Source organism: Nicotiana tomentosiformis, chromosome 6, assembly GCF_000390325.3.
Source record: "Nicotiana tomentosiformis chromosome 6, ASM39032v3, whole genome shotgun sequence".
Lineage (NCBI taxonomy): Eukaryota > Viridiplantae > Streptophyta > Magnoliopsida > Solanales > Solanaceae > Nicotiana > Nicotiana tomentosiformis.
The window spans coordinates 147,018,246-147,090,334 of record NC_090817.1 but is presented as its reverse complement, the minus strand read 5'-3'; the positions used below and the strand labels follow the sequence as shown (position 1 = coordinate 147,090,334).

Below are 72,089 nucleotides of genomic sequence, written 5' to 3'. Positions count from 1 at the left end.
TGACACAAAGGTCGTCCCATGGAATTACAAACAGGTGATAGTGACATATAAAGGGAAAGAAGTAGAGGAAGAATTCAATGAAACTGGAGGGCTGACTCGTTCTGGGAGATGTTTTACCCCAGAGGAAATGAGGAAAGCCAAGCCATTCAAGGATGGCCACATCCCAGTAAAGAAGTCGGTCACCGAAGAAGAGGCTGAAGAGTTCCTGAAAAAGATGAAAATGCAAGACAATTCCATTGTAGAGCAGTTAAGGAAAACACCAGCTCAGATCTCTCTTTTGTCTTTGCTGATATATTCATATGAACACCGCAAAGCCCTGATGAAGATTTTGAATGCAGCCCATGTTCCTGATAAGATCACGGTGAACCACTTAGAAAAGATTGCTAACAAGATTTTAGAAGCAAATAGGATCACTTTCTCAGATGATGAACTTCCTATGGAGGCCAAATGTGAAGCTTAGCAATTGGAAAGCTACTCCTCTCCCCTTCCGGAAGGAGTTTTGGTAGTTTTCTTTGTTTTCCTTTCTGTCATCTGGGTTATTCCAAGGTTGTAATCCAGATTTTTATTTTTGCTTGTTTTGATGTACAAACCCTTCTATCCTTTTATTTTTCAATGAAATACAATTTTCCGTTTTTCATTATTCCTAATAGCGTTTCATTTTTTTTTTGTTTCTTTTTTCTGTACGGTTCTTTTTATGTTGGTTTCAATGACATGATATGCATGAGGAATTTTCAGCAAAATCTTAAAAGCCAATTTAATTCTAAAATAACAATCCAAGAAGTAGAGTATGATGATGAAACAGAATATGATGGAGAAGCAGCATTTCAGAAAATCAGTAGAGAACTAAATCACTTTGAAGAAAAATCCAAGCCTAATCTGAATGAAACTGAAGCAATCAATTTAGGAGATCAAGATAATATCAGGGAAACCAAGATAAGTGTGCATCTGGAACCGCAAATCAAGGAAGAAATAATAAAAGCACTGTTTGAATATAAAGATGTTTTTGCATGGTCGTATGAAGACATGCCGGGTTTGAGCACTGATCTGGTAGTTCATAAATTGCCAACTGATCCGGCATTCCCTCCGGTCAAGCAAAAGTTAAGGAAGTTCAAGACTGATATGAGTGTGAAGATCAAAGAAGAAATCACAAAGCAGCTTGACGCAAAGGTCATTCGGGTCACTCGATATCCCACTTGGTTAGCTAATGTTGTGCCAGTACCAAAGAAGGATGGTAAGACCAGGATATGTGTTGATTATCGTGATCTCAACAAAGCAAGTCCAAAGGATAGTCATTACCGAACATCCACATTCTGATTGACAATTGTGCCAAGCACGAGATCGGGTCTTTTGTGGATTGCTATGCGGGATATCACCAGATCCTGATGGATGAAGAAGAAGCAGAAAAGACAGCATTCATCACACCATGGGGGACATATTGCTACCGGGTAATGCCATTCGGTTTGAAGAATGCTGGGGCAACTTACATGAGGGCAATGACTACCATATTTCATGACATGATACACAAGGAAATTGAGGTTTATGTAGATGATGTGATCATAAAGTCAAAGAAGCAGTCCGACCATGTTGGGGATTTGAGAAAGTTTTTCCAAAGGCTCCGCAAGTACAACCTCAAGCTCAATCCGGCAAAATATGCATTTGGTGTCCCATCCGGGAAACTGTTGGGATTCATAGTCAGTCGACGCGGTATTGAGTTGGACCAGTCAAAGATCAAGGCCATCCAAGAATTACCACCGCCAAAGAATAAAACTGAGGTGATAAGCCTGCTCGGGAGGTTAAACTACATCAACAGGTTTATTGCTCAACTCACAGCAACTTGTGAGCTTATTTTTAGGTTGTTGAAGAAGAATGCTGCGGTTAAGTGGACTGATGAGTGTCAGGAAGAATTTGATAAGATCAAGAGGTACCTGTCAAACCCACATGTGCTGGTCCCGCCAGAGCCTGGGAGACCTTTGATTCTCTATATGACAGTCCTGGATAATTCTTTTGGTTGTGTATTGGGTCAACACGACATCACAGGAAAGAAAGAGCAAGCCATTTATTATCTCAGCAAAAAGTTCACTCCTTATGACGTTAAGTATACCCTTCTTGAAAGGACGTGTTGCGCCCTGACTTGGGTAGCACAGAAGTTGAAGCATTATCTATCGTCCTACACTACTTACCTCATTTCTCGCATGGATCCTCTAAAGTATATCTTTCAGAAGCCTATGCCCACAGGAAGACTTGCAAAGTGGCAGATTTTACTAACAGAATTTGACATCATCTATGTGACCCGGACCGCGATGAAAGCCCAAGCCTTGGCCGACCACTTGGCCGAGAATCCGGTGGATGAAGAGTATGAATCATTGAAGACTTATTTCCTGATGAAGAGGTAATATATGTTGACGAGTTTCACCATGAGGAAAAGCCCGGTTGGAAACTTTTCTTTGATGGAGCTGCTAACATGAAAGGTGTCGGAATAGGGGCTGTACTCATTTCTGAAACAAGGCATCACTACCCCGTAACAGCTCAGCTTCTATTTTATTGCACCAATAACATGGCTAAATACGAGGCATGCATTCTGGGTTTGAGGCTAGCTATAGACATGGGAGTTCAAGAAATATTAGTTTTGGCAAATTCAAATTTGTTGGTTCACCAGATTCAGGGAGAATGGGAGACTCGGGATTTGAAGCTCATACCGTATCGACAATGTATGCATGATCTTTGTCAACGATTCAGGTCAGTAGAATTCAGGCATATTCCCAGGATTCATAATGAGATCGCCGACGCCTTGGCTACTCTGGCGTCAATGTTACACCATCCGGATAAGACTTACGTCGACCCACTGCATATCCAAGTCCGTGATCAGCATGCTTATTGTAATGTGGTTGAAGAGAAAATTGATGGTGAACCTTGGTTCCACGATGTCAAGGAATACATAAAGTTAGGGGTATATCTGGTACATGCCACAGGTGATCAAAAGAGAACTATTCGACATCTGGCTAGTGGATTTTTCTTAAGTGGGGGAATCTTGTACAAGAAGACTCCAGATCTAGGATTAATAAGGTGCATAGATGCTAAACAAGCTTCGACTATCATGGCCGAAGTGCATTACGGAGTTTGCGGGCCGCATATGAGTAGGTATGTCTTGGCAAAGAAGATCCTTCGAGCAGTTTATTATTGGCTCACCATGGAACGAGATTGCATCAGCTTTATTTGCAAATGTCATCAATGCCAGGTGCACGGTGATTTGATTCATTCCCCACCATCTGAAATTGCACACAATGTCTGCACCTTGGCCCTTCGTTGCTTGGGGCATGGATGTCATTGGACCAATTTAGCCGGCAGCGTCAAACGGGCATAGGTTTATTCTGGTGGCCATTGATTACTTTACCAAGTGGGTGGAAGCTGTAACTTTCAAGTCCGTGACCAAGAAGGCGGTGGTAGATTTTGTTCATGCAAATATCATTTTTCGGTTCGGAGTTCCCAAGGTAATCATCACAGACAATGTTGTTAACCTCAATAGTCATTTGATGAAAGAGGTATGCCAACAGTTCAAGATTATACATCGAAACTCCACTCCGTATTGTCCTAAGGCAAACGGAGTTGTTAAGGCTGCTAACAAGAACGTAAAGAAGATACTTCGTAAGATGGTGCAAGGTTCCAGGCAATGGTATAAAAAGTTACCTTTTGCTTTACTGGGTTATCGCACTACTGTTCGCACTTCAGTAGGCGCGACTCCCTATTTGCTGGTTCATGGAACTGAGGCAGTTATACCTGCGAAAGTTGAGATTCCATCCCTGTGGATCGTTGTTGAAGCTGAAATTAATGATGATGAGTGGGTCAAAACCCGACTAGAGCAATTGAGTTTGATTAATGAAAAAATATTGGAAGCAGTATGCCATGGTCAATTGTATCAGAAAAGAATGGCAAGATCATACAACAAGAAGGTGCGTCCCCAAAAATTTGAAGTGGGTCAGCTAGTATTGAAACGCATCCTTCCACATCAGGCTGAAGCTAAAGGCAAGTTCGCCCTAAACTGGAAGGTGCCGCTCATTGTGACAAAAGTGTTGCCCAATGGTGCTTTGTATTTAACAGATATAAAAGGCAAATGTGTAGATATGGCTATCAATTCTGATGCAGTCAAGAGATATTATGTATAATTTCTTTGCTTCTCTTCAATAGCATTTTGTACTTGGCATGTTTAAAATTGGAATGACGAAGGCATTTTATTCTATTACCCCAAACACTTTTATCCTTTGTTACCCCTTCTTTAGCCTTATTTATTTTCTTTCATACCCCTCTTTTGGAATCAGATGTAGAGTTAGAAATAGAAAAAAAAGGAAAAAAAAGAAAAAAAGAAGAATAAAAAGAAGAAAAGAGAAAAGCAAAAGAAAGAAAAGAGAAAAGAAAGGAGAAAAAGAAAAGAAAAGCAAAGTAACAAAAAACAAAACGACTTTTACTAGTTTGGACTACGTTCGACCTGATTCCTTTTAAGGATACGTAGGCAGCCTTACACTGTTCGGTCCCATCAAAATAAAAATTCAAAATCCCCCAGATTCTAAGAAACTGGGGCAGAAGTTTTAGTTTTATAAAAAGATCTGATTCCAAAAGTTATAATTTTGAACACATTCATCTTAAATTATTTTGAGCCTGCATGCCACCCTTTCTTTCTAACCCTGTCCAAAACCTACACTAGAGTCCAAAGAAAAACCTTCTGATCAACTTTGAGGATGCCAAGTCAAGTGAGATAGAGGTATGATTTACATCATGGGTAGCACCTTTGTTCATGGGCACAAGGAAAAGTGAATAAATGAGAGATTCTTATTGGTGAAAACCCTCACGGGCACCATAGGGTGATGGTGAGTTGAGAGAAAATTCAAATGAGAGAGTCTTATTGGTGAAAACCCTTATGGGCACTGTAAGGCAACAGTAAGTTGAGAGAGGGGCAAATGAGAGAGGCTTGCTAGTGAAAACCCCTTGGGGCATTACAAGCCGAATGAGGTTCATGACTTTACAGAGAAATTGAATTATGGAAACCCCGGTTTTGAAGTATGAAGACATGGCATGAACTGAAATGTGATTAGTTGGATGGATTAGGCTGATCAATCCGAAATGCATGTCATGATCATTGGAGCCAGTTGTTTCATTCAGATAAGTCTCTTTTCCATTTTTCTTCAAATAGTCATCTCTGTTTTTTCCTTTTTATTCCTAATTCTCGAAGTCACTTCGCTTCGTTTCTTTTGGGTCTATTTTTCTAAGTCTCTGTCAAATTAGTCTTTGTTAAGCAAGAAAGAAAGGACTTCAAAGCTCATTACCAGCTTTTTATTTGCACCAAGCCAAATTCGGCCAGGCACATCACAAGTGGCATGATTTAGACTGAGCAATGCGGTGGTAACGGAAGTTCAGGTGGTCAAGTGATTCGTGAATTTCAAGGAAATGCAGAGGTTCAATAATTATCTTAATAAAGAGGCCATATAACAAGTTGAGTGTAAGGGATTCAGATTCAGAGGTTTTCTGTGGTCGAGGTTGGATCAAAACGTCAAACAATTCTTTGTTAGCCGAAGCATCTAATCAGAATGAAGCGTGGTAGCGGCAGAAGAGAAACCTTCAGCAAGGATGCCACAAACTAACCACCACATTTTTAAACTGACGAAATTTTCTTTGAGTAAAACAGGGGTAAGAAATTTTGTTTGCTGTGTAGGGATACTCCATGAGGAAAGCATGTTCCAGATAAGTTCAGTTTTAGATTTTCAGGACCCTCCTGGATAATGGGATTTAATTTCAAGTTTTTAGGACCCTCCTAGATAATGGGATTTAATTTCAAGTTTCAGGACCCTCCTGGATAATGGGATCTAGTTTTAAATTTTCAGGACCCTCCTGGATAATGGAATTCAACTAACACTCAAGAATGTTCCTGCATAAACTAGGGCAGAAAATTTTCTATGTTTATCTGTGTTGTCGTGATTGCAGGCGCCCACTGGAAAAACTTATTTCAAGTTTTAAGTCAACAGGTGCCCACCTGAAGAATGAGAGAATTTATTTCAAGTTTTAAATCAGCAGGCGCCCACCTGGAGAATGAGGTAATTTATTTCAAATTTTAAGTCAGAAGCAGGCACCCACCTAGAGAATGAGGGAATTTATTTCAAGTTTTAAGTCAGCAGGTGCTCACCTGGAGAATGAGGGAATTTATTTCAAGTTTTAAGTCAGAAGCAGGCGCCCACCTAGAGAATGAGGGAATTCATTTCAAGTTTTAAGTCAGCAGGCACCCACTCTCCAGGGAATTCATTTCAAGTTTTAAGTCAGCAGGCGCCCACCTAGAGAATGAGGGAATTTATTTCAAGTTTTGAGTCAGAAGTAGGCACCCACCTGGAGAATGAGGGAATTCATTTCAAGTTTTAAGTCAGCAGGTACCCACCTGGAGAATGAGGGAATTCATTTTAAGTTTTAAGTCAGCACGCGCCCACCTGGAGAATGAGGAAATTCATTTCAAGTTTTAAGTCAGCAGCCGCCCACCTGGAGAATGAGGGAATTTATTTCAAGTTTTAAGTCATCATCAGGTGCCCACCTGAAGAACGAGGGAATTCATTTTAAGTGTTAAGTCAACATCAGGCACCCACCTGGAAAACGAAGGAATTCATTTCAAGTTTTAAGTCATCAGGCGCCCACCTGGAGAACGAGGAAAATTATTTCAAGTTTTAAGTCAGCATCCACCTGAAGAATGAAGGAATTCATTTCAAGTGTTAAGTCAACATCAGGCACCCACCTGGAAAACGAGGGAATTCATTTCAAGTTTTAGGTCAGCAGGCGCCCACCTGGAGAATGAGGAAATTTATTTAAAGTTTTAAGTCAGCATCAGGCGTCCACCTGGAGAACGAGGGAATCCTTTTTAAGTTGACATCAGGCACCCACCTGGATAATAAGGGAATTCATTGCAAGTTTTAAGTCATCAGGCGCCCGCCTGAAAAATGAGAGAATTTATTTTAAGTTTTAAGTCAGCATCAGGCGCCCACCTGGAGAACGAGGGAATTCATTTCAAGTTTTAAGTCAGAGGCAGGCACCCACCTGGAGAATGAGGGAATTTATTTCAAGTTTTAGGTCAGCATCAAGCACCCACCTGGAGAATGAGGGAATTCATTGTAAGTTTTAAGTCCTCAGACGCCCACCTGAAGAACGAGGGAGTTTATTTCAAAGTTTAAATTATTGACAGGCGCCCACCTGGAGAAAAAGAAAAACAAAATTATGAATTAAAGGCTATTTCCTTCGCCTAGTAGAAATTCTACTCTTTCTCGGCTGGAGGTTGCTTGCTGAGTTTCATATTTGGTCTCTCCTTGCTGTTTTTTTTTGCGCCCACCTGGAGAACGAGGGAATTCTATTTCAAGTTAAGTCAGCATCAGGCACCCACCTGTAGAACAGGGTCAATTCAAGTTAGAGATAGCAGAAGCTCGCCTCAAGAATGCGAGTCGACAGTTCGAGATACACAGCAGAACTGTTAGAAGATTCAAGATCAAGTTCCTGAAGACCTATAGATAGGAATCATGTAACTCATAGCTGATAGATTTGCTTAGTTTTTTTTCATTTTGATTTTAGTGTAATAAGGTGTTCAGCAAGCACTAACAACAGTAACAGCAGTGAAATCATAGCTTCTCGGTAGTCCCAACTACCAAAAATTTCTAAAACTATACTGACCTGATTCCTTTATAGCCAAGGATATGTAGGCAACCTCGGAAGCAAGGTTCGGTCAAAAAATTTCAAAACGCTTCCCATGGAGTATCCAAACTGGCAAAATTTGCTCGTAATTGCTCACTTTATCTTTGCCCGAAAACTCTTCGTGTTTCCGAGCAAAGAGGGGCAGTTGTGAGCACGTAATTTTTGCCCGACTGAAAATACTCCTATAAAATTCACAAAAATAGATTTTTCTAATTATTTTAATTTTTATTGAATTTTTAGGATTTTCTGGTTAATTTTTGTTTGCATTTAGTTGTATTTTAATATTTAAAATTATGAAAAAATACCAAAAGTGTTTAAAGTATTCCTTGCATAGCATGGATTTAATTGCATTATTAAACGTAAATCACAAAAAAAGGGGTCATTTTTACATTTTAGCTTTTAATTGAAAATTAGTAATTTTTCTTTCATTAGTTTAAATTAATTAATTATTTAAATGGTAAAATAGATAACTAAGTTTATTTCTATAAATTAGATTGATTTAGGACTTAATTTAGGTTTTTAATTAATTTTATTAGGATTTAAAATCAAAAAAAAACTTATTTTGTCCCGAATTTGGGCCAAAACGATTTCTGGGCCCAAATTCGCCCAACCCAACACCTACACACACCTGAACCCATGACCCGCCGACCAAACCTATCAACCCGACCCATTACCCCTTTTTAATATCAACCATTCATCTTATTTAATCGGACGGCCCAGAACTCCTTACACGCCCCCTTTAAAACTGTCTTAAACACCCCCCAACCCCAAACCCTAAAACTAACCCCCCCCCCCCCCCCACTTTCACCTCTCTCACCCTCCGCCCATCACCACCGGCCGCCGCCCGCCGGAAATCGCTCCACGGCGGCGGCCCACCTCCAATCACCCCCAATTTCACACCACATAATCTCCAACACCCGCTAATCCCCATCCTACCATTATTTTCCCCAAAACCCCCCACCCACTTTTGTTAATTTCAAATCTGATATTTCAAAAAAAAAATCTAAGCCGCTCTTAATCTGATTTTTGTGTGTTCAAGGCTCGATTTGACTCGAGACTTGCGTTAAGCAATTGTTCTTGTTAAGAATAATTGATTAATGTTAGTTTTGGTTCATTCCGAGAGTCGCCGGATTCCGGCCAAGTCACCATTGACCGACCAGTTTCGTCGCTTTCATCGTGCATCGAGCCGCTTCGATTCGTCGATTCATTCCGGCCAAAATCAGTATCCTTCCTCTCTTTTCTATTGATGCTCCTTTTCTTTTTCTTATTTCTTTATTTGAATTAATTTTTAGTTTGTTTAAAGTCAGTTGAATTTAATATATTAATTGCGTAAATTCTAGGTTAATTGAACCAATTTTAACTAGTTAGTCAATGATTTTCATATCTCTTAGGTTATTGCTGTTAATCGAATTTAATTATTAGCTTATGTGTTAATTAATTTTAGCTATTTAAGATTAATTATTTTGGCTAGGTGATTTTGAGTTTAATGTTGGTTGTTTACTGATTAATCGAGAAAAATCCATCACCCCATTTCAGATTATTCTATGTTTTGCTTTTGAATTATTTGTTTCTTCTAATTGAAAACGTTTGGGCATGTTTGGGTAAGTTTTGATTTTTCTTTTTCATTTGGTTGGGCTTACTGGCTGGGAGGCCCATACCTAGTTTGGTTACTAAGTGTAAAATACAAAGTCTTGGAGGGTAGTGTAGGATAGGAGTTTGAAGGAATTTTTGGAATTGGACAGCTGTCCATTTCAGTTGCAAAAGATACCAATTCCCTGATTTTTAGGGAAAGCTGGCAGAATATTCCCACACCTCCTCTCCCTCACATATAACACATGCTCACATTCTATAAAGGGACTCCTCCTCTCATTTTACAGAAGAAATTTTTTTTGCATATTTACTCTAAAAAAAAGCATACGGGCTCAGACAAAAAAAAGAGAAAGTATCTAGAAAGTTTAGGTTTCAGGTTTGAAAATACTAGAAATCAAAATCATAGAAAGAGTTTTCAAAGTTGCTTGTGATTTCTGCTACATCTTTATACAAGTTTTGTCTTCCTCAAAGCTGATTTTGGACTGAGATTTGAAGTTATTTTTTTCTGAAGTTCTTCTGACTGCTGTAGCTTCATTCCAATTTCATAGATTTATTTTCTATTTTGTTGCTTTTGCTGTCTAGGTACACTCCTTTTGAACCTTGGGCTACAAATCGGATATAAAGATATGTGTGCTTTGAAATTAATGGAATCAGTCATTTTCAGCTGTTATTTCTTGTGTTTCGTCAAGTTGTTTAATTCTTTTTCTTGCTAACTAGTATCATATTCTATCTGTTATTAGTAGATCAAAATCTGAACTTGGTACATAAGTTTTCATGTAGTGTATAAATATGTTATGGTCTTAGTCTTTATGATGGATTCTCATCCAACGTTAAATGCTTAGTAAATCGTTGTTCTGGAATTTGATATGCTTATTTCTATGATCCAAAGATACACACATAGCGTGAATATAGGTGTATGTTAAATATACAAACTTTGTTGATTTATTCGTTTAGTCAGTGACTCTATTATGCTAAGATTTGGGAAGTAGCATAGGTAAGTAATCACTGTTTTGTTTCTTTAAGTCGGATAAAGTCCATTTTCTCTCAATTTGTTAAAAGTGGTTTATTAACATATAATGAAATCACTAACACCAAGGAAAAGTATGAGGAAGAGACTTCAGTAGTCTTTTTCCCTTATTTGTAAGGAAACGAATTGTTCGTACCTTTTATTTACAATGTAATGATACCAGTAATGGATTTGAGGGTGGATTGGAGGAATTCTTTTATTTACAATAATACGTAGGGCCTGTTTCTGGGCCCAAGTTGAAAGAATATGAAGTCCAATACTATCGTCCCTCATTTTAAATCTCCCTTTCATCATTAATTGACTACCTTCTCTTAAAATTGAGTAATCCCAAACGTATTCAACCCATAAACGAATTTAATGACTGGAACTCATCAATAGCTCGAATTCCGTTTAGCTAATTGCAGACTTTGTCCACAAATCACTCCATAATTCCGGACCTCCATGTAATCTTAAACCTTAGGAAAATATTTAAACTCATAAACATCGTAGTTTGCTTTAGGCGCGATTAATAAAATCATCATGACTATGGGTACGGTTCCCGTGGCATAGTCATGATACGTAATCCCCAATTCGAGTGTGTGTTTCACGTGACTCGACCACAACTTCAAATAATAATAAAAATAAACATGTCGTAAATTACGGGTGCGTTTCACGTGGCGCGATTCGCAACGTGTACAAAAACAAACGAGTGCGCGACATCGCGACTTGTTCAAAAATAATTCCATAAATATTAAAAGCGGTTAAAAAGTTAAAAATGCACCATAGATTTTAAACATGTATTAAATTAGATAATTAGGCCAAGTATTAATTGTTAAGCGACCGTGCTAAAATTACGGAACTCGGGAGTACCTCAAACCTTCTCACGGGTTAACAAAATTTCTTACCGGGTCTTCTGTGTTCGCGGATCATAAAATAGAGTCAATTTCCTCGATTTGGGATTTAAAATAAACCAGTGACTTGGGACACCATAAATTATTCCAAGTGACGACTCTGAATCAAATAAATAATCTCATTTCGATTAATGTCATTTTAATTGGAAAAACTCCCATATCCCCTATCCCTCAGAAAAAAGGAGGTGTGACAACCATAATATTATATCTTATTACTATATTATTAATTAGTACTAGTATATATTATCATTATTATTTTATTGAATTCTAATACTAAATATAGAATATTAAATCTTATTACTAAGCACTAACTACAACCCTTCCTATATTTGCTTATTTTTTGTTAGTCCACAACTGTTGGACTCTATGCATTAAAGCTCAACTTAAAAGATGGAAAAGCTCACATCTTTCAGCCGATGTGGGACAAGAGTATTTCCTAATTTTTGACCGAAATCGGTCGAAACCTTTGAAATATTTTAATAAAAAATTATTTTGCCATTTCAGCCGATGTGGGACAAGAAAATAGTTTCAAATTCCGACCGAAATCGATCAGAATTTTTGAAAAATTTTAATCTAAAATTATTTTCCCATGAAAAAACCCACTACTTCTCTTCCCATGGAATATTTATTTACTAATCTATCCATTTTATTATTTGTTTGTTTGTTTCTTTTTTATGAAAAAAAGAGTGCATTAAATAAGGATTCCATAAATCAATAAAAAATTATTTCAAGGGAATAAAATTATGATTATATTTTAATGTAAAAACATGCTTAGTTATTTTTTCTAAAATTTCATTTATAATCCTGAAATAACACATTAATTGTTTTATATAAAAAAATATATTAACTAACCAGAATTAAATATATCGTACATTGGTTAAGTAATTGGTTTATAAACCATATATATATATATAAGCTATATTCGATATAACATTAGCTATATTAGATATACGTATGTGTATGTATGTCACGACCCAAAATCCCACCACAGGCGTCGTGATGGCACCTAGTCTCTAAGGCTAGGTAAGCCGATTTCAGTTATATTTTTGAAGCCATTTTTATTTTAAATTAAATAAGTAATCAAAACTAACAGCGGAATAAATATAAAAAATACAACATCCCAAGACTGGTAGTACTGAGTCACGAACTCTAACTGAATACATGGAATGATCACGAGGACCGAATATGCAATACTGTTTGATTACAAATTAGCTATACAATGAAATGAAATGACCCCAAGGGACTGCGACGACCAAGCAGCTCTACCTTGAATCCTTACGAACCCGCTTTAACTCTGCTCAAGTCTGATATCTCCAATACCTGGCTCTGCACAAAAATATGCAGAAGTGTAGTATGAGTACACCATGGTCGGTACCCAGTAAGTATCAAGACTAACCTCAATGGAGTAGAGACGAGGTATAGTCAAGACACTCACTAGTCTAATAACCTGTGCAATATAATGTACAAAATAATAGAAAATAAATAACAATAAGGGCAACATAAAACAACCAGTGATGTGCACAGTAAGACAATAAAATCACCATTAATATCGCTCAACAATTGATAAATACAATTACACACAGTTAAATCAAGTTCTTCAATTAAATATCTTTCACACATAATTCTTACGAATAAAACTCTTTTTCAAATATAATTTCCTCAAATAAACATCTTTCGAATAAAATAATTCTTTCGATAAATATCTTCAAATATAATTTTCTCAAATAAATATCTTTCGAATACAATTCTTTCATATAATTCTTTTTGAATAAAAATCCTTCCAAATAAATATTTTTGAATATAATTCTTTCGATTAAAGAGTCACCATGTGACACTTTATTTAAAAATCATAAAAATACGGGTCTCAGCCCATTTTCATATTTTTACGGCATCTCGTGCTCATAATTAAATCATCATATTTTCCCGGCACCTCGTGCCCTCATTTCATATCACAACTGCACGGACAATTCACATGTCAAATATCATTATCATTTCATCACAACACCTCGTGCCCACATTTTATTTTATAATCCGCCTGGCAATAACCACAGGCTCTTAATTTCAACATAAATCAGATTGTTATTAATTTACCAACAACAAGACAAACTGCATAAGGTATAAAAATAAACACAAGAAAATCACAACATCACATGAAAATCATCAACACCACAACCCCACATCATCACATATCGTCCCTGACAATAGCCACCCTTATCGCTCCTATTGCCACCCTTATCGCTCCGCCCAGACAATATCAATAGCCATCATTATCGCTCCTATTGCCACCCTTATCACTCCTATAGTCACCCTTATCGCTCCGCCCAGACCATATTCCAACAAACACAACCACCGTGAAATGCCACCCTTATACCCACATAATATCAACGGTGAAATGCCACCCTTATATCCTCAAAATAATAATTAACACAACACAACAATTTACACAGAAAATTATCACGGCAACATAACAAAATTAATTCATATCACAATTTGTCTAATGGCCACAACCAAAATCCAAAGCTACAAACAAGTCAATTAATTTCACAACAAATAGCCAAAAGCTCCACACAATGTGTACAACACCCAAAAATAATTAATAGAGATAGAAATTACTCAACATAAAGCAAAGTCTTCATTAAATTCAAATTTTCAATAATTATATAAACATCTCTTCTTAAGCTCATTTAATTAATTATTTGCAGAGGAAAAATCTATAATGAAATTAAATTCCAATATATCAAACCAACAAATTCACGTAATTACATAAGTAATCAAGTAACAATCACATCAAATTGTCATATAATAACAGATTCAACAAACAACAAGGATTTAGGCACGACAAATAAATGATTAAATATATACCAACAATTATCCAATTTACCACACAATATGCTCAAGACTTTAACTCAATAAAATTTATACATATAAGCCGAGTATGTACTCGTCACCTCGCGTACACGGCTTTTAACATTTCACAAATGGTACATAAGACTTGATGCCTAAGGGGTAATTCCCCCACTCGAGGTTAAGCAAGACACTTACCCTTTTGAAGTTATGCCGATATTTCAAAAATCTCCTTCTTGCATGAATTGACCTCCAGACAGCTCAAATCTATCCAAATTAATTGTATAATTTCATTAAAATTGATCGAAAATAATTCCGTATAATAATGCGTCGACTTAAAAATTTATTCTAAAAAGTCAACAAAAGTCAACGCGGGGCCCGCCTCTCGGAACCCGACATAATTTTCATGAAATCCGAACACCCATTCCGATACAAGTTCAACCATACTAATTTTATCAAATTTCAATATCATTTCGTCCCTTTAATCGTGATTTTTCATTTTGAAAATTTTCTTCAAAAATCACTATTTTTCTCAACTCAAAACACAATTTAAATGATAAAAATAAAGATAGGATAATGAAAATAAATAGATTCTAGGTGGAGAACACTTACCCAATCGATTTTCTTGAAAAACCCACAAGGAATCGCTCAAAACTGAGCTCTACAAGTCAAAATGTGATAAAAATGGCCTAACCCTCGATTTGGAAAACTTATAATCTCGCCAGGTCTGAAAGAATCGAGAACGCGGAGAGAGGCTCGCGTTCGCGAAGAAGGAAAGTAAGGCTTTCCAGAAAAAATCCTTCGCGAACGCGAGGGAAGGAGTGCGAACGCGAAGCACAAGGGACGGAACCTTCGCGAACGCGAAGAAGAAGCATGAGGCTGCCATGAAGAGCTTTGCGAATGCGAGTGTCTAATCGTGAACGCGGTGGAGGAAAAGACAAACCTTCGCGAACGCGGTGGAGGAAAAGACAAACCTTCGCGAACGCGATGGGCTGAACACGAACGCGAAGAAGAAATATAAGGTGGTCAGCAGTAACACTTCGCGAACGCGAAGAAGAACACCCGAAAACAGAAACAACGGTTCAAAAATATAAGAAAATGGTCTGTAGCCCATCTGAAACACACCCGAGGCCCCTGGGACCCCGTCTAAACATACCAACAAGTTTCACAACCTAACATGGACTCGCTCAAGGTTTCAAATCACATCAAATAACGCCGAAAATACAAATCGCACCACGAATCGAACTTATGAACTTTCAAAACTTCCAACTTCTAAAACTCGTGCTGAAACCTATCAAAGCAACCCGGAATGACGTCAAATTTTGCAGGCACGTCTCAAATAACATAACGGAGCTGTTCCAACTCTCGGAATCGTATTCCGACCCCGATATCAAAAAGTCAAACCCCCGGTCAAACTTTTCAAAATTTTGAGTTTCGCCATTTCAAGCTTAATTCCACTACGAACCTCCAAATAATTTTCCGGACACGCTCCTAAGTCCAAAATTATCATACGGAGCTAACGCAACCGACAGAACTCTATTCCAGAATCGTCTTCATACAGTTCCGACTACGGTCAAAATCCTAAGACTTAAACTTCCTTTTTAGGGACCAAGTGTCCCAAATCACTTTAAATCATCCGGTAACTGAATTCAACCTCGCACGTAAGTCAATACGCGTAATACGAAGCTGCTTTAGGCCTTATGCCACCGAACGGGACTTAAATTCTTGAAACGACAAGTCGGGTATATATATATATATATCAAATAAGTATTAAATATTATTTATTTAAAAGCTATTTATATAAAGGGTGAAAAAAACTGACCGACTTCGGTTGGTAATATTATTAAATTTATATTTTAATTATTTTTAAATTATTTTTTCGACCGAAGTCGGTCAGAAATATTTAATTATAACTTATTCCGGTTGGTTAATTAAATATATATAATATTTATTATATTAAAAACGAATTTCCTTGGGCGGGAAATAATAATTTCAAAATTTCCGACCGAATTTTGTCGGAAATTTGGAAAAGGTTTAATAAAAAATTGTTTCTGTACATTATATGCAAGTATGACCATGTGTTGGTCAAATATTGACCAATTTGCGACCGAAATCGGTCGGAATTTTTATTTTTTTTGCCGTGGGACCACTATTTCCGTTGTCATAAATATTTTTGTTGACTTTTACGACCAATTTAGCAATTTTCGAGCGATTTCGGTCGGTATGCCGTGGACGAAATATGCTAGTTTTCTAGTAGTGTTTGTTACTGTGTTTTTAGCACCTTAGGACTTGGGCTAGGTTGTTTTGCAGCACAAAGGGTGAAATTCAAAAATAGCCAGATTTACAAGTGGTAATTGAAAAATAGCCATAGTTTCAAAAGTAATCGAAATTTCTTTTCATGTAAAGATAAATCTGAACGAAAACACTGTTCAAAATCCGGAAAGTATTCTAGCATAATATACTGGAGTTCGAATATTTTATATATGAACTTCCAGCATACTCCAGTATATTATGATGGAGTTCCAGTATAAATATACCGGAACTCCATCATAATATACTGGAGTTTCAGCATAATATACTGGTCCGGCATAATATGTTGGAAGTTCATACACAAGTGCTTCAATCTCCAGTATATTATGCTGGAACTTTCCGTGTGCTGGAGTTCCAGCATAATATATTGGAAGTTCATATATATGTGCACCAATCTCCAGTATATTATGTTGGAACTTTCCGTGTTGTAGCAAAATAGTAACTATTTTTCAATGACTTTATAAATACTGATTATTTTTCAATTACTAGTCCGAAAACTGGATAGCGTATTATTTTTACACATAATGGGGATATAGTAAACACTAACGTTTTAAAAAAGGAACAGTCAAATCTTATGTGACCATTTTGAGGTGGAAAAAGGCATTCCAAAATTAGCTGAGAAGGAATACGTAAAAACTAAAAATGACATTAAGCACCACGGTTACAGTTCAATTGGCACATGCTTCACATGACATTAGATAGGTTCTTGAATAGATTTTTACCTTCATATACACTATTTGAAACCTTATTACCATCTCTATTCAAATTTCAATTTAATTACATGGTCATATATAATTTATCAATTATATACAAATAAGTTTTAAATGAGTATCCCTTTATATTAGGAAGTGAATAAGGAATATAAGTTATTACCTTATCCCTTTATACTCTCCCACTCTCTCTCTCTCTCTCTCTCTCTCTGTCTCTCTCTCTGTCTCTCTACTCTCCTTCTCTATTTTTTTTTTTTTTCAATTTTACTTTCATTTGATGTTCTCTATTTTTTATGCTTTCTTGTTGTATAGAGTTTTAATAGAATTTATCAATAGATTTCAATCGTTTTAATTTAGCAATTTCCTTTCATGTTGCACAATTGGTGTTCAAATTGAAATTGTCAATCAATAAATTTTGAAGGTGTTTGACTCTCCACCATTGACAGTCATTAAAAAACTTTGAAGCTTTGAAATCGAATTTGGGTTTTCAAAAACCATTATTTGTTTGGATTGGGTATTGTTGTAAACAATTGAGAATATTGTTTGGAGTTTATATCTCAATTTGAGGGTGTTTTGGTGAAGATTAGACTTGATTTTGGCTGAATTTCAGATTGAAACTCGTCGAAGAAGAAGAAGAAGAAGAAGAACACATGACATACAATATATTTACGAAATTATAGTAAAGTTGTAGTATAATTATATGTAAATTGTATTCTGTTGTAGTTATATATTTTTTATTATTTGAATGTTGTATGAAAGTTGAAAAATAATTGTATAATGTATGAATCGTTGTATAAAATTTGTATTTAAGTTATCAATACTATCTTTTTACATAATGATATGTATCAAAATTGTATTAAGAGAGTAAGTTCTCATTGGAATTTTAGAGAGGAAAAAGCACACACCACATACAAAATATATATAAATCAGATACAAAATATACAAAAGACATATTGTATAAATTTTATATTTAAGTTGTATGATATTGTATTTGTATTTAACTAGGTAGAAATAATGTATGAAAGTTGTAGATAAGTTGTAAATAAGTTGTATAATATATAATTAGTTGTATAATATATAATTAGTTATATAAAATTTATTTTTAGTTTATATGTTATTGTGGATGTATCAAATTTGTACGAAATTTATTTTTAATTTGTATGTTGTTATATCATACAAATTGGGTTGGGTATTGGATCCAGCTTCTCAAATGCTTACTGTGAAGAAAGAACAGAAGTTGGACCCCAATAAATTGCAGCGCTTGACATAATATGTCTTCCATCTTGAGCACTAACAGTTTGTTGGTTCCGAGATTTCTAAATCTATTAGGATCAGTTTTCTTCTCTCAGTCCAATGGTTGGAGAAATTAGAAGGTGACCAAATTTATAGCATCAGATCTAAACGTGGGTTCAGTGATTTTTATGTCTCTTGAAAAGTATTACTACCATGGCATAATGGATTATCCTCAAAGGATGTAGATCGTTTATGAATTTGGTCGCCGAAGGATGTTTATTGTCAGATAAATATATTTTTAATTTAATAATTAAAAAAAAGAGGGGAGAAAAAAGGAAAATGATATAAGTGAATCCCTTAATTTAAGGCAAAAATGGTAACTGAATCCCCTAATTTAAGGCATTAATAGTATATTTTATATATATTGTAAGCAAAACTTATTTAGGGCGAGTAATATACAAAATTAGGACAATTTTAGTAAATAAGTTTCAAATATTATATAGGAAGGTAAAAATCTCTTCTTGAATTAGATACAGGCTTCCCGCTTAGATAATGAATGAATATATATGTTTTACTAGAACCGTCAATATGGGTTGGCCTAGCCAGGCGTTAATTTAATAGGGTTGGGCTAAGATTTTTGGAACCCATTTAAAAACGAGGCTTTTAAGCCGGCCCAAGTAAGCCCATGTCCCATGAGGCTTGACCGGGCTAGGCTGGCCCGTTGGCTTAATAAACGTATTTTATTAAAAACATAAAATATTAAAAAATTGATAAAACTAAAAGTATCAAGAAGAGTAGTCCAATCTCAAACTATTAATATTTTTTATGTGAATTTAAATACTTTTTGTTCTTAAAATTTTAGTTATTTCTTAATGTTTAACTAATTAACATTGTATATAATTATAAATTTAGATCAATCTATTTAGATCAAAATGAAGATGTTAAGACATTTTTGTTTCACAAGAGAATTCAAATATACTTGATGAAGATACTTTTTTGGTGATGGATATGCCATGAGCACCTTGAAAAGATTTTTGAATAATTTATTTTGAGTATTGACTTTTAATGAATGAAACATTATCCTTTTTTTTGTGTTTTTATAGTAATCTATTGGAACAACGTAAAAAATTATTAAGTTTTGCAGAAGCTTTATATCCAACAAGTATATTTTTAGCCCGTAAATGTATCTATATGTGTGTGTGCGCGTGTGCATTTTAGGTTAAAACTTAAATTTTAAAAAATATGAAAAATCATTTTTAAAAATAATAGGCCGGCCTGTGACCCACGTAGGGATGGGTTGATCATTTTAAGGCCCATCGAAATAGTGGGCTGGGCCAGCTCGTATTGACAGCTCTACGTTTTACCAGGCGCAGAAGGAAAAACAAAAATTTTACGTGCAGATGGCTAGAATTGAATAAGAATGCAGAGAATCGTAGACGCAGCACAACTTCAAATAAGTAGCAGCACAAGTTAATATCACAATAATCAAGACTGCAACAAATACAGATTCGTGTTTGCAATGAGCAAGTTTCGATTTCTCGCGCCCCGTGGCATCTGATCTTCCTAGATTTGCACTGAAAATAAATCAGACAACCATTTACAAACTAATAGAGACAGCTCCTACAATAAGAAACTATATGCTAGAAACCGAATAGATGGCATGTTCATGTAAAAGCACAGTTAATAGTGCAACTTCTGAAGTAGATGCACAGAAACTTTACAGTAAATAGTGCCATTCTTAAAGCACAACATGCGCAAAAACTTTTGCCCACCCCAGTAGTATCCAAGTGCAATAAAGTTACACTAAACTGAAATACCATAACACTTGCTAAGATTCCCAGCTCCGTGAAGGAAACCTGGCCTCGAAGCCCATGGTTATATCTTACGGTCGAAGATCTCCACAAAAGAGAATAAAAATTCCCGTAGCACATACATGGCACTTCAATGTGGCCCTATGGCTTACTTGCAGTTCCAAGTAAAAAATAAGCCACCTTGTTCTATGAGTTATCCCCCTGTAGATCAATGTGCCCTATGTTTTCAATATATCTGAAGATTTCCATGTTACGCCATTGATATGTTGTACTATTATTGTTCAAAATTTCATAAGAAACAAGAAAATGGAAGAGAGAGGTAACGAGAATGTGAATGAATATATTAGACTTGGAATCCCCAAATAAAGAAAACAAATAGGCCAGACAACCATGATATTCTGACACTTCAACTCCATGAGAACAGCAGAACAAACATTTTGTTCGTCTCTAAGTAAATATGAAGAACCAGATCAAGCTCGTACAGGTGAAAATAGTGAATGATTATTCTGAGCAATTAACAATACAGGGGACACGCCAATGATTCCAAAAATATTGTCAGGAAACAAGGAAATTTGCTTCTTCATTCATGAAATAAAATAAGGCGTAACTGATGCAATGCCAGGCATACAGACAAAGTCTAACCTCAATGTGGATAGCAGAAATGGGAAGCTCAACCAACCATTGTGCGCTTTCGGCCTCTTTGCCTCACTGAAATAGATCACAAAATCAGGAATGAAAAACAGCAAGAAACCTTCAGAAGTAGAACCGTATTATCTTTCCATTCTGGGAACAACAAGGTAATAAACAGAAAGGGGCATGGAGGAAGACTCGACAGCACCTTGGGCTAGCTTGTTAAAGGTTGATGACCACTGCTTTGAGGATTTCTTGTATCCAGCAAGTATCTGGTCCATCTGTGTGAACCATATATAAACCATAGCGTATGAATTTGATCTTCACTATAGGTTAAAGTCCTATGGCTTTGGCTATGCCACAGACTAAAAATAAATCCAGCATCTACATGCTTCTGGCAAAAAATAAGGAGATTCACTAGACGATAACCCAGTGCCCTCACCCCACTGTGGCATTCGGCCAGAACCAGGTTACTGTTTCAGAACCGCAAGAAAGATATCATTCTAGTATCCTAATTAGGAGCACTTAGTCCTTCACAAGGATTCTTTATATATCAGTAAAATGATTAATCAGGTGCCCAAGTGTATTAGAAAAAAAGCACTGAGAGTTAGAGAACTGTTTAATAATGACATCAGAAAATACTGTTTTGTGAAGAGGTGCATGTTTCATGCGATAATATGATCACATGACATGAATGATATAATGTGTAAAAGTCCCAAAAAAAGTAATTCAAAGAAGAAATTAACATCCTTTTTCCTGAAATAAGTTACCCCTCTAGACAAGACAGAGCTTACCACATTTCCACAAGAAGAGTGCATAGAGAGCAAAGCACGTTCGAGTACATATAAATCAACTGCTTTATCTTCTGGGAGCGTTGAAGTAAAGCCTAGACCAAAGTCAATCAGCACCTAAGAAAAAGCATCATTGAACAATAATCTCATTGAGGGTGACCGTAAAACTTCATCCTCCAAAATAAGCAAAGAAATTGAAGAAAAAACCATCATGAGAATTAGAGGAATATTCTAAGGGATAGAGAAAAATATCGACCAGCTGATTGGCGGCGCTCCTCATTAACATGTTTGATGTTGTTAAATCGCCATGGACTAGGCCACCGTCGTGTAGTTTTCCAATAGCATTACCAATCTGTGTTGCAATATCAGTCATTCGCTCTTCGTCTACACCAACTAATCCAAAGCCAAGGAATATATCTTTCACGGAAGGACCTTCAACATATTCAAAGGTGAGAGTATGTGTAACAGGGTCAACAGCATAAAGCACTGGAGTAGTAACACCAAGCCGTCTAGCTTTTGTCATACACCTTGCCTCCTGTGCCAGAATTTCAATTTTTTAGCAACACAGGCTTTAGGAAAGATAAAAGGAGAGAACATGTAGCATTTGCACCAACCGCATTCAGCCGTTTAAGCGTGAGCTTTGAATCCAAAGTCGGATGCCTGTATTTCTTTGAAAACCGTTCTTTGACAATACACCTCCTACCCAGAAATGTTGACTCAAATACCCTCTGATATCACCATGGAAACAATCCCAGTGTCAAAAACTACTTTCTATCAAATGAACATTGCCAGAGAGCAGATAATGATTAGTGACTTCTAAACTAACAGAACACACACACACAGAGGTCTCGGAAAGAAAATGAGAGAGAGAGAGAGAGGGGGGGAAAAATTAGAAGAAAATTTCATAGCAAAACAGTCTTGAATAATTTACTATGAACTCACAGCCTCAGCTCCTTGTTTAATTAAAACCAAGGATCCGTCACATCCGTCGGCCTTGATTTCCATCTCTATGAGATCAACTGACTTCAACCAAAAAAATAAACAAATAAACAAATAAGTAAAACGAAAAGGATAACCAAAATTTTAGCCTTATATAGAATAGTGTCTTTAGCTCTTCCACAATCCTAGTCCTACGTGAAGCTTGCATGGAAAAAGGATGCTTAACAAGAAAATATTCCGCCATTTCTGTATCTTGAAACAAAATTGGCTACAAACAACAGGATCTATCGAGACTAAAATAAGCAATGATAAACTCTGATTATGGTAAATAAACCTTCATCCAACAATCTCCACCTTCAAGAAGAGTGAGGAGAAGCATCTCTATATTTTGGCAAAGTATTTCCACTAACATGGAAATAACTAACAACTAATCAACTGGGTGTTCACATAGACTGATATTCTTTAGAAAAATGGCATTAACATTTAACAAGTAACACCAACTTCTCTCATTTCTTTTGTAGTACAAAAAGGTTTTCCTTGTTCATACCGGTAGTACTAGTACGTACTCTCGTATTTTGTTGGTATTAGGTTTTCTATGACTACCCGTCGTTTCTTTCATTTTGGTCATCTTACTATCTTGTTTTTAAGTATGCTGCTTTTCCATGACTTCTCAGTGTTGTCCCTTCTTGTTTTTCTTTTCATTAATGTGGTGCTTATACTTTCCTGAGTCGAGCATCTATAGAAACAGACTCTCTATCTCCACAAGTTAGGGGTAAGGTATGCGTAAACACTGCCCTCCCTCCCCAGACCCCACTACATATGCTTCAAAAAATGAAATAGAGACTGAGCTACAATAATGCTTGAAATAGAGGGAAACTAATTTCTCTTGAAGTATTCTTACTGTAGCTAAAAGAAAGCTTCAATTTTTATAAGTATAAAACCCAATTAGTAGCATTTCTAGGCATCATAGTAGCAGTATCTGCAGAATTTGGACTTTGGAGACATAAAAACGAAGGGGGAAAGCAAAAAATTATACTCTCACCAAAAATTACGAAAAATTAAAAGAACGTCAGTAATAGGAAAGCTTATTCGTAACTATCACACACAGAAATGACTAATGAAAACTGGATAGAAATTTGTGAGTGTTTAAAGGAATGAAAGACACCTTTTTGCAGTTGAAGATTAGCAGAGTCGCCGCCGTAAAAGATAGCTGCTGTGAGAAAATTGTTGAATATGGGATGGTGTGTTATGGAATTTTCGGGATGTATTTAGGCGACCGCATTAGTGGAATGCGATTTATAAGTCGTATTGCTGCATAGCGATTTATAAGTCGCATAATCCTATTGCGATTTGTAAATCGCATTTACTTAAAGAAGTCCCCTTCTGTTATTGCGATTATAAATGAGATGCCGCATCGATTTGTAAATTGCGATTTATGAGCGCACTTTGCACTTTATAAGTTTATAAATATTTTTAAAATGCAACTTTTGCATAGTTTTGAAGTTCTGTCTAAAATTTTGACACTGTACTGCTTCGGCCAGTTTCGAAGTGAAGAAGAACGACGACGAAGTTGCGTTTAAGGTTAAGCGAAACTAGAAATTTGGTCCATAAATATTTTATAGAGTGATAAGTTTGTCCCAGAACTTCAATTTTTGTTCCTTTGCTGCAAAGCATTCATGATGAGCTGTTTAACATAAAGGTACCAATTAATTGATAATCTTAGGAGTAGTTTGGGGATATGATTATAAGAAAACTTAGAGCCCACATAAGAAATTTTTCCTTTTTTTCCAAAAAATTTTCACTTTTTTTTAAAATCAACTATTGTTCATAAAATTTTCAATTTTCGCTCGAAAATGCATTTTGGAAATTTTCGAAAATTTGAAAAAACTCCAAAAAGCTATTTTTCAAAATTTTCATTCAAATCACTCACAAAACTTCAATAACAACCCAAAATTATATTCATGTCCAAACATAACTCTAAATTTCAAATACCATTTTCATTTGAAAAAATTTCCACCCTATTTTGGAATTTTACAATTCTTATGTCCAAACGCCCACTTAATCTCACATAAAATTTTGTATTTGTATACCGGTAAAATCGAGCTCATGGTGCATCCTAATCTCCGACGAGATAATTCAGGCTCGAGATATGGCAATAAGGTACCGAAATCGAGCCAAAGTCCCACCGGGCTAGAACCCGGGGGCATGACGCCTACCTTCGAGGATATCGAGGCCATGATCCCGGAATCGGTCCTAGCCTCGAATGACTTCGAAGAATATTGTCAGACGATCCAGCATGACCAACAGAAGGTCGAAATATCCCAATGTGGGGCTAAGGATAATAACGGCAATTTGATATTCCCGTAACATACCCTATTTTACACTTGTTCTTTGACGTATTTTTTATTCCAGGTTAAAATCGAAATGTTAAACTAAAAGTCTGCCCCTTTAAACACGGACACGGAGTCCAGCCACCATGGCGAAAACAACAATGCAGCACCCGGTAACGAGGTGCCCCCAGTCGATCTCGGCGGAGTTCCGGTGGCGGACCCCATCGACGCTAGTTCGCATGTGGCCATCGACACAAATTTGCCTACTGATCCCGAGAACAGCGTATGCAGAGAAGTTTGATCAATTGCCCCAAATACGCACAGCGATGAAAACGATGGGATCAGCCTGCGAGTGATCTTCAAAATGTTATATGCTCAACAGGCGACGATAGCTCAGTTGCAGAACCAAAGCCGAGCACCGAACAAGGTTGAGCCCGAGCCACCCCGGGAAGTCACCTGCAGAAATGAACCGATCACGGAAAGGACGAATAAAAATGAATCGGGGACTAATCCCGAGATTATAAAAATACTCGAAGAGTTGACAAAACGGATAGAATCGGGGGAGAAGAAAATTGAAGCCAATGACAAAAAGGTGAAAACCTATAACTCCAGGGTTGACCAAATCCCTGGAGCACCTCCGATATTGAAGGGCCTAGATTCCAAGAGGTTTGTTCAAAAACCTTTTCCTCCGAGCGTGGCTCCGAAGCCGATCCCGAAAAAGTTTCGCATGCCTGAAATTCCTAAGTACAACGGAACAACTAATCCGAATGAGCATGTGACTTCCTACACATGTGCCATCAAAGGAAACGACTTGGAGGATGACGAGATCGAGTATGTCCTGCTGAAAAAGTTTGGGGAAACTTTATCCAAGCTTGCAGATTCATTCGTAAAAGTGCACGCCGGGCTATCAAGTTCGAGACCATCAAGGCAGACCTTTTCAAAGTAAAGCAGAGGGATAATGATATGCTTAGGGAATTTGTGTCCCGGTTTCAAATGGAATGGATGGACTTCACCCAGGGACTCAATGTTCGAAGCTCGTTGACATCACAATAGTTGAAGCAAAATCTGGTGGAATACCCGACTGTCACTTGGGTTGACGATTCATAATCGGTATCAATCAAAAAGGGTCGAAGATGATCAACTTGGGGCCCCATCCGGGTCTGTTTATCCCGCCAGAATAGTTGACAGAGTCAGGAGAGACATTGATCGTGAACCACAGTCGAACAGGGATCGGTATCAGCCATATAATAAAGACCGAAGAGGTAGTGGATCTGGACAAACCCCCGTAAAAAATGAAAGAAGAAGTGACCGAGGTCAAAACAATCGGGGACTCATGAGCAAAAATGGTTTCGACAGGGCCATCGGGCCGAAGGAAACACCAAGATTATCAGAGTACAACATTAACGTCGACGCCGCCACCATCGTATCCGCCATCAGACGTATCAGAGACACCAAATGGCCCCGACCTTTATAGTCCGATCCAACCCAAAGGGATCCTAACATAATGTGTAAATATCATGGCAATCGCGGTCACAGGACAGAATATTGCCGACAATTGGGAGATGAAGTAGCCCGGCTATTCAATAACGGGCATCTCCGAGAGCTCCTGAGCGATCGAGCCAAGAACCACTTTAGGAAAAGAGATTATGGTAAACAGACCGAATAGGAGGAGCCTCAGCACGTCATCAACATGATCATCGGTGGGGTCAATGTTCCTAAGGGGTCGATGCTGAAGCGCACCAAAGTATCTACCATAAGGGAAAAATGAACTCGGGATTATGTGCTAGAGGGAACATTGTCATTCAATGACGAAGACGTTGAAGGGATCGTGCAAATACAACAATTTACTAAACGTATTTTTCTGAACTACGCTAGCTAGCACTCGTTTACCGCTCACTGCGATCGCACCAAGGTTTCGTTAGTCCTAATTCCACCTTTAAACCCTCTGTATTGATCCCTCATATACGTTATGAGTGATGTTATTCAATAAATACCTAAATATGTACCCTTTTTCAAAGTAATACACACTAAATAGGCATAGCCGATTGAGGGCCCTTCAATCAACCACAATAATCACGTAGTTGAACACGTAGGGAAAATTCAATGGCAAATTTATATTAAACGCAACAAAGATTCATCCTCCAAGAGGTTCCATCAAACCCTAGAATAAAGAATTTAGCTACTCATAATTGTTTTAACAATCACAACATAAAAATTCATCATCAATGATAAAAAGGGGAGAAAGAAAGATAAAAACTCGTTTCCGAATCTTTTCTCTTGCTCCTTGCCTGTTCTTGCCTTCAAAATTCTCCTAAAAACCAAGATACCCTCTTTTTGGACGAGCTGAGCTTCATATAGGTCAAGGACAGTCGCCTCTGAAATTATAATTTTAGCCCTGTAATAATTTTTCTCGGAAGGACGTGCACGGCCGCGCACCTGGGCAGGTGACCGAGCATCTGGCCGCGCACTCTGGCCAGTTTCTGCCTGACTTGCGCGGCCCAGTGCGCGGTCAGTGCGCGGCCGCGCACCTGGGCGATTTTCTGCACTCTTCTTTATTCTTCTTTTTAAATGCGCTAACCTCCTTCTATCCTCGAACAAACTCCCAATTTACTCCATAAGTCTTTACTTGGCCTTTAACGCTCCATATTATCTCAAAACACTCCTTAACCTCATTGTAGCCCGGAATTACTCTTGCAAAGCATAAAAATACTCGATCAAAGCAATTTACTATCATTTAACGCTCAAACATCAGTGAAGTCCAGCCAATTTAGAGTGCAAATAGTGGCCAAACTACATAGTTATAGCCTACTATCAATGCCCCATACTTAAATCATTGCTCGTCCCCCGAGCAAACAAACCACACTTTACATAGACACAACCTCACTAAGCGACTTTCCTAACTCATCATACCAAGAATATTTCAAATAGACCAAGCACAATAGTGTAACATCTTCACCTCAAGAATTGACTCAAAAGCATCACACATTATTCACAACTTACTCATTTACTCTAATACAGAGGTCAAGAATTACCTTTCCTTCATGAATCAAGTGCCCTCCCACAACAAAAGAGAATCGTTCCGCAATTAATAAAATTCATGAACAATTAGGAACTTCAAGATAGACAGAATTCACTCACTCTCAGAAACGACATTCATGTGCCATAAAAGATGCACCATAGGCTTGCCCGTAGTGTACTACTCTACTAATTGAGTTCATTCAGTCAAGGATTAGATAGGACTTTTAACTGGTTGTAATGTAGGCTGCGAGACGGGTAGGATACATTTAGATATAAGAGTGATTACACCTCCCTAAGTACTTTAATGCATGCACTTTAGCAGTCGGAACCCCACACTTATGTCAAACCATACTCCGCCTTCAAATCAATATACATTAACTCCCAATTATTTAAGCACAATTACATCAAGAGTCACCACTCATCAAGGAATATATATATTTTTTATTATTATTATTATTATTTTCACAGCAATACAACTATTTTGTTTTCTTTTCTTTCTTTTTCACTTCAAGTGGCTCTTACTTTTTTAAAATAATGCACCTTTCTCCTTATTTCATTAGTTCCACTCAAAATTCAAACCAACCACCCCACACTTTAACTTTTATAAAGTTCATAATAATTCAATTGCTCATGAGAGGTTAAAAGGTTCAAATAGATAGTTAATTCAAACAAAGGAGTAAGGCTTGTAATGTAGTTGCCAAAGAAATATGATTACAGGCTCAAAGGGTTTAACTACGATACATAACAATTAGGCGGGTAAAATAAACATATCTGGCTCAACAAAGAAATGCCTATATTACTTCCAAGACTGAACAAAACTACTATTTCGCTTTGCAAACACATGGGGCAAGTTCTAGACATCAAATGCAATGCACAGAATACAACAAACCTTACACACACATGGCACATGACTCACTCAAGATTGGATCATCAAAACACTCCAGTCAAAGCACTTAAGCCAAGTTAAGAACATATAATTTAAGGCATATATACAAGAGTCAACAACTGAGCCTAAGCGTCACACTACAACACTCGGTATTCTCAAGGCATAACGAAGTTGAGAGACCCTGTTTTCATTTCAGCCCATATCCCACGGGTTCCTACTTCTAAAAAAATAAAACTAACTACACCCGGTTCAAACAAAACCCTTGAAAAAGAATCGCGACCCAAAGAAAAACCAAGGGGGAATTGATACACTACCAACAAAAGAAAATCTTTTTATCTTTTTTTTTTCGGCTTTAATCCCTCAAGAAACCCGTCGAATGATATCCATCGTTGGGAAAAGTCAAAACCTTTGAAATTTTCACTCATTCTTTTTTTAAATTTAACTAACCAAAGAAACTAACACTAATCTACATTACTATATACACACAACATAAATACAAGATATCCCCCACCCTGCACTTTAAATGGAGGCATGTCCCCATGTCACACAAAGAAAAAAACATGCAAGGTAAAGGAAACGTCTTGGTCGGAGACAGTGCCGGGGTCGAGATGGCAAGCCCTGCCAAGTGCACGCAGCCATGCCATGACCCTCCTCTCAGATTTTGTATTTTGGGTAGAAAGGGCATCTACTCTAGATCCCACGTCCGTGATAGACGTACACAACCCTGCCATTTCCTACTCTAAGGCCATCATTCTCGTGTCCCATCTGACAACTGATGTTCCCTCAGCAACCTGCTCGTGCGGGGGCGAAGCAGCCACAACCTCAGCTTGCCCTTCATTACCCTCATTTAGAGCATCAGACTCATAGTTATTTGCCCTAACGGGTACAATAGGATCCTTCCCAATTATCACTTTATCAGCCCGAAACTTCTATTCTTTTTTACTTTCCCATCCAAGTTCTTATTTTTCGGTACACGTGCTGTACAGTATAATCTAGTGATTAAGGAAGGAAAAAAGAACCCATACCTTTGCATCGGACAACGAATGAACATTTCATCGTGAATAACCTTAGCCACATCAAAATCATGGCCATTGATAAAACACCAGATCAGTGCAGCCCGGGGACCATTCACCTCAGTGGTATTAGAAGAAGGCAGCAGGCGACTATTGATGACATAGAGCCAACACTTCCCTTCAAATGTAAGCGATGCTGAATGAAACTTCTGCCCCTGCGTAATCCACACTACTTCCTTATTGGGCACACATATTGTCCTAAAGAACAAATTCCACGAGGTTGGTTATCTGCTATAGGTATCATAATAGTCCTCCGCTTCAAGATTTATCCCAAACACTGGCAACCGGTAAGCCCTCATAATGGGCCTCGATGGATGCATCCATACTCTTCTGTCGTACCATGCAGACATGGTTCACATGTTCCAGGCAGTTTGCATAAAACTCCCGCACAATCATTAAATTGGCTTCATCGGGTTCTTCAAAGAATATACCTAGCCCGTGCCGAACCAATTCACGATACATATTGGGACAGTTATTTTGGAGGGACCCCATATCAATTTCCCTCTCCAGTATGGGTTTCTTGGGAGCCTTATGACCAAAACGTTCCTGGGCCGCGCTTGATACGAACTTGGTACTACCATACTGGGGCGCATTGGCCGAGGCCCGCGGCCGGGAGGAGCTTGCATTACCACTGGATAATTCACATGTGATTCTTCGTTTCTTGGATGGCTTCATACTACCTGAAACAAATACCACTATCAGCAAAAGGCACGATGTGTGAACCAAGAGTGGTTACTCAGACTTCACCAGCACACTTGGTCACAAAATTCCATTCTCGAACTCATTGTGTCATTTATACAAACACCTGATGCGCAAGTTTACCCGAACTCCCAAACACCAATTTTTATACCCCCAATTCAACCACATATATACCAAAGTCGAATAAAACCCAACATGGTGAAATTCTACTATTACCTCTACATACAAACAAGTATACTAAAAAACAAAGAAATCTACTACAATACAATACAAGAAAAAAAGGAGCTTGCATGACCACTGGATAATGCACCTGTGATTCTTCGTTTCTTGGATGGCTTCATACTACCTGAAACAAATACCACTATCAGCAAAAGGCACGATGTGTGAACCAAGAGTGGTTACTCAGACTTCACCAGCACACTTGGTCACAAAATTCCATTCTCGAACTCATTGTGTCATTTATACAAACACCTGATGCGCAAGTTTACTCGAACTCCCAAACACCAATTTTTATACCCCTAATTCAACCACATATATACCAAAGTCGAATCTAACCCAACATGGTAAAATTCTACTATTACCTCTACATACAAACAAGTATACTAAAAAATAAAGAAATCTACTACAATACAATACAAGAAAAAAAAATAGAGAAACTAAACTAAACTAAGACGGAAACAAAAACAATGGTACTTACCTGAGGGAACTTGTGAGGATTTGGGTTGGGAAGTTATGGAAGAGGAGAGATGAGAGGAAGGGGTAGGGTTTGATTTTGAAATTGGGGGAAGGGGTAAGGGTTTGTGCGTTTGTTTTCTTATGCTTAGAGAGGGGGTAGTTTAGATTAGAAGAGGAAAATGGGAGGGGGGGGCTGTTATTTTTAAAGGAGAAACAAAGAAAGAGAAAAGAAAAATAAAAATAAAAAATAACTAATTCAACTGTCACGACCCAAAATCCTAACCTGTCGTGATGACGCCTATCTTGATACTAGGCAAGCCGACAACCTCAATAAACCCCAATTTCTTTTATAAATATAATATTTAAACACAATCCACAAATCTCGCAAATAACGATACAACACATTCCCAAAACCTGGTGTCACTGAGTACATGAGCATCTATACATTACAAGGCTGGAAAACACGGTCTATAATAATTTGAGACCAAATACAATAAACAAAAAGAGAGGGAAGGAGAGATAAGGTCTGCGAAACATGGCAGCTACCTCTGAATCTCCAAAAAATCGACTGTGTGAAAGAATCAACATCCACCGTATTCGGGATCACCTGAATCTACACACGAAGTATGGGGTGTAGTATGAGTACAACCAACTCAGTAAGTAACAATAATAAATAAAGAACTGAAAGTAGTGACGAGCTTCTCAGCTAAGTCCAAATACAGTACTTTCCAATATAAAAGAGTAGGCATGCTTTCAAGTTCAACATTTAAGATTTCACTGAAAATTCATATCAAATTTGACCGAAACAGGAAATAATGTTTTTCTAAAATTTCCAAAATAGTGATATATGACAGTTGAATGCAGCAAATACTTAAATCAATGCATCATCTCAGAGTAACAGTCACTCAGTCCTCCCATTCACTCCAACCTCACGGTCACTCTTTCCTCACAGCCACTCTTTCCTCACAGTCACCCATTCTTCACAGTCACTCATCACTCGGCACTCGACACTCGCACTTGGCACTCAGTAGGTACCTGCGCTCACTGGGGGTGTGTACAGACTCCGGAGGGGCTCCTTCAGTCCAAACGCTATATCAAGCCAATCATGGCATAAATCAACAAAATATGTTGCGACGTGCAGCCCGATCCCATAAATATCTTCACAATTAGGCACTCGGCCTCACTCGGTCATCAACTTCTCCAGTCTCTCGGGCTCTTAGAAATCATGATAAGCAACCCAACAACAATGATATGATGCATCGATAAATAGCAACAGAGACTGAGATATGATATGAAATGAATGAATATGACTGAGTGTGAAATTGCAATTTGAGCATATAATTCAACCACAAAAATGACCCCAGTGGGTACCAACAATAACAACATATGCCTAAGCATGATTTTTTTTAATACGAGTCTCAGCTCAATTTTCTCTAACACGTAGAGGATGTACGGATATCAACAGATTTTTCAACTATACAGTCCCATGGAATTTGACCAAGTCACAATTCCTACAGTGCAAGCCCACACGTTTGTCACCTAGCATGTGCGTCACCTCAAAACCAATCGCACTACACATAATTCGGGGTTTCATACCCTCAGGACCAAATTTAAAATTGTTACTTACCTCAATCCGAGCAAATCTGTACTCCGCAATGCTCTTGCCCCTTTATTCGGCCTCCAAACGTCCCGAATCTAGCCACAAGCAATACAATACGATCAATATAGGCTAAATGAATCAATTCCACAAGACAAATACCAAATTATAGCCAAAATCCAAAATTGGCTCAAACCCGGCTCCCGGGCCCACGTCTCGAAATCCGACAAAAAGTCACAAAACTAGAAAGCCCATACATACAAAATTTATCAAAATCCGACATCATTTGGTCCCTCAAATCTTTAAATTAAACTTTATGAAAATTTCTACCATTTTCAACCCAATCTTTACCCATTTGAACTTAACAATCTTTCCACAACCTTATGGGTATGTATACATAATACTCTTATACCCAAGAATCAGATTATTATTCACCCATCTTTACTCCAAACCCAAGAATCATACTATTATTCCCGCATCGAACCACTTGATCACTTATTTCTTCACCACTTCTTTCATGTTGGGGTTCAACCTTCTTTGATATTCTCTGGAAGGTTTGTGCTCATCTTCCAGTAGAATCTTATGCATACAAAATGCCGGGCTGATACCCTTAATATCTGCAATGGTCCAACCAATTGCAGTCTTGCATTCCATTAACAACTGCAAAAGTTGTTCTGCCTGCACATCTAACAAACTGGATGAGATAATAATAGGTAAAGTTGAGGTAGGTCCCAAGAAGGCATACATGAGGTAAGTCGGTAACGATTTTAGCTCCAACTATGGTGGTTCTTCAATTGATGGCTTAGCTGGAGGGATTTTTCTTTATTCTAAGTGTAAAGGCTCGAATTCGAGCCTTCTTTTCCAGTACCCTTGCCCTTCAAGGGCCAAATCCTACTCTGCCAAGTCCTCACCATCCACCTCTTCTAAGTTCATGAGGTAGGCTGCTAGAGGGTATTTTGCATTCAGAGTCTCATCTTCCTCCTCCAAAATCACATCCACAACTTCTATCAGAGAGCAGTTAGCAAACTCACTAGGTCGCCGCATAGATTTCTGCACATTGAACGTTATCTCTTCATCGTTCAGTCTCATATTTAGCTCCCCAGTTTCACAATCAATTAGTGGCCAAGAATTGCCTTCCCAAAATTATGGGAATCTCCCCGTCAACCCGTCAGTCCAGAATGACAAAATCTGCCGGAAAAACGAACTTTCCAACCTGCACCAGCACATCATCAAGTATACCTGATGGCCTCTTCACTGTTCGGTCGGCTAACTGTAGTAACATGGATGTGGGTCTTGCTTTTCCAATTCCTAACCTTTTATAGATAGCCAAGGGCATCAAGTTTATGCTCGCCCCCAAATCACAAAGTGCTTTAGCAAAAGCATAGTTGCCTATTGTGCATGGGATTGTGAAATTCCTTGGGTCGGACATCTTCTCGGCTATGGGTCTCATCACGAGAGCACTACATGTTTGATTCAGTGTAACCGTGGCCAAGTCTTGAAAGTCGAACTTACGAGACATCAAGTCCTTCATTATTTTTGCATAACCAGGCATCTCCTTCAAGGCGTCAATCAATGGAATGTTCATCTAGATTTGCTTCAACATCTCCATGAATTTCTTATACTGCTCATCTTTATGATATTTGGCCAATCTCTAGGGGAATGGTGTTGGAGGCTGCTTCTTTCCTGTGATTTGAGTTTGAACTTGCTCGGGCACTGTTTCTACTGCCTTCTCTTGCACTAACTCAGTTTCCTTCCCAACCTCTTTTTCTTTGCTTGATTCAGCTGGTGCATGTTGTACCGTCGAATCATCTACCTCGATTGGTATCGACACAATAGTGTTTCAGTTGGTTGGCTTTGGCAAGCAATTTCTTGATCTAGATCAAGATCTCTACCATTTCTTAGACTCACCACCATAAGCTGCTTTGGACCCTGCTCTTTTGGATTAACATGTGTGTCTGCGGGCAACGTCCCTTGAGGATGATTATTCAGAGCCATGGATAACTACTCTAATTGTATCTCAATGCCTTTTATCGCTGCGTCATGTGCTTTGACTTTCTCTTGCATTTTTTCATTGGCCCCAATCAGTTTTTGCAACATTCCTTTAATTTCGGACAACCCGTCTTCTTGTCTCACTATCTGTTATTGTTGAGGTTGTTGATAAGCTAGCTATTGATTTTGCTGATTGTACCCCTGTTGCCTTTGGTAAGGCACAACTTGACCCTGTGGTCTCATAGCTCCAGGATTGTTGCCCTTATTATACTGTTGTTGTGCTGGTCTATATTACTGATTCTGATGCCCCCAATTCTGACCACCTTGCCTCTGTCCTCCATAGTTGGCCACATAGTTCATATTTTCCTGATAGTTCTGGTTATCACTTTCCGCACTCCATGAGCATACATACGATTGGTTAATACATAGTGTACATAAGCCCCCATTAGTCGCGTCAACTATGTTTACCTGCTTCTTTTGGCCTGATTCGTCAATCTTTTTTGTGGGGATACTCATTTGCGACATCAGAGTGGCCATATTCCTGGCTATGGAGTTGTTTGGGTCCAAAGCCACTGAGTGAACAACATGAGTGATCGTAGAGTCTCTTGTCATCCATCCTGAGTTTTGAGCCATTTTATTAAGTAAGATCTTGCATTCTCTGAATGATTTCCTCAAAAATGCTCATCATGTTGAAGCATCAACATTGGCCTTCAAGCTGTTTGCAAATCCCATGTAGAACCTTTGCTCCAACATCTGATCTGGAATGCCATGATGAGGACACTTAACCAGCATACATTTGAACCTCTCCCACGTTTCTTGTAGTGTTTCTGTTGGTCTCTGCCTGAAACTCAATATCTCATCAACTTGTTTGGCTGTCTTATTAGGTGGGTAGAACTTGTTCAAAAATTGCTTGACTAATTCCTTCCAAGTAGTGATGGAGTTTATGGGGAGTGGATTGAGCCAAGTCTGAGCCTCTCCCATCACCAAGAATGGAAACAACAACAGCCTTATTGCTTCCGGTGTCACATTTGGTTGCCTTTGCGTGACACATATCGACAGGAAATTTTTCAGATGCTACTGAGGATCTTCAATGTGAGACCCTGAGAACAGTCCCTTGTTCTGCAACAAATGTAGCATGTTGTTTGTGATTTGAAATAATTCTGCTTATATCTGAGGGACTGCAATTACAGTTGTCAGATTTTCGGCGGTGGGTTGTACCCAATCATACAAGGCTGCTTCTAGCACAAGAGGCTCCACACCCTGGTTGTTTGGGTCATTCGCATTGTTTCTGTTGTTTGGATTTTCTATTACATCTTCCATGTCTGGTTCGATTCGTTTTGTTGAGTTCTGTTGCTGTTTGTTTTTCTTGATTGCACGATTCAATGCCTTAAAAACTTTCTCAGGATCTGATAATGCTTCGAACAATTCACCAGTTCTTGAGGAGTTTCTAGGCATGTACCTATAGCACCCAAGATTACAAATATTAGAATTTCAATGTATTTAGTTAAAATGAAGAAAATTGACTACACTAAGAATTCTACCACTTCTTTTTGCTACAATTAATAACACCGTTAAAGTTTTCCGGCAACGACGCCAAAATTTGATCACGCTCAACTATGCCTTATAAAAAGGACTAAGCGGTCGTTGCAAATATAATCCGGTTTACAAGTCCGGAGTCGAATCCCACAGAGAATTAACATACTAATCACAACTTTTAGTTTAGCAAGAATCCACGTAATCAACTTCCAAAAATATTGAATAATGAATTGAGTGTTACTGACTAACTAACAACAAGGTAATTAAAAAGCTGTAAATTTTTATTTTTACTACTTACAAAGCCAATATTGTAGACAAGATTGGAAAGGTCTAGGGTTGCGATTTCTCCTCTTATCGGAACCCTCTCCGTTGCTTCTCCTATAAATTCGCCTAGATACCTCTCTACCGATCGTGAGCACTTTAGGTGTCGTAATTCTCTTCCGAGCAAATACAACAATTTACTAAACGTATTCTTCCGAACTACGCTAGCTAGCACTCATTTACCGCTCACTGCAATCGCACCAAGGTTTCATTATTCCTAATCCCACCTTTAAACCCTCTGTATTGATCCCTCATATACTTTAGGAGTGATGTTGTTCAACAACTACCTAAATATGTACCTTTTTTCCAAGTAATACACACTAAATAGGCATAGCCGATTGAGGGCTCTTCAATCAACCACAATAATCACATAGTTCAACACGTAGGAAAAATTCAATGGCAAATTTATATTAAACGCAACAAAGATTCATCCTCCAAGAGGTTCCATCAAACCCTAGAATAAAGAGTTTAGCTACTCATAATTGTTTTAACAATCACAACATAAAAATTCATCATCAATGATAAAAAAAAGGGAGAAAGAAAGATAAAAACTCGTTTCCGAATCTTCCATATTGCTCCTTGCCTGTTCTTGCCTTCAAAATTCTCCTAAAAACCAAGATACCCTCTTGTTGGGCGAGCTGAGCTTCATATAGGTCAAGGACAGTCGCCTTTGAAATTATAATTTTAGCCCTGTAATAATTTTTCTCGGAAGGACGTGCGCAGACGCGTACCTGGGCAGGTGACCGCGCAACTGGCCGCGCACTCTGGCCAGTTTCTGCCTGACTTGCGCGACCCAGTGCGCGGCCGCGCACCTGGGCGATTTTCTACACTCTTTTTTGTTCTTCTTTTTAAATGCGCTAACCTCCTTCGATCCTTAAACAAACTCTCAATTTACTCCATAAGTCTTTACTTGGCCTTCAACGCTCCATATTATCTCAAAACACTCCTTAACTTCATTGTAGCCCGGAATTACTCCTGCAAAGCATAAAAATACTCAATAAGAGCAATTTACTATCATTTATCGCTCAAACATCAGTGAAGTGCAACCAATTTAGAGTGCAAATAGTGGCCAAACTACATAGTTATAGCCTACTATTACTCGCCGTTGCTTCACATACCAAAGACAGACGAACAACTATACCTATACTTGGCAATATCAGCGGTAAGTAGAGTCCTGGTCCGAGAAGAGAAAGGTACGAAATTTCTAATTTACTATGTTAATAGGACCCTTGGCGAGGCTGAAACTAGGTACCCTCACCTAGAAAAGCTGGCGCTCGCTTTGCTAAGCGCCTCTAGGAAGCTAAAACCATACTTCCAATGTCACCCCATATGTGTCATAACTATTTATTCCTTGAGGAATATAATGCATAAACCCGAGCTCTCGGGATGGTTAGCCAAATGGGCCGTAGAGATCAGTGGGTACGACATCGAATATCGGCCTCGGACCGCCATTAAGTCTCAAAGTTTGGCAGACTTTGTGGCCGATTTCACACCGCCCCTAAACCCGAGGTCGAAAGATAGTTGTTATTGAACTATGGGACCTCTTCGGGAATCCAGACCCTCTTTACGGACGGCGCCTCAAACGCGAAGGGGTCCGAACTTGGAATTGTATTGAAACCACCCACATGTATTATAGTTAGAAAATCTATCCGGACTGTAAAATTAACTAACAATGAAGTGGGTATGAAACCATGAGGTGGACAAAAGCTTAGGGGCTGAGGTGATCGAATCTAAGTGCGACTCCCTCCTTGTGGTAAACCAAGTTAATGGGACTTTCAAGGTCAGATAGGAATGAATGCAAAGATACTTGGATAAATTGCAGGTAACATTACACCGCTTCAAAGAATGGACTCCACAACACGTGCCTTGGGAACAAAACAGGGAGGTTGATAACCTTGCTAGCTTGGGGTCGTCGATCGAGGACGACGAGTTCAGCTCGAGGGCGGTCGTACAACTTATGAGATTCGTAGTGGAAGAAGGTCACTCCGAGATAAACTCAACAAGTCTAACTTAGGACTGGAGAAACAAATATATAGAATATCTCAGGACCGGAAAATTACCTTCTGACCCTAAGGAATCGAGGACTCTGCGTACGAAGGCAGCCCGGTTCAGCCTGTCCGAAGATGGTACATTATTCCGGAGAACGTTCGATGGTCCACTCGCAATATGTCTAGGACCCGGGGACACCGAGAATGTTTTGAGGGAAATCCACGAAGGCACCTGCGAAAACCATTCGGGCGCCAAATCATTAGTTTAGAAAATAATCAGAGCCGACTATTATTGGATCGACATGGAAAAGGACGCAAATGAGTTAGTACGAAAATGCGACGAATGTCAAAGGCATGCTACGATGATTCATCATCCCGGGGAACTACTACATTCGGTCTTGTCACCCTGACCATTAATGAAATGGGGGATGGACATCGTCGGGCCCCTTCCATGGGCACCCGATAAGGCTCAATTTATATTGTTTATGACTGACTATTTTTCTAAATTACTAGAAGCCCAGGCGTTTTAAAATTTAAGGGAGAAGGAAGTCATTGATTTCATCTAGGACCACATAATATGTCGGTTCGGAATACCGGCTGAGATCGTGTGTGACAACGGGAAGCAATTCGTCGGCAGCAAAATAAGCAAGTTTCTCGAAGATCATAAAATCAAAAGAATCATATTGACGCCCTATCACCCTAGTGGGAATGGGCAAGCGGAATCCACGAACAAAACCATACTACAAAACCTCAAAAAGAGATTGACCGACGCCAAAACAAATGGAAAGAAATCTTGCCCGAAGTCCTATGGGTATACCGTACGACCTCTAAGTTCAGTACCGAGGCCACCCCATTCTCATTAGTCTACGGTGCCGAAGTCCTAATACCGGTCGAAGTCGAAGAACCAAGTTTCAGGTTCCGATATGCAACTAAAGAATCAAATAACGAGACCATGAACACGAGCCTGGAACTGTTAGATGAAAGGCGTGAAGCTGCTCTTGTCTGAATGGCCGCCCAAAAATAAGGATCGAAAGGTATTATAATCGAAGAGCCAACCTTTGACACTTCAATGATGGGGACTTAGTATTGAGGTAGGTCACATTAAACACTCGGAACCCGAACGAAGGAAAGTTGGGACCGAACTGGGAAGATCCGTATCAAATTATCGAGATCACCGGAAAAAGGGTCGTACAAACTCGGAACAATGAACGGTGAACAACTACCGAACAACTGGAACGTAACTCACTTGAAACGATATTACTGCTAAGGTATGACCCCGATCATTTCTTTTATTTGTCTACATTTTGGACTAACACTTGCAGGTAGCCATCAAAGAATGACACAATTTTCTAGGCATGAAAGCACGCGTTGCACTCTTTTTTTCTTGAACCGGTTTTGTCCCAAATGAGTTTTCCGGCAAAGTTTTTAACGAGGTAACAGTAAATCGTGCTAACTTAGAACTGAAGATTGGCTACTAACTGGTGTCGAAGATCACGACAAAAGTATTCGAGGCTTCTCTTTGATCGGCCTCGAACACTGGGAGGCATCACCCTCGGATAATGATTTTAGCAAGGAAAGAAACTGTATGCTCGAATAGTTTAGGCTCGATCAATAGGATTTACTGTAAGGGCCAAACGGTCGAAACCGTGCCCACATAGACCGCCCGAGCCCAGACACAAAGCTTAAACACATGTATAACTTTGTATATTACGCACAAAATTGAAAGGAAGTTTCTACCTTGCGGATAAATATTTTGCCCTTTGAAAATTTTTCTTTCTTAAATTTGATCCCCTAAAGACATCGAGCCCAAGGGCCACTCACTCGGGGACTACCGCCCAAGGAAGATTTGGATAGCCCGGGATAATGAAGCCCGGCTTCAAAGCTTATTTGGAAGTCCCGAACTTTAAAGGCTACGACCACCCACATCCGGGAACGGTTATCTCGGATAAGCCCGTATGACTCGGGGTAACAAGCCCACTGGGAAGCACCCTAACTAGAAAGTCTACGGCCGTATTAAAATGGCTCGAAGACGTCCGAGATCCGTAACAAAAAACAAGACCTTCAAAATTTATAAAATCGGTTCAAAAGACTACCATTGGAAAATTATAATCTAAAACGTTCTAAGTATTTTGGGGAAAGTTTCCAATCATATCGAGCCCCCACGAATCGTAAATAAAATAATATTGAAAGAAAGGCTTGTTCGAACCTCCGGGCAAGACTTAAATATTACATGCTAAGGCATTTCAATATCTTTGCAATCATAAAGAACAAAACGAAAGGAAACAAGCTTAAAAATTGTCGAAGGGAAAAAAGAGCCATATATATATATATATATATATATATATATATATATATATATATATATATATATGAAAAGATCTTTACAAATGCCAAACGGCCTTGACCAAAAAGTACAAAAGTACAAAAATACAAAAAATAAATAAAAATATACAAGGTACTTAAACGACATGGTCTCCACCGGAGCCTGCCTCATCACCGACACCATCAGATTCTTCTCCGCCCCTAGATCCATCCAAACCCTCAAAGTCATCTTCATCCTCAGGATACGCCAGTTTCTTGGCCTCGGCTTCGAACCCCTTAGCACTTTCGACCTCAGCCGATAAATCAAAACCCCGAGCATGAATTTCTTCGAGTGCCTCCCTTCGGGACTGCCACTTCACTTATTTTGTGATATCATTCAGCTGGTCCTGAGCTACCTCGGCATCGGCCTTATACTGGGCCACCATCTCGTCGGCATCAACTTTGGTTACTTCAACCACCGACTTAGCCGCCTTAAGCTCCTTGGCAAGGGTCTCTCGATCAGAAACAATGGAGCTTAGCTGAGACTGGAGCTCCTCAATCTTTTGGGATCGTGCCTCAGCCTTCTCCCTTGTCGCTAGAAGTTGGACCTCCACCAAGGTAAATTGCGCCCGGGCAGTCTCCTTTTCCGAGGCCAGGCGGTCCATCCTGCCTCTCCACTCTTCGGCCTCGACCTTGACTGCATCCATCTCGGCTCGAAGCTGGTCGATCCGATCAATTTTCTATTAAACATGCGGGTTCCGACCATTAGACACCGTATCTAGCTCATCGTCACTAACTTCAAAAAATTTTACTTGTTCAACCAGGTCAACATGTTCTTTCCGAGCCGCTTCTAACTCAGCTCGAAGGCTCTTAGCCTCTCCTTCACGCTGCTCACTGAGAAGTTTGTACGTATCTCTCTTCTTAGTAAGCTCTTTGACTTTGGTTTCGAGCTGGTTCAGCTCATCCCGATATCAGAGGAAAGTTTCATGGTGAAGCACCGAGGCCTACAAACACGAAGAAAAATATTAGGATTATCAATGAATTAATTCAAGTATAAAAGGAGTAATTGAAATCATTGAGAGTTATCTAAAGTTACCCGGTTCAGCGTCTGTTGTGCTTCGTTGAATAGGTAGGGCGCGTCTACCTCGTTCATTTTGGCTCGGTCTTCCTCGGTCACCAAGCACCGAAGGTAACTGGCCACCCCTACGGGGGCGGAAAGAACTCGAGCATCCTCTGAAATGGTAATGACAATGGACCGCTTCTAATCAGGATCCACACTCGAGGCAAGGAACCGATTGACCAATTTCGGGCTCGAGTTAGGCCCGCCTGCCCCTAAGGTCGGACTCTTCCTCGGTACCTCTATGTCACCCAATCCGGTGATGTCTTCCATGGCGGTGGAATCCACGCCATCAAAAAAGCAGCGGAAGGTGTCATCCGCTCCATGGGCCCCTTCGTTAGGGCAATATTTCACCGTTTGAGCCTCGTTGTACATGGACTCGGTGAACGAGGGCGACTCGTTGATGTCTATCACACCGAGTGCCTCCTTCAGGGTATTGCCCGCATCTTGGGAAGCCTCGGCTCCGGTCTCCTCATCGATCTCCCTAGCTTGAGGCAGATTTGCCTCACAGATCTCTGGTTCGGAGGCCCCCTGCTTTCCGAGATGTGATGGCTCACGGGCCACTAGAACAAAGGGTTCTTCTTCTTCGGATTCGTCCCTTAGCCGATAGAGTGAATCCGAAGTTGGGGCTCGGGCGCTGGTGCTTTCTTTTGACTTGCGCACCAGCATTCTCCTTGTTTTCTTTTTCTCCGAGCTCGGGGAACTTGGAGACCTCTTTCTTTTCTTCTCTTTGTCCTGTCTCGGAGCAGGGGACTCGGTAGGTAAGTCCTCGCTACTGGCTGGAGGCCTCAACTCGACATCCTTAGATAAACCTGCAAAAAAGAAGTAAATGGAGTAATGGCTTAATGTTAAAAGAGAAATCTTAATACTGCCTACTTGGGAAAGAAGCCTTACCATGGGAGCGAGCCTCCCAACGGCCCTTCGAGAGCTTGCATAACGAGCGCTCGGAATAGGGCATATGTGATACGATACCCTCGACACACTCCTTGAGTTGTGGAACGACATTTGGGACCCGAGCTACGGCTGCACCAGCACAAATCACCAATAAGAAAAAGAGAAGTAAGTTTAAAATCGAAATTTGAAAGTAAATCGTACTTACATAAGGTATTTCACTTATCGGGGAATGGCCTGCACTCAACTAGGATTAAGTCCGAAGTCCTCATTCGGACAAAACGGCCTTGCCAACCCCGATCCCGGTCCATATTGATATTTGAGAACGAGGCTTTACTGCCCCGCCGCATAAGCTTTATCATTCCCCCCCAGAAGATTCGGGGACTGTATAAGCGTAGAAGATGGTAGATAGTGAACGAGCACCCATTGATTTTGTTCACAAAGAACCGGAGGAGGATCACGATCCACCAGAGCGATGGGTGAATCTGGCCTAGGCACACGTTGTACCTTCTGCAAAAATCCAAAATGACCGTATCCACCGGGCCCAATATAAAGGGATACGTGTAAACACTTAGGTATCCCTTGACATGGGTGGTAATGGCTTTATCAGGTTGGGGACCACTATGTCCTTATCGACCCAATTACAGTCTTTTCAGACCGTGGGGAGAATCTCTTCGGTGATCGAGTAGATATATCTCAAGACCTCCTCACACCAGCCTTGTAAGGAGGAAGGCTTTTCGACCTTGAGATCGACGTTGACCGAGTATCCCCCGAGGATGAACATTTTCAAAGAGGGTTCAGGTACTGGTTCATCGACAACAGCGCGCGAAACAATCTCTTCGACCTCAGTAGCCGATCGCGAAGTAGAAGGATTTTCTTTCCGGGGAACGGTTTTTGAAGTCTTTGCCATTTCTTTAAAAATGGAGGAAAATCCGAGAAAGACGGAGAAAGAAAGGAAGTTTAAAGATTGGACTTGATGGCTTAAGATGAAGACGGGTAAAAATTCTTGCAAAGGATCTCGAAAAAACGGAGTAAAAGTGCTAGAAAGTGTTGAAATCTTAAATATACGAGGGTAAAAGGTTTGGATTTAAAGTTAAAATGAACGAATGATGGGGTATTTATAGTAGTTCAGCGACGTTTGGCATCCAGGGACGGCCAACCATCGACTAACATGCATTTAATACCATTAAAACTTGACCGACGAGACGTTTCAGTCGTTTTGTCGTTTCTGTCACGGTGTATCGAAGTAAGAATCAGAAGCTCATGTCGTTTCTCGTCGTTTACTCTCCGAAAAAACAAGGGTACTATCTGTATACGGGTAAAATCGAGTTCATGGTGCATCCTAACCTCCGACGAGATAAGCCAGGCTCGAGATATGGCAATAAGGGACTGAAACCGAGCCAAAGTCCCACCGGGCTAGAGCCTGGGGGCATGACGCATGCCTTCGAGGATATCGAGGCCATGATCCCGAAATCGGTCCTAGCCTCGAATGCCTTCGGAGAATATTGTCAGACGATCCAGCATGGCCAACATAAGGCCAAAATATCCGTGACCGGCCAAATGTTACGGCGGGAATCTCGACACGTATCGATAAGGAACCGATAATCATCGAATCAAAAGATTTTTTACCTTTTATAGAGTTATATCTAAAATATAACTCCCCTACTATATAAAAAGGATCTAACAATTTATTTGAGACATTGTAACACGCACTCAAAAGCAATACATTATTATTTACTCTCTCTTTAAGCTCTTGTTCTTCTGTATCTTGACACCGATTATGGTAAATTCGGCTCGAGGGTGATTATTCCTTCAAGGCTGAAATTGTCCAATTCGTGTGGTTTGAATTTACTTTGTCATTATTTATTCAATTGCAACTTAATTTATCGCTTTTTATCAAGTTAATCCGCGTATCCTTAAAATCACTTATAAATTTAATTGTTATCCGATTTTGAGGGTAAATAATATTATTTATAGAGCATTTGATTTTTGATAAATCTATTTACTAATATAGTCTTTACATAATTAATACATTCCGAACCAAAGATGTATTACTATTGCTCGTATAATTTATTCTTATATGAAATAATAATATAGTCGGACCCAATCAAATTACACTTTCTTTTTATACTTCAGTCGATACTTTTGGGATAAATTACATTAAATACTCTTATAATATACTCCCTGCGCATCATATTCTCTCGTACACGTCTTTAAGAAAAAATAATTACGATGGAATTTTGACTATTTTACCCTTATTTATGTCTTAATATTTAATTTTTTTCATTGGTATTTGAACAAAGTTAGTTATTTGTAATTTTTAAGGATAATTATTATTAAGGGTAAAAAAATAAATTAATTTTGTTTTGAACTTTTAAAGTGATAAATAATTTGAGATAATTATTTTTAGTAACTAATATGATACGGAGGGATAAGTAATTAAGTTACAAATATGTGTTGTTTTTAACTGGATCTTAATTTAGGGATATTTATGCCTTTTCTCAAAATAAAAGGGTCCATTAGAAGTAACCCACCTCTTTTAGAGAACCTAAAAAAAACAGTAACCCCGTCCTCGACCAACAACGAGGAAGAGATTTGCATTTTACCGGCTATTGTCCTTTCGAAACTTTCCCCTGTAATAGTTAACACATCGGTGGATGGCTCCACTAAAGAAATCGAAGAAAACGAAGAAAGATTCAAAGAAGTTTAAGAAAATCAAACACAAAAACAAGAAAAACAAGTCCATTGGTATTGTTGCAGTTGAGAACAAAGGAAGTAGTGAATGCGATTGGTGGGACAGTTTCTGGCACAAGAACTCACCAACCCCAGGTCCCTTTACATCTCTCTGTTTTTACCCTGCTCGAAGTTCCATTCTTTTACTAGATTTTAGCTAGAATCTGCTAATTGAATTGTATTTGAAACCCATTTAACTTCAAATACTGTTGAAAAATTCACTATAGCTGTGTAAGCCTTTACGTAAAACTCGATCAGGGTGTGGTAAATGTCAAGCTCGGAGCTTTATGCCTAATTTATTCAAATTTGGTGCATTATTTTAACCCCTTCTATGTGAAATTCACAAAGCATAACAGGTCCAGACTTGGAAGTGGGTTACTGTAGGGTAAAGGGTAGTGTACAATTCCCAAAAAGAAAAAAAAGAAAAAAAAAGGTGATTCCCATCTGCCTAAGCCTTGGGGCAGAGTTAGCCGGTACTTGTGCTGGTGGGTGTTAGCAGGTACCCGGTGGAATAGTCGATGCTCGCCCAAGCTGGCCGGACACCACCGACTTATAAAAGAGAGTAGTGTGTAAAATAGTATGATGGTTCATATAGTCGAGTCCAATTAGTTTGGAACTAATATGTACTTGATTGATTTACTGCATTTTATCTCTGGATTCTTGAAGTATACTTGAAGTCAACCCTCTAACACTAGAAAGAAAAAACATGTTTACTCATTTAAGACTCTGTGCTGGAAATGGACTCTTCTGCTTGGAGCTTTAGCGTAATATATTCTACAATTCAAAGTAGTAAAATCCCAGGCTGTTTAGACATAGTTGAAGCAAGAACTTTTACATTGAAAATTTGTGTGGTAGGAGCTGTTACAGTTAGGATATTTAAGCTAATAATTCTTAGGTTTGTAATACGATTGTTATCTTTGGTATGGGTATGAAGGTTTTTCCCACTAGATTGACCCTAATTTCCTCAAGAAAGCACGACGGTGAGGTGTTGATAATATCTTCCTAAATTGCCGTTGTCTGCATTTTGGCGCGGTCTGCATGAATATTTTATGTAACAAGAATTCTTGGTCCCCGTCTTACTCTTTTCTTTTTGCCTCTTTTTTGCAATTTGTCTTTTTCGTTTTTAGTCTCTACAATGCAGGGATTAACTCTCCCCTATACCTATTATATCCTGTAGGTTGTGGTGTACCTTGTGATGAAGAGGATGGTTTCAAGTATTTCTTCCGTGTTTCAAAGAAGACATTTGATTACATATGTTCGCTTGTAAGGGAGGACCTTATCTCAAGACCTCCTTCAGGTTTGATAAACATTGAGGGAAGGCTTCTTAGCGTTGAGAAGCAAGTTGCAATTGCGTTGAGAAGATTGGCTTCCGGTGAATCCCAAGTTTCAGTTGGGGCATCATTTGGTGTCGGGCAGTCCACCGTGTCTCAGGTTACCTGGAGATTCATTGAGGCGCTGGAAGAACGTGCAAAGCACCACCTTAAATGGCCAGAACCTAGTAAGATGGAGATAATCAAGTCTGAATTTGAACAATCATTTGGATTACCTAACTGTTGTGGAGCAATTGATGAAACCCACATCATAATGACTCTTCCTGCAGTTCAAACCTCAGATGATTGGTGTGATCAGGAAAACAATTACAGCATGCTTTTGCAAGGTATCGTCGACAGCGAGATGCGTTTTCTAGATATTGTGACGGGATGGCCGGGGGGCATGGCCACTTCGAGACTGTTGAAGTTCTCTGGATTTTACAAACTCTGTGAAAGCGGTGATCGTTTAAACGGAAATGTCAAAGTGGTTGAAGGAGAAGAACTTAGAGAATACATTATAGGAGGTTTTGGTTACCCTCTTCTTCCGTGGCTTATTACACCATATGAAGGTGACGACCTCTCAGATGCTATGTTGGATTTCAATGCATTGCATGAGACTGCTAGGTCAGTTGCAGTGAAGGCTTTTGCGCTATTGAAGGGAGGTTGGAGAATCCTTAATAAGGTTATGTGGAGACCTGATAAACAGAAACTCCCAAGTATCATCCTCGTGTGTTGTTTACTTCATAATATTATCATTGATTGCGGAGACCGATTACATCCTGACGTTGCGTTATCTGGTCATCATGACCCAGGATATGAGGGACAGAGCTGCAAGCAGATTGAATCAACAGGGAGATTAATGAGGGACAAATTAACTAAACACTTACAGGTTAACAAAAAAGAAGCCTCGATCTAGATGATCAGCTAACATTGAGTGGTGTAACCGAACTGCAGATATTGTTTAAAATTTTTAGAGATGAGACAAAGCAGTTCACGATCTTTTGCAAGTTACATGTTTTGACTGGAACCAAAAAAGAGTAACTTGTAAGGATGAGTTGTGCGTTTTATGGGACTTGTTTAAAATCAAGAAGACTCGCTCGGTGCGTTTTGAAGAACCAATTATGGGCGTGCTACCTGAACCTGATATTTACTCTCCAAAAATTATTGGTACAGTAAATATCAGGCTCTGGTAACACATCCATACTTGGTTCTTGAAAATGAACCGAGCGAGTCTTCTTGAGTTTTTTGGATGAGTTTTCACTATTGTCATTCGAAACCCTCTTCCCACTACTAGTACCTGACATTGTCTTTGATGAACGTGCCCCATCTGTTTGGACATCACTGGTCCTTCTTGCTCCCCCTGGCACAGATGGACGGAAATTAGGATTGGCACTGTAATTGACATAGCCAAATATCTCTCTCAACATTTTATGTTGTAAAAGCCTTTTCTTACCACCATGGTCCTGTGAAAGAAAATAAATCGAGGACCTTTACTAGAGTATAAAGCTTAGCTTTAACAAACTTACCAAGTAAAGATCTTCCCACAACTCATCCTTACAAGTTACTCTGTTTTTTTTTTCTTTTTGTTCCATTCGCAACCACTAACTTGCAGAAGATCGATGAGCTGCTTTGTCTCATCTCTTAGCAAGATCCTAAATATGGAAGATATTCTCACTCTCAAATAGCTGCATTCACATTGTGGATTTTACTTGGTGATTTCTTGCTACTATTAGCAGGGCATCTCTTCCCCAAGGAAAAAGAGGGCCTCGTCAAAAAGCTTTGCTTCAGACCATGCTGAAGATAAAAACGGAGTTCAGGTGCAAGATCTTTCTGAATGTAGAAGAGGCTACTTCATGGTCCTTGAGTATATGTGATGACTTACAATTCATACCAAATCTGTTTAACATGTCATTTAGGTAAAATCTTTCTACATTATTCTGATCATGACTCCTGTTCATTTTTGTTGTGACATTTAGCCTGTTCTAGATCATCTTTATTTAACTCGGGGCTTGAATCAACTGTCAATAGATGCTTAATCTTAACGGACGGCTGCATGTCTTTCTGGAAAAGGTTAAAAGGATAGAGGGAAAGAAAAGGTCTTTCCGAACTAATTCTTGTCAACAATTTTCAAGGAAGGGAAAAGGAAGTTAATAATATAAAGTTAATTACCCTTATTCATCCAACATTTTAAGCCACTGGTGGTGGTTACCATTTCATTCCCCTCCCCTTTTGATTCCCCTTTGGTCCCCCTTTGTTGGAGCTATTGCTCCTTTGGTAACTCAAACCCACAACCCTGAGGTTGTAGGTGTGTGGGTGGGTGGGGGGTGGTGCTAACCATCTGAGCAACCCCCTCTTATCATGATGAACTATTTGTAAAAGCTGGTGAAGTTCTTAAGTCTATGGTGCAGAACAAGCTGCATTTTGCGAGACAAAATTTCTGGTGTAGTGATAAGCTAATTGATCTTGGGAGGAACAGTGATGTGAAACAGAAAGCAATCCAACAGTTACTCGTTCAAGAACGGTATGCACCTCAATGTACTTCTATTTGCAGGTAAACAAAAAATTTTGGCGAACTTGAGATGAGAAGCAATCAGTACACAGGTGACATTCATTCTTTTATTAATTAGAGCACATTAATTTTACAAAAGGTGGAGAGAAATAAAGCCACTTTCAGCTTTTTCTAAGGAAGAGTACTGCAGTAGAATGTGGCTCCTTTAAGCCAATATGGTATGCTACATCTTTACAAATTAGATGCACACATGAACCACTACAACACTGTTCAATAATACTACTAATAAAGTAGACCAATCAATTAATTTCAAGTCAAACGTTGTTGCTCCATTTTTGGGATGCATCATCTGTTGTAGATTTTGGTTTGCAGGAATGAAGCATGAAATTGCATGCTCCCACAGCTTCCCCTACTGTTAGAAAGATCCATTCTTGTCCTAATGTCTCTATGAATTTGGACTTGTTCAACTTTTTCATCACCTCTGCTCCTGGATTTGCCAACACAAGCTGCATTGCCACAAAAAAAAAAAAAGCCATATGTTACACAAATTTATCTTCTATGCACAGACTGTCCATAAAAAGCAGGATCAGGATTAGTAACCTGAATTATAATGTAGGTTACCTGCTATAATAAGTTATAAAACACTGATTGTATAAAAATGGTCAAACTTCTCTATATCAGTCTCGCTTGTTCTGATATTTTTTTGGCTGTTATAGTGAAGTGCTGTTATAGAGGATATATACTATAACATAATATAAAAATCAGTTGCGAGAAAAACTTGGCTTTTATAGTGACCGCTGTTATAGAGAGGCCTGACGGTAGTACTTTTAGTGTATGTAAGTTAAATCCTACGTGATAGATCTACTTTATGGTGCACAATTTATCTTTATAACATATTTGTTGCGGAAAAAAATAATATTCGGAAAATAAGAGGCCAACCTTGTAATCTCTTCTATCAAGATTTTTCTTAACTTCTTCGAGCATGCTAATTCCACTTGTATCAATGTTTCCTACAGCTGCCAATCAAAGAATGTTTTAGCTGTCAATGCTCAAATTCAGTTTTAAATTTTCTTGTGCTACGTTTTAATGATTTTGCTATTATTTCAAAAAGATAAACTGAGTGATGAAAGAAATTATAGACTGCATAAATTAACTAACCTCCCATATCAAGTATAACATACTGCAATGTTGTTTCTCCTGAAAATTTTAACTTGTCTTCCTCTTCGTCAATCCACCTTGAGATCCTATAACAAGATTTGAATTAACCATAATTAGTCGAGACGTGTGCAAGCTGATTCAGACGTCACGGTTATCAAAAAAATAATTACCTCTCCCTTAAATAGCTAGAATTAGCGAAGTAAATAGGGGCTCCAATATCAAGAATGAGAACGCCTGGAACGTTGTTTGTATTTGGGTAATGCTCAACATTTCTGTAGATCATAGAATCTGGGATATTACCAAGTACCAACGTCCTTGGCCTTGCTATAAAAAGTAACACCCTTAGCAACGATAATCCTACCTGCATTTCCATTAAACAACATATTTATAAGTCAAACCATATCATTATCGGTCAAGTTTAACACTGTAATTTTTTTTAACACTTAGTGCATAGAACATAAGGGATACTTACGGCTAAGACTAAGCCAATCTCAATGTTGGCAAAGACAACGCCAATATAAGCACTGATGCAGACCAAGAAGTCGAATTTGTCGACATGCCAGAGATGAATGGCAGCATTATAATCAATGAGGCCGAGCATAGCGGAGATGATAATGGAGGACAGGACGACGAGGGGAGTGAAGTGGAACAATGGCGTTAGCAACAACAATGTCACCATTACTGCCAACGCCATGACGATGTTTGATACTGCAGTTTTGCATCCTGCGTTAAAGTTCACTGCTGATCGCGAGAATGGCCCTACAACATAAATAATATTTACACTATCAGTATATTTTAACTTCTTGTAGAAGGTTGACTGTCTTATTTTTCAAGTTACTAATGCCACATATTGTGGACAGTTGTATGTAATTATTTTTTAGGGAAAGCAGTAGTGTTAGAGCCTGTTTGGATGAGCTTAAAAGTTGGTAAAAAGCACTTTTTAATCTGTGGAAGTGTTTGGCAACAAAAAAAAAAGGTTTAAAAAAATTAAAATCTGCTTAAAAAAAAGCCAAAACCAGTAAGTTGGAAAACCCAATTTTTTCGAAATTGGCTTAAAAGCCATATTGCTTTGACCAAATATATTACATTCTTATCCCTTATAATTTTTCTTAATCCCGAAATTACCCTCGCTTTCTTCTTCGTCTTCTTCCATAACTTTCCTCTCTTTTCCTTTCGTTTCTTTCTTTACACTTTCATTCATTATTTTCCCCTCTTTTTCTTTTCCTTTCATTTCTTTCTTTTCGCACCCCTCATATTTTTCAGTAAAATATTTTTACATATTCGAAGAACTTTTATCAATCTAAGTGGGGAAAAAATTAAAGGGCAGATGAATTAGTTGCGATCTGTTTTTAATTTTTTATTTTTGGGTGGTCGATTTATTAGTTTAAAGAAAAGGTTGATTTATTGGAATGAGAAAGAGGAAACTTTTTACAAATAATTGGCTCAATAGCTCATCTATCTTCCCATTTACTAACCCAGCAAAAAATAGCAAACACACAAGACAAAAATGAAACAATCATCTGTTTGAAGCTATGAACAAAAAATATAATATTATAGTAATCATCTTGTTTATAATGTTAACAACTTTAAGGATAATTCAGTCATTTTAACAAGAAAAAGTGCTTACGAGCACTTCTTTACCAAACACTTCATCAGCTTTTTTTTCAGTTTCAGCACTTTTATCCAAACACGTAACTGTTTATTTATAAAATAAGTTTCAGCACTTATAAAATGCTTTCAAGCAATTAACTTAAAAGCCACTTATTTTAAGCCAATCCAAACGGGCTCTTAGTCTTTTAAAAAACACAGACCTGTTCACATTTTGCTCCATTTAAACTTATTTGACTAAACTACTCCATAAATTTACGTTAAATGTAATGTTAATTTGCTAAGAAATTGAAATGTCCTTACTACATTCCTCATTCTTTCTTCTTTTAATTTGTCTATTTTTTTTTTTCCTACAAGGAATTGTCAATAACATAATATCCCTTAAGTTACGCATATTACGACTCAAACCTAGACAACCCCACTCGTTTCTTACCTTTCACCCCTCCAATTTTTAATATATTCCTTCCCATATAATATGGTGTAATTATGTTTCCTCTTTTCCAATCTCTGTCCCATTAATCTTAAGGTTTTCTTTCTCTCTCTCTCTCTCTCTCTCTCTCTCTCTCTTTTTTTCTTCCTTTTGTTGGTAGGCATGTGGAGACATACAATCACGTGGTATGGGCCCAAATGGGATGTTCGTTTTCCTGAGTAATGGACAAGAAGTGAGAATAATCCATTTCAACTTTCGGCCCATAAAGGAAATAAAAGAGAAAAGGGAAATAATAACGAGAAAATAACACTGTATAGCCGCGCTAAAAGTGATAATACCCAATAATAACCAAGTCATATATGATATAGGGGTCGTTTGGTAGGAGTATAAGAATAGTGCAGAATACAGTGTATTAGTAATGCAAGGATTAGTAATGCATGAGTTAGTAATGCAAGCATTAGTTATGCAGATATTATTTCTTATAAACTGTTTGGTGTGGTGTATTAAAAATTATAATGCATTGCATAATTTTAAGAAAAATAGTTGTTTACAAAAATGCCCTCCATATTCTCTAGCTTTAAGGGACTTTAAGGACAATTTTGTCTTTAACCATACTAATGCATTGCATTAATAGCCTTGGTATTACTAATGTCATGGTTTTCTATGCATTACTTATACATAGGCTAATACCAAGTATGATGTATAACTAATACAAGTATTAGTTATACATATGTTGAAAAAATGTACCAAACAAAGTATTAGTAATGTACAAAGCTAATGCTTGCATTATTTTTTTTAATACCTTCTGCCAAACGGCCCCATAGTAGTATGGAGGAACATACCAGTAGTGAGGTAGCAGGAGGTGCAGGAGCCAACAATATTCATCATCCCAAAAGCAATCATCTCTTTGTTTCCATCTATATGGTAATTCTTGAACATTGCAAAGCTTCTCCCTACTGCTATTCCTTCCTGTCCATATCAATAAATTAAAGGTTTTAATTTTAGTGTAGTGTGTTATAAAGAGCCTCAAATATATTAAAAAAATTCTATGCCACATAATGCAATTATAAGTATACGAAATACACTTATTGTCTATAACCTTGTAAGTTTACGGTGTCACTGAAAGTGGCCTTCAAAGTTCGCACACAATTTATAGAATTTTGATTCATACATATATGACAAGAAGTTATATACACTGATATTGTATAAAATGTTATACTATAATTGCAATTTTACTAGTGACTTTTGGTCGCCAAAGAAGCCTCAAGAAGCAACAAATTATGGAATAGTTACAAATTAATTACTCCCTCCATTCACTTTCAGTTATCCAATTTTGACTTTGCACTCTTTTTAAGAAAAAATAAATAAAGTTTGTTTTACTGTTTTCCCCATAATAATGATAACATTTCAAAAAGTCTTGAAAAATGATTCGGGGAATGAACAGTTAATGATACGGGTAAAGTAAAGGGCATCCTGGTGCACTAAGCCTCCGTTATGCGCGAGGTCCAAGGAAGGACCGGACCACAAGGGTCTATCGTACGCAGCCTTACCCTGTATTTTTGCAAGAGATTGTCTTTATCTTGATTAGCTAAAATGGACAAGTAAAAATGAAAATATATTTTTAATATAATAGACAAGTAAAAATGAAAATAAATTTAAGTTTTATACTCTAATATTGTATTCAAATTCAAAGCGGGGAACATTATCAAGATCCGTCCATGCACACATGTTTTGTATGCTTGTTCTTGAAATTGTAAATAGACGTAAAAAAAGAACATTAGATAGTGAAAAGTAATGCAAGTAGGAGGAATTGCAGCAGAGAGAGGACAAAGGTTGAGATTGGAAAGCAGATCGAGTGCTTACAGCAAGAGAAATGACACCCGTGACTATTCCTGTTTTGATAGCAGTTGTCATATAGGCCGACCCAAATGACAGATCCATTATTGACGGAGGATTTAACCCTTTCTTCAGCTCCCCTATCTGTTCCAATTTTTCATTTTCACATAATAAGAATCCAATGATTGATCAATAATATAAAGCAACCACAATTATTACAACAATCCTTTGCACAAACTTTACTTATATTAATGCGCTAAAGTTTAATTTAAATTGTTGAGTATGTTTCAGGTTATAAATCTCAGTTATTGTGGGTAGTTGCTTATATTTATTTTTATAGTAATCAAATGGGGTGAAAATTATTTTATAATGTGTAGAATTAAACATTCACAAAAATCCTGCCATGCTAAAGTTTTCATGGTACTACCTACTTTTTTTTTCCCGTGACCGACAAAGTATGTAAACACAAATACAAACTTTTTTTCATTTCATTTTCGTTGTCTTGTTTGTCTTTAAATGTCAACTTGACCAATTTTTATTAAGACAAATGAAGCTATCAATCAAAAGTGTCTCTTTAAAATGCACCAATAATGAATATGAACAGCTAATAAACGTAGAAGTATCAGGGCTAACCAATTTTGGCAGTAGTAGGTTGTTTGTCCAATTGTCCCAAACAAACGTCTGTTGGAGTATATAGTATGTCTAAAAAGGGAATTCGATGGGTAGAATTATGAAATCGTTGGAGCTAGGTAGGATTTATGTTCTTATACTGTAGTAAACTAGTAGGAGTAATTCTAAAGTCAAATGAAGTCCTTGAATTTAAGAGCTTAAGCTAACACGCGAGTTTAACTTCTATATAATCAATGGGATTAATTAGCAATATTAAAATAAGACAGTTTATTAAATACATTATTATAAGTGATTTTTTTCTTACCACTGCAACACCGTGTTTTTCAGCGTGGGTGACATAAACGAGAATAGTTCCCAATATGACGGACGTCAATGGCGCCATTGCTGAAATCCAGAACAGCTTCGGTCTCTTTTGGCTCTGCATGCATGCATATATTAGCAACTTTCTTAAACTACACTCTCTGTAATTTTTTCTATAAAAGTACTAGAATACTACTAGTAGTTTTCTATCAAAAAAATATAAAAATTATGTAAAAGGGGAGTTTTGGAGCAATATTCTTTCCACGTGAAGGGAGTTTTGGAGCCGGGGTGAAGTTATCTCCATGTGACCTATAGATCACGGGTTCATGCCGTAGAAGTAGTCATTAATGCTTGCATAGGGTAGGCTGTCTATATCACATCCCTTGGGATGCCTCCCTTCCCGGACCCTGCGTGAAAACAGAATGCCTTGTGCACCGGGTTTTTTTTTTGGGGGGGGGGGGGCAAGAAATAGAAGACATTGGCTTTAATTTGTTGGAACTTTCGGAGTGGGAGTAGGTTAAATCGAGGAGCAAAGTCAGTGTCCATCAAAGATATTTGGAAAGAGTAAGAAATTAACAAAAGTTGAGGTTAGGTATGAAATTATATGAGGAAAGATAGGAAAGCACAATTGGCCATTATAAGTCTAAAGGGTATCCACTTTTATAGTAGACTGCTTTTGACTTGTGGATACTATTCACATTTCAAAAAGGTCAAAGTCAGTGTGTATACTTACAAAAAATTTAGCCATCATCAGGTAGAAAAGGAAACAAAATCCTAGCACCGCACTTTCCCATCGCCACTGCAGTTATTTATAACCAATTGGCTATCATTAGAGTATATTTAAAGAAAGTTACAAATATAAGTACTTGGAGTAATAAATAAACAAATACTAAATGGATAAAAGTGAGTAACACTAATCCAACTCAAGCTCATTTGGACACTATACAAGTTTGATTCTTCAACGGGAAAACGAAATGAACAAAAAAAAAAGTAATTAAAAAAAGGTCTTGTATCAGCAAGAATTACTTTTGAACACGAAAAAAGCACTTCTATTTAACTTTTAACCGAAAAGAGAAAGAAAGAAAGAAATAACAAGTACTGAAAACAATTACCATTTATTTTGTCGAAAGGAATAGAAGCTTTTACTAGATTTAATTTCTTTTATATTATAATATAGTTTAATTTACTTGCCATAACAAATTACTTATGATATTACTCCATAATTTATATAGGTTAACAAAGCATACTTGTTACAGAATAATTATTTATAATAGATTTTCAAGTAACATGATAGAGTAAAAAAAATTTACCTGCTGAGTTTGGGTAAAGACAGAACGTAAGACAGAGACAACATCTGTGGCATGAGTAAAATGTTCAAGACCAAGTATTCCCTTTAGCTGCTGTAGTATCACCACTGTAGCTGCTCCTCCCATAAATCCTACTATGGTTGCATGTGATAGAAAATCCACTATAAATCCCAGCCTGAAAGATTAATTAACCATAAATTAATTAAGCTAAAATTGAGCATCCCGATGCACAAGGCATCCCGCATTCACGTAGAGTTCGGGAAGGGTCGCACCCAACGAGTGTGACGTAGACCAACCTACCCTAATGCCAGCATCGATAGCTGCTTCCTTGGCTCAAACTATTTTAGTATAGGCGATATAGTAAATTAAGAACGTACTAACATGAAATAGAGACACTAACCTGAAAAATCCAAGAGCTAATTCAAATAATCCAGCAAAGAATGTGGCAGTGAAAGCAAGATGAAGATAAAGTGCTGGATTCTCAGTTGCATTAACTTCATTTCCTATCATAGAAGCCATTAGAAGCGATCCAACAGCAACTGTCCCCACTGCCAAATCTCTTGAACTGCCCATTATTGCGTACACTAATGGTGGAACAAAGCTTGAATCTGCAAAACACAAAAATAGCGGATCTATGTAAATTAGATGGATTCAACCCTTAGATTCATATTATTGAACATATTTTATTTTTAAAATTTTACGTTCAAAAGTCTAATATTTTTTTTTAAAGTTTTAGTGCACTTGAACCCGTTAACTATATGCAACATGCGCTACTCCAAAACTACTAAAGACATGAGTTGTTGTATTTAAGGTGTTGAACTGTGTATATCACCTCATAAGTTTTGGATGAAATGATTACACACTTTAACATGATATTAGAGCCGACAAAAATAATTATATCAAGACTCACATAGGCCAAGAATAGGTGGCAAGTTGGCAAGTTTTGCATAGCTTATTCCCTGAGGAATAGCAAGACTAGCTATGGTAATTCCAGCAATAAGATCAGATTTGAAGAACCCAAAATTGTAACGAGAACCCCATTCAAAAATTGGGAAGAAATACTGAAGACCAAGTATGAATTTTCGAAGGGGTGTTTGGTTCTTGAATTGCCTAAGGGGATCATCTGGAAATAAAGTTTCCTTCACTGTATTCTTTAGTGACTTGAAAAAAGGTTGTGGTGGTGGGATTTCCACTCTATGTATGCCTGTCCCTGCGCTTTCTCCATTCATTATTGATGGGTACTCATAATCTGCATTACCCATTCTGATAATATGTAGTATTTTTTTCTACTCAAAATCAATAATCTGACACAGAGATTATATATCCTGTGGATAAGGACTTCTGAAAACTCTGAAGGTAAAGCTTTGAAATAAAGAATATTGGTTGGACTGGCTTGGACTGAAGGTGGGGTGCTTTATATAGGAGTATGTAGAAGGAGTAGACACTTTTTTGAGTGCGGTGGAGGGGTAACGGGGACCAATTATATTCTTGATTGATTTCTATCAATAACATCAGTAGTGGAGCAAGAATTTTCATTAAGGGGAGTCAAAATATAAAAAAAAAATTCACTAAAAAATCAAGGGTGTCATTATATAGTATATATATATATATATATATATATATATATATATATATATATATATATATATTATATATATATATATATATTTTTTTTAAAGTTACTGAGCTAAACAATGTAATTTTCTGACGAAGTGGTGTTGGTTGACACCCCTTGGGGGCATGTGACTCCGCCACTGCTATATATATAAATTAAGTTATATAGTTGCTTCTACGAGGGACGAAGCTATGTGTGGCCAATCGCCGCAATATTATACTGTGTATAAGGTAAAATATTACTTGTTATTGATAAAAAATAGACGTTGAACACTCTTTGCATAGCCTACTTGCAAATGGTGTTTAATTTTGAACACCCTTATTGAATTAATTTTCCGACTTCGTCACTCGCTTCTGCTATTCAGCCGAGAGCCTTGAGCATTATGCAAGAACGTTTAGTTAATTAGTGTATATATTTTCTAACTATCATTAGTTTCTATTTTTATCATATTGTTGATATATTAATGCTTATTATAGAAACTTGTAAGTTTTGTAGAGTATGTGTTACAGTTTAGGGATTAATGGTATACAAACTTTTGACATCATTAAGGTGTTGACCTACACTAACATAGCAAGTCTATATAATATTCTAAAATTTTTTAAATTACTATGTCCGATTAAGTTTAATTGATCATATAAAAATTGTCTACATTGTTAATATATTTAACGTAATGTTAACCTTATAAGTGATCGAATTGTATAAATAAATTAAACACTATAGTGCATACTCAAAAACTCTTTTTCTATTTGAATTAACCACCCACAAAGCCGGTGTTCAAACTTTACCAGCTACTTTTTTCACCGACTCCTTCCCTAACACCAGGAAGCAAAGTGCTGATAGACCACGTATTATTTTAAAAAAAATATTTAATGATGTGGGCTTAGCTTTAGCTATAAGTTTGAATTCTATTATATTCTCAGCTTGACACTTGGTTAATACATCATTGGCTGGAGTTTCTTTTTCTTTTTTTTATTGTAGATATTGTTTTTCCTTTAACGGACTATGATCATATATATCAGTTCAGACGTGTTTATGCTGTTGGGTAGGATCTTTTTACATAATTAATCAGGGTGATACGTTTAATTGAACCTGCATCTGACTAAGTACAAGATATTCTTTTTAAAATTCCGGATTCAATAGCACTATTTTGTTTTCAGCACATGGTGGTATTTCTGGAAAAGAAGGCAGCAGCGGACTCTTAAGTCAATTTGACTCCAATTAAAAATTCAAACTACAAAAAAGTTTTCGGCGTTTAGCATAGTTTGTGGGATCAAGTGTTGTTCCTATTAAAATCTTAATCAAGTTTAACTTTTATTTATTGTCAGGATAAAAGTTTTTTAGTGTTATCATATTATTTGAAAAGTGGGTTGCTCTGATGGTAAGCACCCTCCACTTCCAACCAAGAGGTTGTGAGTTCGAGTCACCCCAAGAGCAAGGTGGGGAGTTCTTGGAGGGAAGGATGCCGGGGGTCTATTGGAAACAGCCTCTCTACCCCAGGGTAGGGGTAAGGTCTGCGTACACACTACCCTCCCCAGACCCCACTAGTGGGATAATACTGAGTTGTTGTTGTTGTTGTTGTATATTATTTGAAAAGTAACTATAGGCGCTAAATTCTTAACTAGAAATTTTAAATTCGAGCCCTTGGAATGGGTAAACTCTTGGTTGGGAGCGCGCTTCCTATACGGTGCAAATCTAGATTAGCAGAACCAGGACCAGTTGGTTATACTTGATGGTTAGACAAAAGAAAAACAACCTAATTCTATGTATATAGTAGGTTAAATTACACTAATAACAAAAGAAAAAAAAATATCTATGTGTAGTTTAATGCCCCTAAAGACTAAGAACAAACGAGCCTAATCCTGATTACGCACCAACTAATCACGACAGATCAAACTACCACTAGCTATCTATACGAAAAAGGCAAAGTTGGGTAACTCAATAAGTATCTAGTTCAAAGCGACCAATAGTAACTAGTAAGATGGAAATTCCTTATATAGTTAGTTTGTAAGTCACGTCAATTGTTGCACACGAGTTAATTAATTGTAGGGGAAGGAAAGAGAAAAAATAATAGTATGGCTAACGTAGAAAGTTTCGATCATATCCACTTGTATTACCAAAATCAATTCAAAATTCTTTTCGTAGAAACTTATCGTTGTGATTGCCAATTTCTCCATTGACCTCACATCTACCACGTTTTCATGCAAACACCTGCACGGCACATAACATGAATCATTGTCACTAATCACCGGTGTACACGGTTTTGATAATCCTAACACATAGCTTTCTATAATCATGTCATAGTAAACCATGTGGATTAGAACATTTAATTGACATAATAATATAACAGCTAAATATCCCGAAGGAGGTGCTTCCAAAGGTAAAGGGGCCACGACGGCATGGTTGTATTTAGTGGTGATAAAATGGATAAAATAAAAAAATTATCAACCCATATTATCCATTAAAAAGTAGGTTGGATAATGAACTTTTTAAAAACGAGTCAAATATGGATAAAAACTATATTATTCACTTAGAAAATGGATAACCAATGAGTTTAACTTTTACATTTGTAAAGCCTCAAATTTGGGGTTCCTCAAGTTTGGGTGACTAGGAATTCTCCCAAAAGTGATCATATTCAAGAAGCCATGGCTAATATGAATATCCATATTATCCGCCGGTTAACCCATTTTTTATATGTATTAAATGTGGGTCGGGTCAAATAATTTATCCGTTTTTGCATCACCCATTTTCGACCTGTCCCATATCCAATCGCTCGTTTTTCACCCCTAGTTGTACTATTAAAAGTTCAAAAAATTTTTTTTTTTAACAAAAACTATCGACAGTGGTGTTTAACCAAAAAATAGATTTTTCAGTCAAACTCTATATTTAGAAGAAAACGGGTTACTGATAACCAAGTTTTACTTCACTTCCTCAATAGAAAATAATAAGAGCAATAGAGAAAATTATCAAAGAGAAATAAGGAATGAATCAACGACCAATCCCTAAAATCAAAGCTGGACACTTTGATAAAGCAGAGAATAATGAAATGTATTTCAGTAATAATTGTAACTTGTCCTTACAAATGAAATTCTTTATCCTTATATAAGAACGTACAATCATAACAGTTTTCATACTTAATTTGGATTCATTATGGGCATTAATTATATTAATTATCCATTATCATGGATAACCGTTACTGACATATTTATGGCTATAGATTCCTTATAACGGTTCCGATTCTCCTTCCTTATCTACTTCTGGTTCGTGTATCTTCCCCTCTTTTTAACCTTTATTCGTTTCACTCATGCCTCTTCTTTAACAACTATCAGGATCACTTTCTTTCTTTGTACTATCTCGTGGGTGTTTCTACTATACATTCCTTGCATTCTTAATTCCATTAATTGAATGTGCCACTTGTTGTTTTACCATTGCTCCACGCATCACGCTTCGTCAGCTTACTAATATTTCACGTGTAATACCTTTTTTTCACCAATGCAGATAGTCTCCCCACTTTTTGAATATTCTCAATTGTATATTTGGGAATTGGTAAGTTTTTATGGCGGGAATTCTTTGCCGTTGTTTTTTGAGTATCATCATGTTTCCTTCAGAATCAACGCGTTTGCTCTCTTTTACTTGGTTTTTAGACAGAAAATGCGTGAAGGTATTTCTGAAAACTAATGTAATATGCTTGCTTGTAGGGATTGTTCAAAATGAGCCAAAGGAGTCATAATCAACTCATAAAGGAGTCAAAACTTGAACAAAAACTAAGACTGGGCCAAAAGATGTGAAATGCGGACCGCACAAATATTGTGCGGCCACGAAAGCTACACCGCGATCGCGAGCACTATTTCGCGGTCCGCGAAAAGAAGATTCAGAGAGATGGATTTTTGGGCTAAAACATAAATGCGGACCGCGTCAGAAAGGTGTGGCCGCGAAAGTACCAGCGCAGCCGCGATTGGAATTATGCGGACCGCGGTTGCTGAGGTTCAGAGAGCTTACATTTTAAGCAAAAACAAGAAGTGCGGTCCGCGTCAAGATTATGTGGCCGCAGAAGTCTCCTACGCGACCGCGATGGAAATTACGTGGTCTGCGAAACCATGCTGAACCCAGATCCAGAAATAAAGAACGCAGACTGCGATCAGAATTACGCGGCCGCTAAAGCAAGAGTGCGGCCGCGGTCAGAATTACGCGACCGCGTCACCTCCGCAGGGGTATTTTTGTCCGAAAATTTCAGCTTAGTATAAAGATGCGGCCGCGGTCAGAATTATGCGACCGCGTCACCTCCGCAAGGATATTTTTGTCCGAAAATTTCAGTTTAGTATAAATAGAACTTTTTGTCATTTCTAGGTTAGATTCACCTTATAACATTAGATTTTCATCTTTTAATCTAGTATTATGAATTTTATCTTCTTTTCATCTTTGATTTCTGCTATTTCTATGAGTAGCTAGACCCATAGCTAGGGTTGTGACCCAACCCTAGTGTGGGTATTTAATGAGTACTGAATTTTAGGGCTTGAATGTTTATGGGTTAGTGATATTTAGCCTAGTTCTTGCTAGAATTGTAGAATTAGTGGTTGCAAACACTGATTCATGCCTTTATGATTTAGTTTCTTCTTGAGAAAGAGGGACTAAGTCTAGGAAAACTAGGCTAACAAGGAATTGGGGTGAACTCAAGAAATTGATAGCCCCAATTAAAGGGTTAAACCTAGAGATAGTAATACCCGACTTGAGCTAATATCACGTGACTTGCATGAATACCCATTTGGACTTGAGAAAGCCAAATTGGGCAAAATCACTGAAACTATCGAGAGGTATAGAGTGAGTACTTGGGTGTGGTAGCTATATTACGACCCCTAATTAATCAAGCTTGTCCTAGATTTTTGCTACCTGTTAGATATCCACCTAGGCGGAAGTCACTACCCTAGTCCTTTTAAACACTTGAAAACCAACATAAAAAATATTATACTTAGCTTTAATCATTGCATACAATAGAATAGAATTAGAAGTAGAATCAAAACCAAAATGTGTGAAAGCGTAATTAGGAATAAAATAAGCATCTAGACTTAGATATAAACCTAATTCCAAATCAATTAACTCCATGAGGATTCGATCCCGACCTTGTTGGGTAAAACTGCATCGACCATCCTCGCTACTCAATAGTAGTGCAGGCTTGGACCCAATCAATTTTTGGCGTCGTTGCCGGAGAGTTAGACGGTCTTAGCTATATATCTAACTATTTGTGTGTTTTGTTCTTCTTTCCTTCAGTTTTTCTAATTTTTGTGTGTCAATTGCTTTTAGGTACCAAATGGCTCTTAACGAGGCCCTCAGACATATTCCTCAGGGGGAGGGGGTAGATGAAAATGAAGTGGATGAGGTTCATCTTGAACCTCAAGTACAAAGAAGAGGCCTCCCACCTCATGACAATGTTCCAAACCCTCCCCCCTCCTCCAAGGGCAGCACGCCGGGTGTTGCCCAATGAAGGCTACGCAAGTGCAATCGTCCCGCCCCGGATTCGGGTGGGTAATTTTCAAATAACCAATGTCATGCTTATTCTATTGGAACAAAAGGGTTTCTGCACCGGAGCTCCATATCAGAATGCATATAAGAATCTCAAAGGTTTTGTAGACACATGCTGGGGGAGCAAGCAGACGAATGTATCCGAGGACGCTTTGAGGTTAAGGCTTTTCCCCCTCTCACTTAGAGGGAAGGCTTTGGATTGGCTTGAGAGGCTACCCAACCATTCCATCACCACTTGGGATGAGTTGGCTGAGAAGTTCATAGCAAAGTTCTTTTCTCCGGGACATATGGCAACATTGAGAGATGAAATCCTTGCTTTTAAACAAGAGCCAAATGAACCGTTACATGAGATTTGGGAACGATACCGGACAATGGTCAAAGAATACCCCAACAACGATATGACTGAAGCAATGATCCAACAAATCTTTTCTAGGGGTATCAACACAACTAACCAGTGTGTGGTGAATCAGCTCGCAGGGGGCAACTTCATGACCATGCCATATTCAAAAGCATGCGAAATATTAGATGATATGGAAGACACCTCTTCAGCTTGGAAAAGTCAGGCCAACGTTCCTCAGGGTGACCCTAATGTTATCCACCTTCACAAGGAACTTCATGATCACAGACAAGCCATAGCAGAGTTGACAACTACCATGAATCAGTTAGCCAAGGTACAACTTCAGCAGGTTCAGGGGCCAAAGCAAGTAAATGCCATGGAAGGAGTGAATGTAATGGTTAACAAGAGGAGACAAAGAGGTCAACAAGTTCAACACAATCAGGATCAATTTGAGCAAAGTGGTAGTGGGTACAACCAGGATGACTCTTATGACAATCAAAGTGAAGAGGTTCAATATGTGAACAATTACCAAGGTCAACGGCAGCAATGCTCCAAATCAATAACAGTGGAGATCACAGGGAAACAATCAAAATTGGGGCAACCAAGGCCAAGGGAATTGGAATAGTGGAAACAACAACAATCCGAACAATTGGGGGAATCAAGGAAATAACCAAGGCAATTGGGGTGGCAACAATAATAGTAATTGGGGAGGCAACGAAAACCAAGGGGGTTGGAACAAAAATAATCAAGGGAACTGGGGGTCGGGCTTTCAAAGGCCCCCGATGTATCAACAACCCAACAACCCGCATCCATATCCGTCACAAGGGCAAAGTTCTTCCAACAATGAGATGAGATGGATAGAAAGTATGTTCAAGCAATTTATGGAAAGAAACGCCGATTCCGATGCCCAAATAGCCTCCCACAACACTTCTATCCATAACTTGGAAGTCCAAATGGGTCAAATTTCTCAAGCCTTGAATACTCGCCCTAAGGGGGAACTACCAAGTGATACGGTTGTAAACCCGAATGGTGGAAACAATACGGGCCATGCTATGGCGGTGACTACAAGAAGTGGTAGATGTGGAGTTGCTAGTACCTCTAATCCAAGAAAGATCGTGAATGATGATGTGGTTGTGTAAGAAGAGGATAAGCCAAGACATGATGAGAATGTGAACGAGGAAGTGAGGATAGACATTGATGAAAACGTGGAGGAGACACAAGATGATGTGAACCCATCTAGGGAACACGTGATAGACATACTGGATCCGGTAGTGCCCAAAGCCAAAGCTCCTTTGCCAAGGCCTCCTCCATCATATCCTCAAAGGCTCACAAAGTTAAACAATGAGAACCAATTTAAGAAATTCATTGATATGATGAAAAGTTTGTCCATAAATATGCCTTTGGTTGAAGCTCTAGAACAAATGCCGGGATATGCCAAGTTCATGAAGAACTTGGTAACAAAGAAGAGGTCAATGAATTGTGAGACAATCAAAATGACACATCAAGTGAGTGCCATTGTGCATTTCATGGCTCCAAAGCTAGAAGATCCCGGTGCCTTTACAATTCCATGCACTATTGGTAGTGCCGATTTCGCCAAAGCCTTGTGTGATTTGGGAGCGAGCATTAATTTGATGCCATATTCTGTGTTCAAGACATTAGGGATTGGGAAACCAAGACCTACTCCATGAGGTTGCAAATGGCGGACCGAATGATGAAGAGGCCATTGGGGATAATTGATGATGTGCTAGTTCGGGTCGACAAGTTCATACTTTCCGCATATTTTGTGATACTCGACTGTGAGGTTGACTATGAGGTGCCAATCATATTGGGGAGACCTTTCCTAGCTACGGGGAAGGCCTTAGTTGGTGTGGAAGTTGGGGAGCTCACCTTCCGGGTGGGCGATGAAAAGGTTGTGTTCCACGTGTGCAAGTCAATGAGGCAGCCTAATAGCAACTAAGTATGTTTGTTTGTGGATCTTGTGACTGAGGTGATTGTTGATGACACAAGTGCTATGATTAATGTAGAAGACCCTTTAGAAGCTGTATTGTTGAATCATGATGAGGATGAGAAGGAAGGCTTGGTAGAATGTGCAAATACTTTGCAAGGAATGGGATCCTACACATATGGACCCTGAAAACTTTTCTTGGACATTGAGAACCGGAAGACTCTACCAACAAAGCCCTCAATCGAGGAGCCACCCACATTGGAGTTGAAGCCCTTGCCTTCACACCTTAGGTATGCATTCTTAGGCCCTTGTTCCATATTACCTGTTATTCTCTCTTCGTGCTTAACTAACGTGCATGTAGATTCCACTCTTGTGGTGCTTCAAAGAAGGAAGAAGGCAATAGGTTGGACATTGGCGGATATTCGGGGTATAAACCCTGCCTTTTTCATACACAAAATCATATTGGAGGAAGATGCCAAACCCTCCGTGGAACATCAAAGGAGGTTGAACGAGGCCATGCGAGAGGTAGTCAGGAAAGAGATCATCAAGTGGCTAGATGCAGGGGTTGTGTACCCCATTTCTGATAGTTCATGGACTTTGCCGGTACAATGTGTCCCAAAGAAGGGGGCATGACCGTGATCACAAATGATAGAAATGAATTTATCCCCACAAGAACTGTCACCGGTTGGAGGGTATGCATGGATTATAGGAAGCTGAACAAAGTGACCCGGAAAGACCATTTTCCATTGCCATTTCTTGACCAAATGTTGGATAGACTTGCCGAACGTGCTTATTATTGCTTTTTGGATGGGTATTCCGGATATAACCAGATTTGCATTGCACCTGAAGACCAAGAGAAAACCACATTCACTTGTCCGTATGGCACATTGCGTTCTCAAGGATGCCGTTTGGTTTGTGTAATGCACCGGCTACTTTTCAGCGGTGTATGATTGCGATATTTACAGATATGGTGGAGGACTTCCTCGAGGTTTTCATGGATGATTTCAGTGTTATGGGAGATTCCTTTGAAGAATTCTTGGATAATCTTGATAAAGTGTTGGTCCAATGTGAAGAGACCAACTTAGTGCTTGATTGGGAGAAGTGCCACTTTATGGTTGAAGAGGGCATTGTCCTCGGCCATAAGATCTCCAAGAACGGTATTGAAGTGGACAAAGCAAAAATTGAAGTGATATCACAACTCCCTCCTCCGACTTCAGTCAAGGGAGTGAGGAGCTTTCTTGGTCACGCGGGGTTTTACCGTAGGTTCATCAAGGATTTCTCAAAAGTGGTGAACCCCTTGTGCAAGTTGTTGGAAAAAGATGCCAAGTTTGTATTCAATGATGATTGCATGAAAGATTTTAAGCTACTCAAGTATAGGTTGACTACCACTCCCATCATTACCGCACCCAATTGGAGCTTACCATTTGAGCTCATGTGCGATGCTAGCGACGTTGCGGTAGGAGCGGTATTGGGGCAAATAATCAACACGATATTTCATCTGTTCTATTATGCAAGCAAAAAATTGAACGACACCCAAGTCAACTATACGGTAACTGAGAAAGAGCTATTAGCCATTGTCTTTACCATGGAAAAGTTTCGCCCGTACCTCATGGGTACCAAAGTGATTGTGCACACCGATCACGCGACACTTTGTTATTTGATGAGTAAAAAGGACTCTAAGGCTAGGTTGATGAGATGGGTTCTTCTTCTACAAGATATTGACCTTGAAATCATAGACCGAAAAGGGAGTGAGAATCAAGTGGCGGATCACTTGTCTCGCTTGGAAGAGGAGGGGAGGCCCATTGATGGCCTCGAGATTAATGATTCATTTCTGTATGAACAACTCCTCTCTGTGTCTTTGACTGGGATACCGTGGTTCGCCAATGTGGCTAACTTTCTTGTGACCGGCATTGTCCCGAATGAGCTCTCTTCTAACCAAAGGAAGAAGCTCAAACGGGACTGCTTGGATTATTATTGGGACGAGTCATATCTTTTCAAAATTTGCAATGATGGTGTTATCCAAAGATGTGTTCCGGAAGAAGAGCAATTGATTGTTCTTAAAGCTTGCCATTCCTCGCCCTATGGTGGTCACCATGGTGGGGCGAGAATGGCTATAAAGGTCCTAAGTTGTGGATTCTATTGGCTACCTTGTACAAAGACGCTAGCAAGCTCGTTAGGCGTTGTGATGAGTGCCAAAGAGCCGGTGGAATTTCCAATAAGAATGAAATGCCTCTCACCACTATCCTTGAGATTGATATTTTTGATGTGTGGGGCATCGACTTTATGTGACCATTTGTGAGTTCATGTGGGAACACTTATATTCTTGTTGCTGTGGATTATGTTTCCAAATGGGTTGAAGCTGTGGCTTTGCCCAACAATGAGGCACGAAGTGTGGTGGCTTTCTTAAAGAAAAGTATCTTCACAAGGTTCGACACCCAAGGGTTATCATTAGTGATGGGGGTTCTCATTTTTGCAACAAAGCCTTTGACACTTTACTTTCCAAGTATGGTGTCAATCATAAGGTGTCAACCCCCTATCATCCCCAGGCAAGTGGACAGGTTGAGGTCTCCAACAGAGAGATCAAGAGCATTCTATCCAAGACTGTTAATGCAAACCGGATTGATTGATCAAGGAAACTTGACGATGCTTTATGGGCCTATAGAACAACTTACAGGACTCCAATTGGTATGTCTCCGTACCGGTTGGTATTTGGGAAAGCATGTCATCTTTTGGTTGAATTAAAGCATAAGGCTATATGGGCGCTGAAGAAATTGAACCTTGAATGGGATGTAGCTGCCAATCTACGGGAAGAGCAACTAAATGAACTTGATGAGTTCCGGTTCCATGCTTATTCCAGCTCGTCCTTGTATAAGGACAAGATGAAGTACTTACATGATAAGTATATCCGGGACAAAGAATTCAAGGAAGGTGACTTGGTTCTTCTATTCAACTCTCGATTACGGATGTTTCCGGGAAAGCTCAAGTCGAAGTGGAGTGGTCCTTTCGAAGTGCTACATGTGACTTCTTTCGGTGCTCCAGATTTGAAAAACAAGAATGGTGAGATCTTTAGATTCAATGGGCACCGAGTGAAGCACTACCTTGGCAAGATTGATGATAGCCGTGTTGTGTCATTGATCCATTTCAAATGATGATGGTAACATGCGTCGTGCCGTGACGTTAAATCAGTCGCTTCTTGGGAAGAAACCCATGTGTTTTTCTTTCTTTTGATTTTCTTCGTAGATTAGACATTGTTTTGGACTAATTGGTTATGAGGTGTATGAAGGAATTGGTTGTGCAGTGCAGGAAATTGACAAGGAAAACATTTGGCTAAATGGTGAATTTTTGCGGACCGCGCTCAATATTTTGTGGACCGCATGAGCACTTCGCGGCCGCACAATTCTGCGCGCGGTCGCGTAGCTTAAATGGGCAAAATTCCAACTCTCTGAAGTTGGCCTATCAAAATTCCTTCAGAGTTCGCGGCCGCGTTCAAGTTTTCGCGGTTCGCACAAATTGTGCGGCCGCGACTAGTTTTTCGTGGACCGCACCCGTGCATCTGAGGCAGATCTATAGAAAGGTATAAAGTGCGGACCGCGATAAAATTTCGCGGCCGCACTCAGGTAAGGCGGTGGGGTCACTGGGTTCTGAGTATAAATAGGAGTTCTTAAAACTTTTCACCCTTTACAAACCCTAAACTCTCAAACTCACCTAAAGCACTGTGCATCCTTACTTGGTTTCAGACTCATCCTATTCTCATCAATTGTCGATTTCCTACCACATTTTACAACTGGTATGTTCATTTCAATAATTTGATTTTATCTTTTTCTTTTCTTTTCTCTTTGTTGCAATTTTTCTTTTTAGATAGGATTAGAATCATGCCAAAATGTCAAATTAATGCTTAATTTTTAATTAACAACATATGGGTAGTGTTTGTATGCATAATGGGGGTTGGGGTTAGTAACTTTGCATGTTTAAGTTTTACAATTCTTGGATAATTAGTGAAAACCTTAGCTTTAAGTGTTCATCAGTGCCGATTTATTTTGATTTTCACAGCCGCGGTCATTTTTCTGCGGTCCGCGATAGAGTAAACGACCACATCCAAACATTACGCGGTCCGCGATATCCTAGCTTCAGAGCACTGATGGTTATTTAGAATCCGCGGCCGCAGTCACTTTTGTGCGGTCCGCGATTGGTCTTTCGCGGTCGCACCCAATTTTTCGCGGTCCGCGCTTTTGAACTTTAGAGACTTTATCATTTGCCTTCGTGGTCGCATTCATTTTTATTCGGTTCGCGATTGGTCTTTCAACACTGCACTCATTTTTGTGCGGTCCGTGATTGATCAAGTTCAGAGAGACAGTAGTCTGAGCCTAGCCTCTTCGCGGTCGCGTTCACTTTTACGCGGTCCGTGATTGGCAGTTCGCGACCATGCTCATTTTTGTGCGGTCCGCGATTCCCTGTTCTGAGAAGGATTATTTTTCATTTCATCTGTAATGCTTTAACACATGATTGAACCCCAATTCTAACTATCTTGCATTACTTGTGTGTTGCAGAAAATGGTGTGTTCTTGTGGGAGAGGAGACACTTCAAAGGGGAGGGCAAAATCCTCACGAGGCTGGGGTAAAGGAAAGCAAACCTTACCCTTAGTAGCCCAAAGGGTAGTAGGCAAAAAGTCTACCCTCGTTAGACCTCCTGCCGACTCCTCGGAGACAAGTGAATACCTCCCATCCCGGGAGACTTCCGAGGGGGAATCTGCACAACAACAACCGGAGGCTAAATCAAAACCATTCCGATTGGTCAATGAACCTACCTTCTCTTCTGGGTCGTCTGATGGCTCAGAGGGAGGTAGTGATGCATCAGAGCCATCTTCCCCATCTGCTACAATACCTGCCTCAATAGTTGCCCCAATAAATGTTGTTGATGATGATGATGAGATCCCGGATGAAGGGAAAGTGGGTGACACAATCATGGAAGGTCTAGCTAGATCAAAGAAGCCGGAGGTGTGGGTTGATAGATTTGTAAGTGAGAAGGCGTATGGAAAATTTCGGGAATGGTGGCCCCAAAGGTCGCTCACTCTTGAGCAACAATTCATAACAAAAGACCTAATCCAACACAATCCTAATTTCTTACGCAATTTACGGAGAGAAAAGGATGGAAATGGTTCACCTTCCGGTTGAAAGATGCCAATGAATACCTCGTCAAGGAATTTTATGCCAATGTTGCCCACATCAAAAAAGGGTACAAAGGTGATGAAGGTCCGGAACTTGAAAAATCAGTTTGATGGAAACGCACTGAACAGTTATGTAGGGTTTGAGGAGGTCAAGGCAGTGCAATACCTGGAGAAGCTAACCTTGGGTGATGCAGTTCGCCCATGGCTAGCTGAGATACTTGCTATTCCGGGGACAACATCTGCATGGCTCACAACAGGAGTTCAAATTGTCAGAGCCACCCTTAACTTTGAAGCAAAAGGGTGGGCGACATTCGTGTGCAGCCGTCTTGACCCGTGCCAGCATGAGAATGTCCTTCCACTCTCCCGGGCAGTATTGGTAGCTTCCATCATGGCAGGCTATCCTGTTAATTTAGGAAACTTGATGTCCTACAACATCTCCAATGCAGTCCAAAAAGAAGAAAGATCATATCCCTACCCCAACTTCCTCACAGAGTATTTCCACGACAAAGGGGTAGAGCCGAGACATTTTGATATGGAGGTGAAGGCTAAAAAGCCTTTCTCATGGTACCACCTCCAGGAGCGAACAACCCTAAGTTCAAGGGTAAAGCCACTACCCCCACTGGCCAGTCTAAAGAGCCAGGGGTAGTGGCCACTGGGTCAGTTGCCGAGCCCTTCATAGCAGCCGGTACTTCTGCCGGAGCAGCTGCCATACCTCCTCCTTCCTCCGGGCCATCCATCATAGTGCCATTATCTGTGCCTTCATCTTCCACCTACCCTCAGACTGCACTGC

General features: G+C 38.7%; 3 protein-coding genes across 9 annotated transcripts; 1 reads left to right on the top strand and 2 right to left on the bottom strand.

The window, feature by feature from the left end:
• Positions 1-19,699: 19,699 nt before the first annotated feature.
• On the bottom strand, positions 19,700-23,788 carry LOC104105829 (uncharacterized). 4 transcript variants are annotated; one of them, XM_009614229.4, is made up of 8 exons: positions 23,648-23,788; positions 22,486-22,562; positions 22,158-22,271; positions 21,800-22,078; positions 21,547-21,660; positions 20,961-21,033; positions 20,765-20,830; positions 19,700-19,885 (listed from the first exon to the last, which is right to left on the bottom strand). In XM_009614229.4, the coding sequence occupies exons 2-7, from the start codon at positions 22,546-22,548 to the stop codon at positions 20,793-20,795; spliced, it is 681 nt and encodes a 226-aa protein (XP_009612524.1). In that variant the 5' UTR covers positions 22,549-22,562; positions 23,648-23,788; the 3' UTR covers positions 19,700-19,885; positions 20,765-20,792. The 4 variants fall into 4 exon arrangements, with proteins under 4 accessions (XP_009612524.1, XP_009612523.1, XP_070034123.1 ...); XM_009614228.4 differs by having other exon boundaries at positions 22,486-22,566; positions 23,648-23,774; XM_070178022.1 differs by lacking the exon at positions 19,700-19,885 and adding an exon at positions 19,975-20,323.
• A 21,642-nt stretch (positions 23,789-45,430) lies between these two features.
• On the top strand, positions 45,431-51,348 carry LOC104105831 (protein ANTAGONIST OF LIKE HETEROCHROMATIN PROTEIN 1). Of its 4 annotated transcripts, XR_001971136.3 has the most exons (5): positions 45,432-45,732; positions 46,814-47,835; positions 48,683-48,862; positions 49,498-49,547; positions 51,061-51,348. XR_001971136.3 is itself a non-coding variant. In XM_009614236.4 (4 exons), the coding sequence occupies exons 1-4, from the start codon at positions 45,561-45,563 to the stop codon at positions 48,818-48,820; spliced, it is 1,230 nt and encodes a 409-aa protein (XP_009612531.1). In that variant the 5' UTR covers positions 45,431-45,560; the 3' UTR covers positions 48,821-48,890. The 4 variants fall into 4 exon arrangements, 3 of the variants coding, with proteins under 3 accessions (XP_009612531.1, XP_018629546.1, XP_009612530.1); XM_009614236.4 differs by lacking the exons at positions 49,498-49,547; positions 51,061-51,348 and having other exon boundaries at positions 45,431-45,732; positions 46,814-47,134; positions 47,237-47,835; positions 48,683-48,890; XM_018774030.3 differs by lacking the exon at positions 51,061-51,348 and having other exon boundaries at positions 49,498-50,153.
• Positions 49,539-58,118, bottom strand: LOC104105830 (sulfate transporter 3.1-like). The gene is made up of 12 exons (XM_009614233.4): positions 57,635-58,118; positions 57,125-57,332; positions 56,728-56,899; positions 56,151-56,216; positions 55,422-55,535; positions 54,515-54,631; positions 53,494-53,620; positions 51,086-51,372; positions 50,784-50,974; positions 50,614-50,699; positions 50,395-50,471; positions 49,539-49,961 (listed from the first exon to the last, which is right to left on the bottom strand). Exons 1-12 carry the CDS (start codon positions 57,984-57,986, stop codon positions 49,770-49,772), a joined length of 1,989 nt encoding a protein of 662 aa, XP_009612528.1. The 5' UTR covers positions 57,987-58,118; the 3' UTR covers positions 49,539-49,769.
• Positions 58,119-72,089: the final 13,971 nt, after the last annotated feature.

Excerpts from the sequence above, each read along its gene's own strand:
- LOC104105829 (XM_009614229.4), bottom strand. The coding sequence starts at position 22,548 with ATGGAAATCAAGGCCGACGGATGTGACGGATCCTTGGTTTTAATTAAA. Across the intron at positions 22,079-22,157 it reads CGCTTAAACGGCTGAATGCG|GAGGCAAGGTGTATGACAAA; the intron begins GTTGGTGCAAAT and ends ATTCTGGCACAG. Across the intron at positions 21,034-21,546 it reads ACTCTTCTTGTGGAAATGTG|ATGGACCAGATACTTGCTGG; the intron begins GTAAGCTCTGTC and ends TGGTTCACACAG.
- LOC104105831 (XM_018774030.3), top strand. The coding sequence starts at position 45,561 with ATGGCTCCACTAAAGAAATCGAAGAAAACGAAGAAAGATTCAAAGAAG. Across the intron at positions 45,733-46,813 it reads CAAGAACTCACCAACCCCAG|GTTGTGGTGTACCTTGTGAT; the intron begins GTCCCTTTACAT and ends TATATCCTGTAG. Across the intron at positions 47,836-48,682 it reads AATTAACTAAACACTTACAG|GGCATCTCTTCCCCAAGGAA; the intron begins GTTAACAAAAAA and ends TACTATTAGCAG.
- LOC104105830 (XM_009614233.4), bottom strand. The coding sequence starts at position 57,986 with ATGGGTAATGCAGATTATGAGTACCCATCAATAATGAATGGAGAAAGC. Across the intron at positions 56,900-57,124 it reads TTAGCTCTTGGATTTTTCAG|GCTGGGATTTATAGTGGATT; the intron begins GTTAGTGTCTCT and ends TTAATCTTTCAG. Across the intron at positions 56,217-56,727 it reads TCTTTACCCAAACTCAGCAG|TGGCGATGGGAAAGTGCGGT; the intron begins GTAAATTTTTTT and ends AAATAACTGCAG.